Source organism: Vitis vinifera, chromosome 3 (assembly GCF_030704535.1).
Source record: "Vitis vinifera cultivar Pinot Noir 40024 chromosome 3, ASM3070453v1".
Classification (NCBI taxonomy): domain Eukaryota; kingdom Viridiplantae; phylum Streptophyta; class Magnoliopsida; order Vitales; family Vitaceae; genus Vitis; species Vitis vinifera.
In genome coordinates, this window is record NC_081807.1 from 9,759,704 (window position 1) to 9,831,792 (window position 72,089).

A 72,089-nucleotide genomic window follows, 5' to 3' on the forward strand; every position below is an offset into this window, starting at 1 on the left:
TTTAAAATGGTGAGTTAAAGGGAAAATGGGTCTTATGAAAAAATTGGTTCTCCATAGAGATCGTCGCATTGGGTGACCCTTTTGGGTAATTTTCATTCTTAGTTCATCCTATTAAATAATTTTCCCTTTTTATTTTTTAAAGAACTTGGTAGTTAAAATTACATTTCTTTTTCTTTTAAAGAAAAAGTTGTGTGTTGGTGGTTAAAATGTGCAAAATGAGTACAGTGGGTTTTTGGTGACAAATATGAAAATTCAATAAATATTAGTGAAATATCCAATTTTCCGACGTCACGTAGCATTTCTTCGTATTTTGTATCCACCACACAAAATTTTGACAATATAACTTTGAAATTTCACTTCTTTTTTTTTCCTTTTTGTCCTTGGATCTATCAAAGATCGAGCTCAATTTGAAGTTGCTTCCACCCACTACCATTAAGGAGGTAAGGCTTTTCTTGGGGCATGTAGGGCTCTATAAAAGATTCATTCAAGATTTTTCAAAGATCTCTTATGGTTTGTGAGCCTTAATATTTGAAGATTTAGATCTTATATGGATCAAGACATGTGAAGAAGCATTTGATAAGTTGTAATTGTTTCTCACTTTGACACCAATTAGGAGGCCTCCTAACCATTCACTTCCATTCAAGATCATGTGCGATGTTAGTGACTATGCCATGGGAGCATTGTTGGGACAAAGAGAAGATAGCATGCCTTATGTTGTGTATCATTTATGTGCCTTCTTAGCGACCTTGAGGTGAGAAAACATGGAATGCATGAATGCCTCGATGACTACGAAATTTCAATACTAGCATATAGACATTGAAATCAATATGTAATTATAAAATTTTTGACAAGTATCATTTTTGAGGTCTTGAATTCGATATTAAAAATTGCATTGAAAAGTTGATATCACGTATTCCTAGTATGAGAATTTTGACATTTCTTAAAAAAAACCAATAATTTAATTATGAAATTTTTAAATAAATAAAAAACAAATTGAAATAAATCTAAGATATTTTTTATTTAAAGTAATTTATTTTTAAGACATTGGTAGTATGTATTTATATAGAAAAATTCCTCTTTGTCCAAGAGATGAAGTTCAACAATAACGTGACACATATCACCTACAACCCAACAGCTATTATTTAAAACATCTCATTTCTTTATTTTTTCATATTAAAATAATAAAAAAAACTTTGTTAATTTCTATTAATAATACAAGTAGAAATGAAAATTAAGATTAATAACAACAATATAACTGTAATATAAAAAAGAAAAATAAAGCTAAAACTAAAAAAAAAATGGAATAGAAGATATTGGTTTCTCCTCAAAATTCTTCATTCTACAAATTACAAAATGTGAAAATAAAATAAAAATGAGAAAAATAGAATAAAATAAAGCAAAAACTAAAATTAATTAAAATAGTAGAAAATATCAATTTCTCCTCAAAATACATTTATGGTCTGAATAATAAAATATGAAAATAAAATAAAAATAGAAATGTAAAACCTCAAAAAATAAATTAAATCTTTCATATTTTTTCAATTACCCAAAGTAATATTGAATGGACTACAAATGGAAATTTCTTTCCAAATGGTAATTTTTCCCTATAAAATACAATTGGACTACAAATAAAATATTAAAGTTAACAAGATTGAAATAAAATTAGACTATTAATATAAAAATATAAATTTCAAAATTTTAAAATATATATATATATATAAATTAAGCTAGCTTTAAAATGTAACGACTCACGCACAATCGTATAAATACCGTTCACTTTGAATCTAAAGGGATTTACGCCTTTATAATATATCTATAAGGTTAAAAGATGTTTATAATGCATGCATCCAATCATATAGATATTGTTCACCTTAAGGGTGTTTGGTACGTCGGAATAGGGAATGAAAATAATATTTTGTTTCCTTTCCTATTTCTTAGTGGAATGGAATGAATTTGATGATTCCATTTCTAGCATTTGGATGAACTTAGGAATGCAAGATTGGAATGATTATTTGTTTCTATTCCAATGTTTGATAATAATAGGAATGAAAATGAAAAAGAAATAAATTTACAATAATATCCTTACATATAATTTAAAATATTTTTTTATTTTTACTTTTATTTTTAAAAAATAAAAATTGAGAGGTTTTTTGTTATTAAATAATAAGACTAAAAAATATATATATACTCAATAAATAAAAAATTAACCATAAAAAATCGTATAACCCTAATGCACAAATATTCAATTATTATTTTTATTAAAAATTTGAATAATTTGTCATGCTTTAAGTAGTTATAAAATTATATTTTTCAAAAAAAAAATTATTTATTATAAGCAAAATTTAAATAAATAATTAAATACAAATAGGCAAAATTTATCATTACAATACTCTTGCTCGGGAAATCTAGCAAAAATTAAATTAATCTATTTAACATAACCATATGTTCTGTTGACATTTTTGTATATGGTCAGAATCATGGTAGTCCTCACAATCATGGTAGGTATTACTTCTAAATTTATTGTTACTTGAATCATTAATCCCAAATTTTGGTCCGTTTATTCTGGCTATTGTTTCAATGTAGGCAAATATGCCTTAAACAACTAATAAATATTAAAAAGATTAAATATTCTATGTTTGACCTCACAATCATGGGTTTTTTAATCATTAAATTTATTGGTTGTTTAAATAATGTCCATAATTTGCCTTAATCAGATGCCCACAACAGAATGCCTGGGAAGATCAGTAGTGACAATGGTATAGAGCTCATCTTGACTTTTTCTTGAAGTTGCAGATTTTAATTTAACTCCACCTAAATATTTTATTACACTGTTGCTTGAATCTTTCTATGTGCCATCGGTCGGTCATTCTGGTAATCTAATTTATTGGATCTGGAAAGGTATGAAAATCATGTTTTATTGGCATTGGTGTTGTGATGTGATGTGGCTTAGGTCGGGAGATTTGCATCATGCAAACCTCCTTGGGCTGTCTACATCAAACTTAAAGTTGGGCCGATATAGATCAATAGCAGTTGGAATAAAAAAATTAATCAATGTTGGTTTCTCGGTGCTTAATGGTTTGTTTACTATTAAATAGCAATGATATGAAGAGATCTTCACTGTGGCCCATGCTAAAGTTCCAAAATGAGCCGGAAACGCAGCAGATTTTCTGCGAGACGGTAGAATCCATAGCTTTAACTAGGAAAGGAAGACACCGATAATAATAAACAAAGGGGAAAAAAAACCAAAAGTTTTGTTTTTGTTTGTTTTTTTCTTTTTATTTTTTTTCCTAACCATTAAAAATTTTCAATATTGTAAACACGTGAAATCGAAAAATCTTTTTCCAACCATTTCAATTTTTCTCTCTAGTTTCCATTAATACAAGATAAAGAAACATCAAAGATTCCAAATATAAATTAATAAAAAAAAAATTAATCGATTTATAGAGAAGAAGAAACACATATAAAGAAGTAGAAGAAGAAAGAGAAAATAAGGTAAACCTGATCGAAGATGTAGAAGGGAGTTTTTAGAATCTAGTTGCAGCAAACAATGATGAATCTTAGATCCAACAATCAAAATGAACATCCAAAACCCTATAAATTAGAAATTGATTTTTTTTTTTTAAATATCGTGGAAGGTTTAATTGATTCAATTTGGAAGAATCACTTGTTGCAGAGAATTGGATGATGAGTGGGTCTCTAGCTTTGCAAAGAAGATAAGAAGTGGATGATGAATGAATCTCTACCTTTACAAAGAAGATAAACATCGGGTTTGAAGAACAAGATAAGAGGGTAAAATAGTAATTTAGGTTATTTTATATTATCAAATAAGTTTAATGAATCAGAATACCACCTACTTTTAATGAATGCAAATCCAACTCATAAGTTGGATTTGATTTCTGTCGGAATAATTTTTTATTTCATTTCTGCCTTCTTAACATTTATCCAAACATAAGAATAAGGGAGAAAAAGAATGAGATGTCTATTCCCACTCCCTATTCCCGTGTACCAAACACCCCCTAAGTTTAAAACACATTTATAAAGTTAAGAAAAACTTATAAATTCATAAACTTTCTCTCCATTCTATGTGAAATATCATATAAAATAATTTGATAATGGTAGATCTTTTTAATTGGAAAATATCACGTATGGAAGGAAATTAAAAATTTTCACAAATGGGATGAACAAAGAAATAAATAAATAAATAAATATTTTGATAAATAAATAAATAAAAATTACAAAGAAATAATTCATCAAAGTTTGAATAACAGCAATCAACCATAAATCCATCCATATTTTGATCTCACACAAATCGATCCTTTTCTGATGATGCGCCACTTGAAGCTATCAGCCTCTGTCTTCCCGGGGATCATCTTCTTCAGCTGTCTGCTCCTCTACCTCTACTCTACGCTCCTCCCTTTCTACACACACTCTCCCACGGAAAGCCATAACTCTCTAACCCCATCCACGCCTGCATTTTCCCCTTCTCCTCCTCAATGCAATCTTTTCCATGGAAATTGGGTTGAAGACCCCTCCCACGAACCCATCTATGATGAGACCTGCCCATTCCACAGGAACGCATGGAACTGCCTCAAGAACAAGAGGGATAACATGGGTCGGATCAATTCTTGGAGATGGGTCCCTTCTGGGTGTGATTTTCCAAGGATTGACCCAGTTGGGTTTCTGGGTCTGATGAGGAATAGGCGAATTGGGTTTGTTGGGGACTCCTTGAATGAGAATTTCTTGGCTTCGTTTCTTTGCATTTTGAGGGTGGCCGATGCGGGTGCCAAGAGGTGGAAGAGGAAGGGGGCTTGGAGAGGTGCTTATTTTCCTAAATTCAATGTCACTGTGGCCTATCATCGAGCTGTGCTGCTTGCGAAATATGAGTAAGGGTTGTGTCATTTTTTTTACCAGTTGCTTTGCTTCTCAATTTAATCTCTCAGGATGCATTGCTCAATATAATCAAAATTTCTAGATATAGATTGTTCTTCTCCAAATTGTAGATAACTTGCATTGGTTTTAGTAATTACATTACTCTCTATATTTTAATCGTAGAGAATCTGTATTAATTTCATACTGGCTGTTTGTATTGGTTCATTTTTATAGAGCAGTTGAAGATGAAATTATTCCCTTTTTTTTTTAACATTTGATGTGGTTTTACCCTTTTTTCCCTTCAAATTTCTAGCATTTAAAGCGAATGCATTTATTTGTCACACGCTTATTTGTCATTTTAGTGATGATTCCGTTTCAGAAAAATGTATTTTTACATTAAAATGCTGTCAGAGGTATCTCGAATGTTTTGAGGGACTCTTGATGCCCTTGGAGTAATGGTTAATGGGAAAAGATGTTATGAGGAGATTGTTATTTAATCCTGTTAACCCAGGTAATTGATTTTGCATTAAATAAATAATTACAATGTATAACTTCCAATAATGATATGGATGATCTAGTTAAGGTGTTAACCGATCTATCTTTGTTTTGGTGGCTTTTTACCATTTTTTTCTTTGTGACTGATGGCATTTATGAACATTAGCTTAAGGGAATGTTCAAGTCACCTAATTTAGTGTTGATATCTATTATTAGTTATATTTGTGGCCCACCATTGCCTTGTGGTAGGGAAAATATTGTCAAAGAATCTATAAACATGGAGAAAGTACCTAATACCACTTGAATTACACTAAAGAATCTATTTTTTTTTATAGAAACTAAAAATATAGAATCTTTAAATGCATGCTCTGCTTTACTCTATACCTGTTGTGTGACAAGAGAAAAAAGGTTACTGTTGCACATGTGAGGCTCTCTTATTAGGTGAATGAAGTATATGTGAAGAAGGAAAGAAGAAGAAAAGGATTTGGAATCAAGGTCATCATTCCTCTAAATGACTTAGATGCATTGTTCATTAGTTGATTATTTTATGATAAGAATAGTTTCCAATTTTGAACTAAATTCTTACGAAGTCACTATCGTCAATTTTCTGCAAGCAGAAGATTTCTTTTCCATAATTTTCACATTCTGTAGTTTTCCCCATGTAAATAGGGGATTTATTTACCATATTTTGAGGGCTTCCTTTATATTTCCTATCCAACCAATGTTGCCACTTAATGGGTTGCATGTGTATGTGATCACATATGTGTGCATGTGTCAGATTAACAACATTACCATTTCCTTTCATGTGAAAATATGCTGGTGTCTCCATTTCTAGGATGATGTATTCTTTCATAAAAATGGGAATATATTTTATGCCTCCATTTTATTCATCTGGCTGAGATCATCATTGTCTTTAGCGTTCCTGGATCTTACTTGATTTGGTTTGCTTCTGAAATGGTGCATGGCTACATGTTGTGTGCTGTGTTTCTTTGATTCATTTATATTTGAGTCAAGTTCACTTCAACAATATAACAGAACATGGCATTTGCCTTTTCTTGGAAGTTGAACCTGTTGCCAACCTTAATCTGCAAGTTATATGTTTCTTTATCTTCTTAGGTTCACAAAGTGATGCTTAAGTCGGGATATTCAAGCATGTTGAACTAGATGCTACCATGCAAAGTTGATTAGAAATTAAAGCTAAATGTTCTATTGAATTCCTTGATATCCTGCTCTTGTGGTGGGTTTTTCTGATCGCTCAACTTGGTGTGTGATAGCTTTTACTTCTTCATATTGAGAAGTTCCAATGAGCTCTTCATTTGACATATGTATTCAAGAAAATATTAACTAGCAATATTTGTAACATGCTATAATCTTGGTATGAAAGATGTCCTCATCTACTTATCTGCTAATAAACTGTTAGGCACCTGGTTTGCATGCCCAAATGATAAGGCAGGGAAGAATTTCATTAATGATGCCTTTGTTAACAAGAGATCTACTGATATTTTTGCATAGGTGTGGTGAAGTTTTAATTTGAAGCAAAACAGCAAACCATATTTATATCTATATGAGTGTTGATTGTTCTGATGTAGAGCCATTCAGGGTTTAGCCTTCCTCAAACTTAATCTAAAACTTTGTTAAGAATCTTAGTTTGATTTGATGTTTTCATGAAAATAGCAACCTCACTTGCTCATAACTGATTAAACAAAGGTGGCAGCCAAAACAGTCAGCACCTTCTGATCAAGATGGACGGGAAGGAATATACCGAGTAAATGTTGATACTCCCGCAGATGATTGGGTCAATATCACCGATTTCTATGATGTTCTCATTTTCAATACTGGCCATTGGTAACTCCCTTTTTCTTTTTCTAATTTATGCATTATAATTCAATGAGCAGATTTCTTTTATTTCTTGTTGTTTCCACATCATTTATGCATTGATACTGTTTCTAAACTGTTCAGTTGAAGGTGTTAATTAACTGATTGACATGGAAAAAAGATTTTGTCTTGAGACGGGAAAATTGCAAATGGGATTCGCATTTTTTGGTCTTGTCAGAAACTATCACTACTAAGCAAGGGCATTCCTAGTTATTGTCTCTTTTTAATGCGTCATAGACCAGTGCCTGTTTTCATTTTCATAAGAAAATGAATCAAAATGTCAAGACCTGCTTTCATGTCCATCACAATATTGCATCTTGGTCTGTTGGAGATTTCTGTGCGAGATTCCTTGTATCCATGTTGGACATCAAATTCCATTGTTTAAGTTTGTACTTGTAAGATGAAGCCTATAAGCTTTGAAGTCCAACTTTGCACAGAAAATCATGGGCCTTAACCCTAGATCTTGTTCAGAAAAGAGGATGGGCCTTGGCAAATAGATGTTTTATGCGTCTTGAGAATGAGGACACCATAGACCATCTTCTGCTTCATTGTTCAAAAGCAAGGGTCCTATGGGAGTTACTCTTTACTTTGTTTGGGGTGTCTTGGGTGCTGCCCTCTTCAGTTAGAGAGACTCTCCTTAGCTGGCATGGTTCTTTTGTGGGCAAAAAGCGTAGGAAGGTGTGGAGAGTTGCTCCTCTTTACATATTTTGGACGGTTTGGAAGGCGAGAAATAGATTGGCCTTCAAGGATGATGTGTTGTCAATCCAGAGATTGAAATACTCTTTTGTTTATTCTCTTTGGTCTGAGGCTAAGTTGTTTATAGTTGAATGTCCTCTAACTATGGTTAATTTTATTGATTGGTTGGAATCCTATTAAGGTTGTTTTTTGGGCCAACTGGATGTTGTTCTCCTTCTTCTTTTTCTTTGGCCCTTTTGGTGGTGGGTGTATAGGTTTGTATACCTTGAGTCGCTTTTTTGGCGTCTCTTTATATATGAAATTCTCTTTACTTATCAAAAAAAAAAAAAAAAAAAAGAAAAGAAAATAAAATCATGGCTTCTGATTTTCAAATTGCAACAGAAGCACAGAAAGAAGCTATCTACTTTTTTTTCTGTTTTTTTTTTATTGGTAGAAAGAAGCTATCTACCATTCTGATGTATTTTTAAATTTGTCTTTGTGTATCAAATTTTCTTTTCATTCTATTGGTTAATTTGGTTCTTCTTACATTTTCATTGAACTATCTTCATTTTAAAAGATAAAATGATCAAAACAGCCCTTTAGTGACACTGTTCTAATTCTTTAAGGATAGGTTCATTTGGGGGAAAGTTTTTGGAGTTTTTTTTTATAGTGTGCTGCTAATACTTCTAAGATTGAGAAAGAAAATGGGAAAAAGAAACCTATATTCTGCAAAGCATTTAATTTGGTGTATATCAAATCTAATAATAAGATAAAGTGAGGAAAATAAGAATCGAAGTGAGAACAAGTTCACATTTTGTTTTCATAAGTCAACTTCTTGAAATGTTCCTCTGATGCCAAAGTTTTTTAAAGTTAACCCAAGAGCACCCAAGAGGCTTAATGGCCAAGAAAGCCTACTTGTAAACTTATCTTAGGCCAGTGGAATGTCATGTTTCAATTGACATTTTTTTTTCTTGCATATTTTTTGTGGCTTTGTTTTAGTTTCCATAGATTTCTATTTGTCCTAGTATTTGTAAGTAGTCTTACTAGGGGTCATGTGATTTAAGTAGTGTAAGGCACTTGGAGCATGCCCTTGAGGCCTAGCTCAATCGGTAAAGGGACAAAAATCTACCTATCAAAAAACAAAAAGGCATTAGGAGTAACCAAGGGCTAACATTGTAGCCATATTTTAAATGCTTTTTAATAGTTTCCTTTTTTCTTTTTTCATGGAATTAACAGAAAATCATATGGTGGAGTTGTTCATAGGCCTTATAAATCCTAGACGCTCTTTAGTTGGGTTGTAATGTCAAACACATCACAATCACTAGTCATTTTCTCTTGTTTATTTATTGGAAAATTATAAATATAGCATAGATTACACTTGCATGGTAGCAGACAACAGTTTGATTGCTCTTGCTGCATCCATTTGGTACAATGCTGACCCTAGATCTGGACCATGGTTGGATGTCGACGAAGAGAAAATTGGAACAGTTAACAAAGTTGGTTGAGTTGAGGCATGTGATTGAAGATCTTTCACAGGTGGTATAAATGCTTCAATGATGAAGACTAGGTGAGGCTAGTATGGGAATATTTCAAAAGGCAACTATGAGCCGTGGGATTTAGCATAAGGTAGTTGTGAGGATAAAATGTTCAAAATGATATAGTTTTATAGACTGGATTCTGCATGAATTGATGAGGATGGTAATGCAAGTGAGCTACTTTCTTCAGCTCTTAGCAGTGAAATTGTTCATTGCCCAAAAACCCATTAAGTGTTTGATTAATGGCTTGAGAATGCCTGTTTAGGACTTGATGGTCAAGGCTTGTTGAATATGAAGCCTCAACAATATTCACCTAGTTGAGTCTTTGATCCTTACTATGGTTTCTGATTCCTCCTTTGAGGGTAGGGTTCTGGGTGCTTCTCTTTATTCTCCTTTTTCTTTGGGGTTGGGGGATGCTCAGCAAGACAATTGGGAGAAGGAACTCGAGGAGGCTTTGCAGGTGTAAGGCGACTTGAGGAAAGCTGTCAGACCTTTGTATGGGGAAGGCCCTTTGAGGATGATTCTTCAAGATGGGGGGGACTATGATCTTTAAGGAAAATGAAGGGGTTTCGTCTTCAGAGACTAGAGAACATACTGCTTGGATGAAATGGAAATTCGTGTGGTTTTGTAGTAATTTGGGCATGTCAGTTAACGGTTATAAGGAGAATATTCTGAAGATTTTGGTGGATATTGAAGCTTGAAGTGCCCAGTCAAGATTCCCTTTTCCAAGGAAAAAGAAAAGGAAAATGACCTGTTCTTGCAAAGATAGGGAGTTGCCTAAGCTTTTCGGCCTGATCAATTATGATGGTAATGGGACCAAAGAGACTGTAACTGGTTCTAATGGTTGGCCTTTAGCAAAGGTTGATCCATGAAGTTGAGAATATTGGAATGTCTACAGCTTTTATGATCCAGACAAAGGAGTGGTGATTAAGTATTTTTTGAGAGTTCACAGGTTAGACTTGCTGTGCCTCCAAGAGACTAAAATGGAGGCTATGTCAGAAGGTGTACTGAAGAGCCTAGGGGTTAGTTGCTGTTTGGAGTGGAGCATTCTTGAAGCTAAGGAGGCTGCAAGAGGTATAATGGTTTTTTGGGATGTTTGAGTCCTTCAGTGCTTCAGAGATGGAGGTGGGGCATTCTTTATGTCCTGCAAGTTTAAGAATTTTATTTTTTGATAGGCAAATGGGAAAACATGTATTAAGGCACCTAAAAGGAGGTGTAGCGAAGTACACATGAAGTATACGAAAAAAAATGCATAGAAGCAACCAGGGAAAGGAACAAAAAGACTCCTTTCCTGCAAGTTTAAGAATGCTGAGAACAGGTTTGTTTGGGTGTTTATAGGGATGTATGGGCCAGTGGTGACAGTGGAAAGACCAGTTTTGGGAGGAGTTGTATGCCCATTAGAGGGTTGTGGGAGGAGCCCTGGTGTATTAGGCAAGATTTCAATGTGGTTTGGTTCCCTTACAAAAGAAAAAATGGAAATTATCTGTCTAGAGCTATGAGAAATTTCTCAAGTTTTATTGAGGAATACAATCTTGTGGACCTTCCTTCTTCTGGGTGTGTGGTGGTTGGTTCCATTGTGTGGTGCATTGAATGGTTCTCTTGCTCCTTGTTTTGATTGGTTTATGATCTTTAGGGATTGGGAGGAGCACTTTTCCTCTGTGGGTCAGTCTATCCTCCTGAGACCAAATTTGTATTTTTCTCCTATCCTCCTTCACGGTGGCAGTGTGAAAAAGGGTAAAAGTCGTTTTTAAGTTTGAGAATATGTGAGGCTTAGTTATTTAGTTAGAAGCTGGTAGAAAAGTTATGATTTTAGGGGCTCCCATTGTTACATTCTGGACAAAAAGCTAAAACCTCTAAAGGAGGATTTGGAGATGGAATAGGGTTTGTGTTTGGAAATGTGTAAATCTGTAAAACTATAAAATTAAACTAGTATTTGGGATAAGAAAGAGAAAGAGGGCCCAATTTCAGTGCAGGAGGCTAAGGCTAGAAGAGTAATTGTGGAGGAAATAAGAGGTTGGCCATCATGGCAGAAACCTCATGGAGATGAAAGTCTCCATGAAGTTAAAGAAGGGGATGGCTTAAAGAAGAGGATGGGAACACCAAACTTCCACTCAGATTCCTCCACCCAAGATCCTTCTACTCTTAGTGTACTCATGAAAGGGAGAATTTGCCATCCTGTGAAAAAGTTTGGTGTTCCCATCCCTAATGTTAAGCCAAAGGGGCTAGTGTTTAAATCCATATCTTCCACTGACAAGTAGGGTGTGGAGGCCCCTTTTATGGAGGATGTGTAGGCGCCCCTCTAAGCTTACTGGAGATGAGATAAGGATCTCTTTGGGCCAGATAGTTTTTGATAGCCTTCTGATAGAGTTCCTAGCCTATTGTGATAGGGGCAGCGTTAGTGTTTCTGCAGGAGTTTCATGGGTCAGTTTGCCTGTTAGGAGTCTTAATGCAATCTTCATTTGTTTGGTGCCTAAGAAAGTAGGGGCTAAGGATATTAACTTTAGGCCAATTAATTTAGTGAGATGGCAAGGGGATTCTTTCACGTGGAGGGTCGGTTTGAATAATCAATTACAATCAAGGTTGGATAGATTTCTAGTTTTTGAGGATTAGGAGAGCTATTTCAGTGGGGCGGTTCAATGTCTTCTTCCCAGACCTGTTTCTGACCATTGCCCAATCTTGTTGGGCGGCAGAGGAGCGAGGAAGGGCCCTTTCCCCTTCAGATTTGAGAATATGTGGTTCAAGGAAGATGGTTTTAAGGATTTGTTAAGGAGTTGGTGGATGGGTTTTTAGTTTAGAGGGTCTTTCAGTTTCACTTTGTCTAAAAAACTTAAAGCACTTAAGGCTAGCTTGAAGACTTGGAATAGAGAAGTGTTTGGAAGTGCCTTTGCTAGAAAGGAATCAGCCTTGAAGCAGATAGTGTTTTGGGATTCTATAGAAGGAGACAAGGTGTTGATTGTAGAAGAGCAAAGTCTCAGAAAGCAGGCCTTGGAGGAGTACAAGAAGTGGGTGATAATGGAAGAAACCTCTTGGAGGCAAAAGTCTAAAGAGTTATGGTTGAGGGAGGGAGACAAAAATACTGGCTTTTTCCACAAAATGGCTATTGCTCATAAGAGAGGTAACTCTATGGTGAAGATCAAGATAAATGGGACTTGGGTAACGGAAGAGCGAGACATCAAAGATAGAGTGGTTCAGGTTTTCCACTCCCTTTTGTCTGAAACAGAGGAGTGGAGGCCCAGATGCAATGAGTTGTAGGTTAGGGTCCTTGGAGGGGGGGATGCAGCAATGTTAGAGGCTTTTTTCTCTAAGGAAGAGGTTTTTGGTGCTCTCTCAGACCTCAATGGAGATAAAGCTCTTGGTCCTGATGGTTTCTCAATGGCATTTTGGCAGTGCAGCGGGAGTTTTCTGAAGGAGGAAGTTATGGGGTTCTTTAAGGATTTTCATGATCAGGGCAGGTTTGTGAAGAGCATTAATGCCTCTTTTCTGGTTTTAATTCCTAAGAAAGGGGGAGCTGAAGATCTCAAGGACTTTAGGCCTATAAGCTTGATGGGTAGCCTTTACAAGTTGTTTGCGAAGGTGCTAGCTAATAAGCTTAAAAAGGTGGTGGGAAAGATAGATTCCAAGTCCCAAAATGCTTTTGTGGAGGAAAGGCAAATCCTGGATGCTTCGTTGATTGCTAATGAGGCTATTGATTCAATGTAGAAAGGCGGAGGTGGTGGCATCCTTTGTAAGCTGGATATTGAGAAGGCATACGACATGTAAACTGGAGTTTTCTTTTTTGGTTGTTGGAAAGGATGGGTTTTGGAGCTAAGTGGATCAGCTGGATCCAATGGTATATTGGCACTGTCAGCTTCTCCGTCCTTATTAATGGAACCCCCACCGATTTCTTCCAAAGTTCTTAGGGTTTGAGACAGGGGGATCCCTTATCCCCTTACCTTTTTGTGATTGTCATGGAGGCTCTCAGTTGCTTGTTGAAGAGAGCAAGGGAGGGAGGGTTTTTGCCGGGGTGGCGGTTCAGTGGTAAAGGAGGTGCAGGAGTGGAGATCTCTCATTTATTGTTTACAAATGACACTTTAGTCTTCTGTGAGCCTTCTCTAGATCAGATGTCCTACTTGAGTTGCCTTCTTATGGGGTTCGAAGCCATGTCAGGGTTGAGGGTGAATTTGGACAAAAGTGAGCTCATTCCGATGGGGAGAGTAGAGAATGTAGAGGAGTTGGCTCTTGAGTTTGGTTGCAAGTTTAGCATGCTTTCGTCTTCTTACTTGGTGCTTCCTTTGGGTGCTCGTTTTAAGGAGGTGGCACTTTGAGATGGGGTAAAGGAAAGGCTAAGGAAAAGACTTTCGATTTGGAAAAGGCAATATATTTCCAAAGGGGGTAGGTTGACCTTGATCTGGAGCACTCTATCCAGTATGCCTATCTACTGTATGTCCCCGTTCTATATGCCAAGGAGTGTGAGTTTGCGTTTGGAGCAGATCTAAAAGGATTTCCTTTGAGGTGGTGGGGCTTTGGAAAGGAAGCCGCATCTGGTAGATTGGTCTATTGTTTGCTTAGATAAATGAAATGGTGGTTTGGGTGTGAGGAATTTGGCATTGTTGTGCAAATGGAGTTGGCATTTTGCGGTGGAAAGGGAGGCTTTGTGGAGACAAGTTATCTATGGGAAGTATGGGGAAGAAGCAGACGGTTGGCGGTCTTGTGATGTGAGGTAGTTTTGGGGTTGGTTTGTGGAAAACTATTAGGAGAGATTGGGATGTGATAGGCAACAATATGGTTTATTTTATGAGGAATGGTAGGAGGGTTAGATTTTGGAAAGACATGTGATATGGAGACGATCCTTTGTGTATTTCTTTTCCATCCTTATTTGCTATTTCCTTGGCTAAGGAGGCTTGGGTGGAGGATGTATGGAGCCACTCTGGAGGGGGAGTGTGGGTTCCTCGGTTCTCTAGGCGGCTTAACGACTGGTAGGTGTTTGATGTGGGGTGTCTTCTCTTAAGACTGCAAGGGAGGAGGGTTTATAGTGATGTGGAAGATCAAGTAGTTTGGACCAAGTCAAAGGATGGTAGATTTTCTGTCAAATCTCTCTATAAGGTTTTGGAACCGGAAAGCCAAGGGGATTTTCCTACAAGAGTAATTTGGAACTCTATGATGCCTCCGAGGGTGAGTTTTTTTGCTTGGGAGGTTACGTGGAAAAAGGTCTTAACCTTGGATTGAATTCAGAGGAGAGGGTGCCCTTTGGCTAACAGATGTTATTTGTGTCTTTTAGAGGGAGAGTCTATCGATCACTTCCTCTTGCATTGTGAGCTGATGAGAAGTTTATGGAACTTACTGTTTTCCCTTTTTGGGATGTCGTGGGTTCTCCTATATTCAATTAGAGAGGTGTTATTAAGGTGGCTTGGGTCTTGTGTGGGAAAGAAGAGGAAGAAAGTGTGGCTTGCAGTTCCATTGTGTCTTTTTTGGATAGTTTGGAAGGAGAGAAACAGTAGGGCTTTTGAAAATGAGGGTTGTAAATCTTTCTTCCTTTGTAACCTATGGGCTTAGGCCAAGGGGTTTTTAGATTTTGACCCCCTTTCTTGTGTGGATTTTGTAGATTAGTTAGGCTCTGTTTAAGGGGTTCTTTAACCTCTTTTGTATACCACCTGTATACTTTGGGGCACTTTCTTGATGTGCCTTTTTTCTTTTTATTAATATATTGCTATTTATTCATTAAAAAATAAAATAAAATAATTTAGTGAGATGGCCATACAAATTGCTGGCTAAAATTTTGGTGAATGGATTGAAGAATGTCAATTGTAGGGGGGGAGGGTGTGGGGGGAAGGAGGGCTAGCAAAATCGACATTGAAAAGACCTATGACCATGTCAACTAGGATTTTTTGTTATCAGTATTGGAAAAGATGGGTTTTGGGCAAAAGTTAAGACAATGGACCATCGACAGGTTTTTTCCATAGCTTCAGGGGGTTGATACAATGGGACTCCCTCTCTTCATTTTTTTTAATAATTTTTATTATAGTGTATTTTCTTTAGTTCTTTCCACCATAAACCAAACAAGAAAATTTAGGTTCTTTCCTTTTTCTTTTCCTTTGCCTATTACTTTCCATGATACAAACAAAGCCTAAGTGGACAGTGAAGGGTGGAAATGATTGTTTGAGATTTAATAGATCATGAAAAATGATAGGAACTTGAAATTGAGTTTTTCCAGCCTGGGGGGTTAATGCAGGAGCACCTTAAATTCTTACCACACACATGTATATATTCCTTTGCATGGTAGGACAGAATAAATATAGATAACTGTAAAAAGTTTCTAGAACTAGATAGTACTTACCATGCAATTTTAGTGAGTTTGTTGTTGCAAAATATTTGAAAAGCCTCCTCTATAAGATACTACCAAAAATTAGTGAGAGGGGAAAACAGAAAAAAATAAAAATAGAAAGAAGAAAAAGAAACGCATAAGATGCATATCGGAATCTGAAAATATTTTCAGATATTACAAATTTGATTACATCTACCAGTCTAAAAATAACAACAAAACCCTGATCAATTTTGCTTACTGAAAAAAACACTCCTATATCAATTCTTCTTGTATTTGACTTATGTAAGATTGGGTTAATAAATGTAGCAAGGAAGTGGCTGTGGCTATTTAGTTGGAATGTTATGAGATGTTTGCATGCTGTGACTCCTGTCGTACATTTCAAACTATTTGAAATACATGTTGACCTTAGGAATTCATTTTTAATTTGATTTTGACTAGGTGGGGCCCTGATAAATTCCCAAAAGAGAAACCTCTTGTTTTCTATAAGGCAGGGAAACCATTACTTCCTTTGCTTGGAATGCACGATGGATTTAAGGTTGTTCTTAAAAATATGGTTTCTTATATACAAAAGAAAGTACCAAGCAAGACGCTCAAGTTCTGGCGCTTGCAATCTCCAAGACATTTTTATGGTGGTGACTGGAATCAAAATGGCAGTTGCCTGTTCGACAAGCCGCTTGAGGAATCCCAGGTATGGATTACAATTATACTCTCAATTACTCCTTGCAGAGGTTTTGAATTTGGGTTTGTAGTATCAATTTTTGTCCTGGTCATATCAAAATAACATCAAACTTTTGAAATTTCTAGTTTTATTCAAATCACTGGAACTTTATGAAGAGAAACAAAAAACTTCCAAATGGCTCAAAATCACCTCAGAAACAAAATAAAATGTTGATTACTTGATTTCTTTTTTGACTTCTTTCAAAATCTATTTTTCCTTGTGCTGATATCTGGAAAAGTATGTTTGTGAGATAAATCAGTACTGATTCCTGGACAGCTTGACTTGTGGTTTGATCCCAGAAACAATGGAGTCAATAAAGAAGCAAGACAACTAAATCTTCTGATTGAAGAGGCATTACAAGGCACAGATATTCAACTGCTTGATCTGACTCATTTGAGTGAGTTCAGAGCAGATGCCCACCCATCAATCTGGTTAGGAAAGAAAGACGCTGTGGCAGAGTGGGGTCAGGATTGCATGCATTGGTGCCTACCTGGTGTCCCTGACACCTGGGTTGATATCCTGTCAGAAGAGATTCGATATAGATTGGACAGGAGACAGGATTTTGATTAGATTTTCATTTTGCCAATATTCATGGATCTCACAGAAAATTATCAGAGCAGCTTGTCTCAATGCACATGAATCAGACCGGGGGGAGTTGGTTATGGCAAGGTAGATGCAACTGCTACCAGGCAAGTCAAGTTATCCAGAAATTCAAACACAAGTATGGCCTTCTGGTGGGAGATATTCACTGCTTTTTTCAACCTTTTTTGCCTTTTGGGCGGTACTTGAAATATGCCAACTGCTATGAGATGATTGTAGAGCTTTAGGTCTCACATTTTTATTTTTTCTCTAAGTTCTATTTATTTTTTCTATTACCTTCCCACGCTCACCCCCTCATGTTGTATTTTTTTCATGTACACACTTACTTTTCAGTAATACAGACCCCATTTTTGCATATTTATATCAACTTGTCGCACAAACTTTTCAAGAAGCACATAGTATTGTTGTAAGCAAGCTAAATGGCCTGAAGGGCTGGGCTAGATTCATTGTTTTGTTTTTCTTAGGTGATCAGACTCTACGATTTCATGAAAAACTTTTGGGTCTTAAGTTGACTCATTGGTATGCTTTGAGACTTCAACCAACAATTCCACACCCCACAACCCAACCCCCCCCCCGCCCGCCTCTTTTTTTATACAATATTCTCATTCATTTTCATTGTTCTTCTAATTTCCATTTACTCAAACACATCTTTTAAAATGCTGCAGAGAATTTCACGCAATAACAACAGCAATAATAACTATAGGAAGGATCAAGCTTAACCCAACAGGCATCCAACAGACTCAAATGTATGCCAAATTGTAGAATATATTTGAATTATTTATCAGAAAAAAAATATGAATAATAAAAAAAATCATTCTCATTGAAACCAAAACTTAACCCATCTGAATATTCTATCATTCTCCTCCATTCCCATTTCTTTTCTATTTTAATTTCTTTACTTGTATTCCAAATACAACCTAAAAGTAACTCTGCTAATGAAAAAATCTACATCAGCCATTTTTGGTAGAAAGATAGATGAGGGAACACCATTTCATGGTCTTTTTGCTTCAACATCATCACTATTGGCAATCAGAATCAAAGAGGTTGAAGCAATTCAAACTACCATTTGCAGCTCTAAAGCAACCAGGGTTCTCAACATCATAGGCACTGCACCCTGGTAAAGGTATCTGGACACAGAGTCAAAGTTGCTTTCCTGTTTCTTGAGCAATAACAAGATCCTCATAAGTATAGATGCAAGTTGAAGTAACAGATTTCATTGTTCAATCATTTTAATCAAATTCAATATACATGCATGTCTGTGTGGTTCTGGAAAAAAAGAAAAAAAAAATGAACTGGGTATGAGGCCACAGAGCTCCTTTGTTGTCAAAAGAACCCGTCTCAGTAGCCTTTTCACAAAACTTAGCTAGCTTATCTGCATATTGTTTGCGCTAGCAACAAATTGATAATTTTACAAGAATATGTCATCAGTCCACATATCTAAGGAAATTCAGTAGAAGTAATGCAAGGTATTGATGGGTCTACTATGCTTTTCTTCTCACCCTCAGCATCTTCTGTTCCAACAGAGCTGTTCTCTGTATTCAATTCACAATATAAAACACCATTGCCGTCTAAATCCTTGGATTGTTGGAGCTCACCATCATGCTCTGATCGATCTACAGAGCCCTGATATTGCATGTTGTGTGTAGTATCTGTTTGGTTAGCTATTGACAGCATTTCTTCAGGTGGTTGGGCCTGAATTATGTCTGCAACGGTTGCCTGGTTTTTTGATTAATATTGATCAAGAATCTGTTAGAGATATATACAAGAGAGAAAGAATAATAAAATCAGAAGCAAAAGCAAATAACGCAATCCATCAACATCATGTAAACCTCCTATCACTTGGAAATTAAGAAAATAAATCATGTGATATGTAATATTAAGTCGAAGCAATTCCAAAGACACAATATACTGATATTTGCAACTAAAAGGGTAAAACAAGCCATTTCTTGGAATAGTGACAAAGTGGTTTTTCCAAAGAAAACTTGGCTCAGGTTTAGTCCAACCAAGGTGGTGGTGTTTGATTGGGAGGATCCTTCTTAGTATGTCACAAAAAAATCAGAAAGAACAGAGATCAAAGAAGGGATTTAGAAAGGAATAGAAGAATGCTTGGCTACAATGCACAAATTAGGGGACATTTTCTGGTGCATGGAAAACATGCAGCATAGGATTGTGTATCCAACCCATCCACCCCCCACCAAAGATCCTGTTGGGCAGGACCAACAATAAGTAACGGCCTTCTTTGCTATAATGTTCAAGTGGTTTGCATAGGTTAGTACCTGCAATGGCTTCAAAACATCAAGTTCCGGATCATCAGTTTTGTCAAGTGTTTCTTGAGCTTGTATCTCCATGGAATCACGAACAATCTGACTGAGAAAGGTCACATCATCAGACATGACGCCAAACCCTTTCAAAAGCTTAGAGCCAAGCTGTAAACTTGTCTGCAGGAAAATTGGATCTTTAGTTAGTAGTGTGCTACAGTATGAAGAACTTTCTCATTATAAGACCTAATATTGGATGGAGTACCAATTTATCCATACCTCTGCATTTTCAAGAATAACTTCTGTTGCACCCGCTTTCTTGAGATCTAACAGATGTGTGAGGTCTTGAGCTCTGACATATATTGGGACCTGCTATGTATAAATTTCATCATGGGATTAACCATTTATAAGAACTCCAATGGCACTTATGAGGTTATAAGATGAAAAATACAAATCCTATAACAATTTATTTGAAATTTAATTTAATGATATGGATCAGAGAGGTATACTACATCTTAGGACACAGATGGGAGGATACCAATCAGAGTCATGGCAAATGATGAAATGACGATGATAAAACTTTTTAATTTGCTTCAATTAAACCCAAATGGAACACTTCCTGCATTTTGAGATTTTTCAACTAGAGAAATTACTTATTTGTTTTGGTCCCACAGACAAACATGCAGATGTGGGAGGAGACGAAACTACATACCGCAGGGAAGGCATTCCGAATTCTTTGAACAGCCTCCATTGTCCTTTTCCGTCCAGTGTACATGACCATGACAGCTTTTGGGGAAGAGATACCAGCAGATTGCAGAACTGCCGGACGTGATCCATCACCATATAGAACAGGAAAACCAAGTTTCCTAGATGCCTGTTCAGGAGATCATGAAAGAACTTCAGGCCATGACTTGCCAACAGGAGGACAATCAGATGAAAAGGGAAACAGAGTCGGCGAGTATTGTCCTCCCTACTTGTGCAGTTGTGCCGTTCACAAAATAAGGTTGGGATCAAAAGATAGAGAAGCCAAAAAAACTCCAGGATTGTAAGCATCGACCAATGTAATACAAAATCTACTCTTATGTATAGCTACTGATTTCCTTGCCTTCAACACTTACTTTTAGCAACTGATTTCCATGCCCCTTCTTACATAGAACACTGAAAAAATCAAACTACAGAGATCTCCTGGGTCTCAAATCAAAACAACCCTTTCACTGAACAGTACAAAATATGGTTTGCATAAAGAGTAAAGGGTAATTCCAACATCTTTCATGCTTTTGTTAAAAGTGGTATTCCCATCATCGAAGTAGAAGAGTGGCATCTCATTTTCTTTTAGGGAACTTTATAACTTCTAGAGCATACTAGCAATAAAATTCATCCACAGTATACCCTTTTTAAGGGCTCAAAGGTCTTGGTCTGGGTATTTTGACCATACCCAACTTTAGGCAATCCACAATGCCCATCAAAATGTAACTTTGAAAGTATTACTCATCCAAACATCTGCATTTTTTTTTTATTAAAGAAAAAAAAAAAAGAAAAGAAAAGGAAAGTGTTCTTTATGGTTGGGAAAGTGGCATAATTGGAAAAAACACAAAACTTTATAAACTGGTGGAGAGTTTATGGTTAGTAAAAAAAAAAGAAAATACTTTTTGTCCTTTTTTCCTTTTCTTTATTATTATTTTTCTTTCAACTTAGGTAGGGGGGTGCTTGATAAAACTTAATACTTATTACTTAATGATTTAAGTTGACTCTAAGTTAAATTATACTTCAGTTGTTAACTTAAAACTTATTACTTAATTCTTACTTTAAGTATTAAGGTTGTTTGATAAAATAACTTAAATCATATTTTAAATCATCAAATTGACATTATCCTCATAAATTATAATTAGAGCAAAGGAGGTGGAGTAATAGTGAAGGTGGTGGAGTAGCAAAGGAAATTATGGAGGTAACTAGGGCAAATGGGGGTAAAAAGGTAAAATAAATATGTGAATTTAAGAATAAGTTCATTGTTTTTACTTATTATTTAAAGTTGTTTTTGACTTTAAGTCATACCATTAAATTATTTTACCAAACATGCTTAATTTATTTAATGACTTAAATTAAGTTATTAAGTCACTTTAAGTTATTAAGTTGGTTTACCAAACGCCCACTTACTCTTTTATGAATATTTATATTAAGATTAGTATTTTTAATGTTGTTGATATTATTATTATTGTTTTTCTTAGAACATTTTAGTATTCTTTAGCACACTCATGAGATCTATATTATATATTATCATTTTTAATATGTATAGTTAATTAAAAAATAATTTTATTTAACTTTTTTCATTTTCCTCCTTTTTATCACATAAAATTAGAAAAAGAATTACTTCTCATAAAAATAAATTATAAAAATTAAAAACATTTATTTACTAATAAAGTACATTTATTTTTTAACATAATCAGAAAATTTTACCAAAAAGTTTGAAAAAAAAAAATTAAATAGGTGTGGTAGTGTGGTAAGACAAATATGGGAAATTCTCAAACCCACCCTATCCTACCAATCTATTATAATAATAATAATAAAATAAAATTTAATCAAATTTTGTTTTCTTCTACCTTGAGGAAAGGTAGGAGAAACATAAAAAATTGAAACAAGTAAAATAAATGATGAAGTACCTCAAGATTTCACTCTACACAAACAAACAAAACACAAAAAGATAATGAAATAAATGAGGTAGAAAAGAAATCAACATCATTAGAAAAAATAATTCAAAAAGTTGAAAAGGAAGAAACAAACAAAACAAAAAACAACAAATCAATAGAAATAACAAATAAAATTCAAAACAAAGACAAAACAATAAACATAATCTAAATAAGCAAATATTTTTTAATGTTGTAAATAAAATAAATGATGCAGACACATAGAGACAATATTTACAACACTTAAAAAATTTAATTCTAACTGAAAATACAAATAAAATTTAAGAAATTAGACCCACTCAATACACTATGGATGAAATATTTAATAGATTAAAAAACCTATAATTATTGAAGATTTGAAAATTGAAATACAAGAAATAAGAAAAGAAATAGCTCAATTAAAACAAAAAAAAATGAACAAATTAGAAATTTAATAGAATTTAAAAAAAAAACTCTGTTGAAACTTCCAACAGTCAAAATTCAGGAATAATAATTTAAGACAAACAAACTCCTATAGAAACATTCATAAATACAATATCTAAAGTAAATTTTCAAAGATGGTACACTCAAATAAGACTAATTGTTGAAGACTTTGAAATAAAAATGATAGCTTTAGTAGATTCAGGAGCAGATATGAACTGTATACAAGAAGGAATTATACCTACTCTATATTATGAAAAAATAGATGAACAACTTTAATATGCAAATAATAGTAAACTAGAAATCAAATACAAACTTCAAAATGTTCATATATATCAAAATAAATACTGTTTTAGAACTCAATTTATCTTAGTACAAAATCTAATTCAATCCATAATTTTTGGAATTCCTTTACTTTACCTTTCCCAAGTAAGTAAAGAAGCTGTCAAAACTAAAATATTAGGAAATACAATATTTTTTCCTTTTATATATCCATTATTTAAAAAAAAAAATGCATGAAGTCTAAAGTGATTCAATAAATAAAAAGGTAAATTTAATTGAACAAAAACAAGCTTACATAAATTTTTTATCAAAAGAAATTCAAAATAAGAAAACAGAATAACAACTTCTAGAAGAAAAAATTCAAAAGAAAATAAAAGAAATTTAAGATCTTTTTCAAAAAGAAATTTGTTTTAAGCTTCCAAATGCATTCTGGAATAAAAAAAACATGAAGTATACCATATATCCAAAATTTTAATAAGTAAAAAATACTTATTAAAGTCAGACCTATACAAATGAATGAAAAACTTTTAGAATATTGCAAACAAGAAATTGATTCATTATTAAAAAAGAAATTAATTCGACCTTTAAAATCTCCTTCGAGTTGTGTTGCTTTTTATGTTCAAAATACTGTTGAACTAGAGAGAGGTGCACCTAAATCAGTCATTAATTACAAACCTTTAAATAAAATATTACAATGAATTAGATATCCTATACCTAATAAACGAGATTTACTTAAAAGACTTCATAGTGTAGTAATTTATTCAAAATTTGATATGAAAACAGGATCTTGGCAAGTACAAATTAAAGAACAAAGACAGATACAAAACTGCTTTTTAAAGTTCCTTTTGGTCATTATGGATGAAATAGTATGTCTTTTGGTCTAAAAAATGTCCTATCTTAGTTTCAAAATATAATGAATGATATTTTCAATTCTCATTTGAAATTTATTATTGTATATATTGAGGATGCCTTAGTATTTTCAAAGTCATTAGAAAAATATTTTGTACATTTAAAAAAGTTTTTTAACTTTATTAAGGAAAATGGCATGACATGTTTTGCTTTAAAAATGAAATTGTTTCAAACAAAAATTAGATTTTTAGGTCATGAGATTTATCAAGGAATGACAAAACCGATTCAAAGATCAATAAAATTTGCTGATAAATTTCCCGATGAAATAAAAAATAAGAAACAATTGCAAAGATTTTTAGGTTGTTTAAATTATATTTATTATTATTTCAAAGACTTAAGAATCATTTGTGAACTCTTATACAAAAGACTTAGGAAAAATGCACTTGCATGGAATGATTCTTAAATCATTTGTGTCCATGCAGGTGCATTCTTCCTAAGTCTTGTATAAAGGTTAACAACTAATTCTTAAATCTTTGAAATAATTAGAAACATAATTTAGGCATCCTAAAAATATTTTAATTGTTTTTTATCTTTAATTTCATTAGGAAATTTGTCAGCAAATTTGATTGATCTTTGAATGAGTTTTGTCATTCCTTGATAAATCTCATGACCTAAAAATCTAATTTTTGTTTGAAATATTCATTTATGGTGCAGATCATATCATTCCATTTGCTTTGATTAATTTGAAAAAAAAATTAAAATGCACAAAATGTTGCTCTAATGAATCAGAAAATACTAAAACATCATTAGTATATACAATAATGAATTAGAAATGAGAATTTAAAATATCATTCATAATATTTTAAAATTCAGAAGGGCCATTTTTTAGACCAAAAGGCATAACATTTCATTCATAATGACCAAAAGGAACTGTAAAAATAGTTTTGTATCTATATTGTTATTTAATTTGTACTTACCAAAATCTTGATTTCATATCAAATTTTGAATAAATTACTGCACTATAAAGTCTTTTTAAGTAATCTCGTTTATTAGGTATAGGGTATCTAATTCATTGTAATACTTTATTTAAAGGTTTATAATTAATGACTAATCTAGGTGCACCTCTCTCTAGTTTAGCAATATTTTGAACATAAAAAGCGATACAACTCTAAGGAGATTTTCAAATTAATTTCTTTTTCAATAATGAATCAATTTCTTGTTTGTAATATTCTAAAAGTTTTTTATTCATTTATATAAGTCTGGCTTTAGTAGGTATTTTTTACTCATTGAAATTTTGAATATATGGTAGACTTACTTCATGTTTCTTTCTTTTCCAAAATACATTTCGAAGGTCAAAACAAATTTCTTTTTGAAAAAGATATTGAATTTCTTTTATTTTCTTTTGAACTTTGTCTTCTAAAAGTTGTTCTTTTCTTTTCTTATGAAAAAAATTTATGTGACCTTGTTTTCTTTGAACTAAATTTATCTTTTTATTTATCGAATCACTTTGGATTTGATGAATTTTTTTTTTCTAGATAATGGATGTATAAAAGGAAAAAATATTGTATTTCCTAATATTGTAGTTTTGGCACCTTCTTCACTTACTTGAAAATGTTAAAGTAATGAAATAAAAGGAATTTCTAAAATTATGGATTGAGTTAGATTTTGTACTAGGATAAATTTAGTTCTAAAACAGTATTTATTTTGACATATATGAACATTTTCAAGTTTGTATTTCATTTCTGGTTCACTATTATTTGCAAAGTAAAGTTGTTCACCCGTTTTTTCATAATATTGAGTAGGTATAATTCCTTCTTGTATACGGTTCATATCCACACCTGAATCTACTAGAGTTATCATTTTTATTTCAAAGTCTTCAACTATTAGTCTTATTTGAGTGTACCATCTTTGAAAATTTACTTTAGATATTGTATTTATGAATGTTTCTATAGGAGTTTGTTCATCCGGGATTATTATTCCTGGATTTTGATTGTTTGAAGTTTCAATAGAAGTTTCTCATTTAAATTCTATTAAATTTCTAATTTATTCATTTTCTTGTTTTAATTGAGCTATTTCTTCTTTTATTTCAATTTTCAAATCTTCAATAGTAATAGGTTTTTGAATCTTTTTGGATTTGTTAAATATTTCATCCATAGTATATTGAGTAGGTTTGATTTCTTGAACTTTATTTGTATTCTCAATGATAATTAAATTTTTTAAGTTTTGTAAATATTATCTCTATGTCGCTTTGTCTCTATATCATCTATTTTATCTATAACATAAAAAAAAAAAGTTGGTTATCTACCTTTGAAGAGATTATGTTTATTGTCTTGTCTTTGTTTTGGATTTTATTTATTATTTCTATTGATTTGTTGTTTTCTATTTTGTTTGTTTCTTCCTTTTCAATTCTTGTTTGTAATAATGTTGATTCAACTGTTTCAACTTTTTGAATTATTTTGTCTAATGATGTTGATGTCTCTCCTACCTCATTTATATCATTATCTTTTGTTTTTTTTTTCTTTTTCTTTTTCTTTTGTGTGTGTAGAGTGGAATCTTTAGGTACTTCCTCATTTATTTTACTTGTTTCATTTTTTTTTGTTTTCCCTACCTCTCTCACGGCAAAAGAAAACAAAATTTGATTAAATTTTGTTTTATTTTTTATATTTATAGAATTTGACTCTTTTTTTTATTAAGATTTGATTTTTGTTGATTAAAGAGTTCATTATTTGGATTATGTGGAGAATTTTGTATTCCTTGTTTGATGGTTAATGTTATAATTCCTTTTTCCTAAACTTGAAAAACCAGTGCAAAAAGGGAATTTCATTTTGATTTGTTGCATGTATTTTTCATATTGTTTACATAAAGCATTTCTAGCTTCAGGTTTAAGAGTTTTGAAATAATTTCTCTTGCCATCATTGTAAGGCGAAAAGTAATCTAGTTTTTTAATAATTTCTCTTAGTTTCTCTTAGTATTTTAATAATTTCTCCTAGTTTTTTCCTTTTTTTTAATTATTATTATTATGGGATGGGAATGGGAATAGGTTTGAATAATCTAGCCAAGGTCGGGATAAGGGTGATTAGTTCCAAATTTGTTTGATTGTCATCCCAACCAAGAAATGGCATCATAATAATTACAACATGGAAATAGCATAAGAAGTGGAAAAAAAAATACAAATATTAAAAGTTAAGGATAAAAAAAACCAAAAAGGGTAATCTTGGCATTTTTGTATCAATCTTCAATTCTATATGAGTGTGCATGAATGAACCCGTAAGAAATCATATTTTGTTAGGATATCTATACGGGAAAAGGCTAATGAGCAAAATTTCTAGCCATTCACAATAATTAGACCTTTTTAAGTTGATTTTTTATTCAAAAGTTCAAAGCACTCCCAACAACTTCTCTATTCCTAATATACATCAAATCATTCCTAAACTAACTAAAAATAACTACTCTATTTGTAATATACAAATTGATGATCCATCTATTGTAATCAACTAAGAAACTATACTCACGATTGCACCAGGGAAATCTCATAATGTTTGAATATTTTCACTTGACTAGATGCAGCAAATGTTGTAGGAATGTGTGTTCTAGATACTAGATACAATATAAAACCTTTAGCATGGTTTTAATTCATAAAAATTTCTTATTAACATACGGAATGCAAGGGTACATGGTGTTTCTTTCAATAATTCACTTAAGTATAAAATCATATTTCAATGAAATTTCACAAAACATCACCCAGAAAGATTAAAAATAAAAATAAAAATCTGTTAAATCAATGTTTCTTGCAGTTGCAGATATTGTAGATCACAAGTTTTGACCTCCCAGACAATCACAATTTTGTACCTATACAGCCCTTGCTGTAATGCCCTAGCCACAATTTTTTTTGCATGTGTCTACACAAAGAGAGCTTTCAACTGTCTGTAACATGCTTGCTTTGTGTAAACACACGTTTTTTAAAACCTAAGAGCTTCAACCATTCTATATCATCTCCCTACATTTGTACCAAGTTGGAACACAATATGCAATCACATTCAGCTATACACTACTACACATATGGGTCAAAGTAAATGAGAGGACAAACATGGTAGAAAGTATATTTTGACTAAAACTTGTGTTCAAAATACATTGAAATTATGTGGATGGAATCAGAATAGCGGAAAAAAATTGTTATAAAGAAGGCAACATCCTGTACTTTTCATAATCCCTCCCTTGCAATTGTTACAAATGTTTCTTTCAGATAGTGTAAATCACAAGTTTTGATCTCCTACAAGTTCAAAATTTAGTACCTAATACACCCATTGGTAAAATGCCCCATGCACAAAATGTCTATGGACAGAAATCTGATTAACCTAATCATAGAACTTGGAGAGTGGTTCAGATACAAACACATTCTCTCAACCATTCAAGAGAATGTGCTTTTATTGCCTTTTCTATTGTGATAACCCAATAAGTAAAATTCTTTTGTACATTATCATGTCTCATATATCTAGGAGGACAACTTCCCATTCCCATTACCAATTAATCAGACCACGAGAATTGTAAAGAGGACAACTACATGGACAAAAATCTTACTGACCTTCACCACTGATGGATCAAGATCAAAAGCTACATAAGGCCATCCCAGAATGTCACCATCCACTCCAGATGCCAATGGGGCTGACAAGAAATTGGCAAGGACCTATATGCAGGAATAGTTAATACCGAGAACATAGGGCATATTTCAGCTGAATTTGTAGTTCTAACTTAATTCATAAAAATGATGTACCTGACCCATTTGTCCAAATCCAAGAATGACAACTGGTTCACTAACATCAAAATTGATCGTGTCATCAGGTTTCTGCAAAGAATTCAAGTTTCAGTTCATGCACAGAAAAATACAGTTGAAGTAATACATCCAATATATGATATAAGAAAATGTTAATTGTCTATCCAGAAGAATCTAGAGATTGCACAAAAGGCTTCAAATAGTGAAGCAGGGGTCGACAACCAGACTACTAATCTTGTATGCTATTGATTCTGATGATTTTAGCATTTATCCTTCAATTTTCATGTTTTTAGGCAAATTTTTTATTCATGCTGTTCAGTTGTTTTACTGAAACTTCAACAATGCAAACAGCATGGCATTTGAATTGTTTAGTTTAAGTTTCAGCATCTGATATATCTTCTATTAAAATCTTTCAACCACCCAGTTGCTCACAACAGTTGCCGCCACTTTTCTCACTTGCCATTTAAAACTCCAAAATTGACAGACCTAAAAGTAAGGACATACATCCTCTGCAACAAACTTCTCATCAATAAAATCAGCAGCTCTTCTTCCAACTTCATTGAGCAAGGGGGTTAGTGCCATTGACAACACAACAACAATTATCAGAAGTTTGTTCAGCTCAAGTGGTAGCACTCCTAGCCTGTATACAAGAAGGAAACAAACTAATTAAGAAAAAAGAAACATGGAATTATTATTATTATTATTTTTTGATAGGAAAAAAGAAACATGGAATTATTAACCAGAAAAAATGTGCATAAGATAAAGTTGTGACCAACCTATTTGCTAGAGAAAAAACTACAAATGCAAACTCGCCTCCTTGGGATAGAAGAAATCCTATTCTTACACTTTCTTGAATAGTTAGTCCAACACGAGGACCTATGGCTGATATAATAAGTGTCTTGATAACAATTAAACCTGCCAAAAGCGAAAGCACGTTTGGCCACTCTCGGACAAGAAGCTGCACAAGAAAATAGATGAATTGTATAAAAGAAAATGCAGCTAAAAATAGTATCTACAATTCTGCTTCTTACTTCCTGCTATACCAGAACATAAATAGGAAAAACTTGTATGCGCTTAATATTAATTTAACTACAGGGTAAAACTGGTCGATTCAAACAAAAGAATAATGCAAGTGATCCAATCATTCTTTAACTGCCATCTTTGACAGAGATGGATATTGCGTCTTTTATTCTGACACAAACACACACACATATAGACTTCTTTTTTCCCCAAAATTCCATGAGATTGTGACATGTGATTTTTGTGGAGCATGACACAATTTGTTGATGTAATTCTCCACCATAAACAAGGATTCAAGTTTACTTCTATTTCCTCAATTTGGAAAACAATGGTGGGAAGGAGGCAAGCAAGTACACATTTATTTGCTTTTGAACTGGAAGGACAATGGATTTGGTAGGAGCCAAGCAAATTCATCTTCAACATACAATAGCCCCTCAATCCCTATCCAGCAGAGACTACCACTACATTGCTCAGCTCATAATGTGATTTATTTAAAAATAAATATGCAAATATTTGGGTATACTAAAATATTAGTTTCCAAGTCATGATATTAAGTAACTTTTGTATTTTAATAGAATGTCACATCACATGTTACTCCATGAAGCTAACAGGCACCACTCACAAATATATTCTCGCTTAATACCATATTGATCTTGTGGTCAAGCACACAAAAAACTATACTCATACATAACTACATATGATATTACTAATGGACAATACATGTCTTTAAATAATCAAATTCACCTGCGTGTCAATTGAAGTCCCTGTAGTTACAAAAAATAACCCAAGAAGTAAGCCTCTAAATGGCCTTATATCTGCTTCAATCTGTGTTCGGAAATTTGTTTCTGCTAATAGTGCCCCAGCCAAAAATGCTCCAAGCTGCACAATAAGATCAAAGTCAGTAATGGCCTAAACCCGAAAATTGTCAAACTTGGATACTTTATCTTTTAAACAAGATAACAAACCGTGTCACTGAAGCCCAACTTCTGGGTAACAAGTGAAGTCCCAGCAACCGTCAGTAAGCAAAGAGCAACAAAAGCTTCAGAACTCCTTGCTTCTGCAACAACCTGGATATGATCAACAAAACCTTAATTTATTTCTGCAGGATGTAAAACATGCAGTTGGAGCTCGTTTGGTTCAAAAAAGTGATGCATACCTCAAAAAATCTTCTAAGAAAGAATTTTCCTCCAAGAGAAAGCAGACCCAATCCACCTAAAGCCTTCAAACTTTCTTTAGCGAGCATCGGCCAAATACTTTCCTCTACCAGATTCTGAAAGAATTAGGAGGATAAGAAGTCATGGTATCAATAAATTACTTATCTGAAAAACAGAAATAAACTGAAATTAAATTATTTTTGAGAGGGTGTGATTGATTATAACAAGAAATAGCAAAACTCCCGTAACAGAAGAAGAATTTGTATAACCTCCCAGATGATATAAACATGTGAAGGAAAAAGAAATGACGTAAGCATAAGATCTAAATAACAAAACAATGAAATGTGATTAGCTGACATGCAAGAGGGCCACACCAGATTCCCCGACATTTTTGTAGGAGACTCTGATGCCCCTTGATTATGGGGATTGGTTCTCTGTGTTTATGTTGATTTAGGACATCTATTCTCTCTCTAATTTCAGCTTTTCCAGTCAGTTCACTGTGCTGGGCTGTTTGAACTTGGAGTCATGCTCTCTTTGAGGATAACTTATCCTTCCTTGCACTTAAATCATGTAGTCTTTGAGAGCCTAGGGACATGAAAAGAATTAGCTTCTAAGACTCCATTTGGGTCTCAAGAACATTGAAGAAGAGAAAATGACAATGAATAGCAATTTCCATACTTCAGTTGTGATGGAATTATTCTAGGATAGAAAATATGATGGAAAACATGAGAAATGTATACAATTTGAAACTCCTTATTTTTTGTATAAAAACTGAAGCAGAAGATCAATAGGCTTGAGTCTATATTTTATTTTGCTTCCCTTTTCTTTTCCTTTTCCTCCCTCACAGTTTCTAAGAACTAGACAGAGCCTGAAAGGAAAAGTGGTGCAGTAGAAGGTTTGTTTCAAAACGAAACAGAAAAACTCTCAAGAACCAACACAAAGATCACAATAGGATTTGAAAATTAGAGAATAATTCTGCAAAAATATATTGAACTCCTCTCTAACAATAACAATGAGCCTTTAAATAATGTTTGTAATGCAAAAATAAAGGAAATAATTGAAATAGGAAACTAGAAATAGGAAACCAAGGTTTGGAAACTAGGAAAACTATGAAAGAAATAGGAAACTAATGATGAACCTATAATAGAAACTAATAATGTAGAAAATAGAAACTAACCTAAAATAAAAACTAATGATGTAGGAAATAGAAACTGATCTAAAATAGAAACTAATGATGTAGGAAACTAAAAATAAAAACTAATGGAAATAGAAACTAATCTAAAATAGAAACTATTGATGTAGGAAGCTAAAAATAGAAACTAATGATGATTGTGTGCTGCATCAATCCCCTCCACTTGAAGAAAACTCATCCTCGAGTTTTGTGGCTATAAAGAAAACTCATCCGGGGAAAAGTATTCAAAAATATCAGTAACGTTGAAAGCATTGAAAATGTTCATATCAGCTAGAAAATTAATCTTGTAAGCATTATCTTCAATCTTCTGAAGGATGCAAAAATGACCAATTTTCTCGTCTTTAAGTTTATTGCACGTGCCAGTAGGAAAATGATTTTTGTGGAAACGGACCATTACTAGATCACCTTCATTGAACAACTTAAGGCACCGATGTCGGTCTGCAGCAGTTTTGTAACGAAGATTAGCCTCTTCTAAATTCTTCTTCACTTCTTGATGAATCTATTGAATACGCTCTGCAAACTCCTCAGCATTTGGGTTGACATCATGAGAAAGGGGAAGACGAATCAAATCCACTGTATGCCTTGGAACACTAGTGTAGACAACTTCAAAAGGAGTCTTCTTAGTAGAACGATTAGGCATACTATTAAAAGCAAACTCAATTTGTGGAAGGGCAGCATCCCATTGTTTCGGCTTACATCCACCAACAAATCATATCATATTGCCAAGAGCGCAATTAGACACTTCAGTTTGCCCATCGGTCTAGGGATGGTTCGTGCTACTATACTTCAAAGTAGTGTCAAACAATTTCCACAGAGTTCTCCAAAAATGACTAAGGAATTTCACATCCCTATCTGAAGTTATTGAACGAGGAATGCCATGCAGGCGAACAATTTCACAGAAAAATAAATTGGCCACATAAGAAGCGTCCAAAGTCTTTTTACAAGGAAGGAAGTGAACCATCTTAGAAAATCGGTCAACTATAACCAAAACAAAATCAACTCCACATTGAGTTCTTGGGAGGCCAAGAACAAAATCCATAGTTAAATCTTGCCAAATTGTCTCTAGAATAGGTAGAGTATAAAGACTAGTATTTTGAACTTGTCCCTTGGCTTTCTGACACACTAGGCAATGCTAAACGAAACGCCTAACATCCCGTTTGAGTTGGGGCCAATAAAACCTCTCCTCTACCAAGCTGATTCTTTTATCCCGGCAAACATGTCCTCCTAGTCCGCCAACATGCAATTCTCCAATCGAATGTTCACGCAAAGAAGAACGAGGGATACATTATTGTGTACCTCCAAATAAAAATCCATCCTGAACAAAGAAGTTAGTAACAAACTCCTTATTGTTGCATTGTGCCCATATGCCACCAAAATCCTCATCAACAACATAAGTATCCTTCAAATAATTAAACCCCACCACCTCAATACTAATTGCACCTTGTAAAGAGGCTCGCTGACTCAATGCATCAACTACTTTATTTTGTTGGTCGGACTTATGAACTTCTGTAAATCCATCGAGCATGCATTTGATTCATCGTCTTCTGAGAATTGATGAGCTTTAAAGCTTGATGATCCATAAATAGCACAAACTCTTGATGAAACAAATAATGCTCCCAATGCTTTAAGGCTCGAACAACTACATAAAATTCAAGCTCATAAGTGGACCACTTTTGTCGAGGTTCACTAACCTTTTCACTAAAAAACTCCACTAGGCGACCCTCTTGAGATAAGACAGCCCCAATTCCCAAAACTGATGCATCACATTCAACCTCAACACTTTCTCAAAATTGGGGAGTGCTAACACCGATGCAGTGCACAACTTTGCTTTTATCACTTCAAAGATGTCTTCTTGCGCTTTGCCCCATTGGAACTAGCCTTTCTTCAAACAATCGGTAATGGGCGCCATGATTGTACTAAATTCTCGAATAAAACGCTTGTAAAAAGTAGCTAAACCATGGAAACTTTGCACTTCACGCACAGTTTTAGGAGCTGGACATTCCCGAATTGGCTTCACCTTCGTCTCATCAACTCGAATACCATCCTTTCCCATTATAAATCCAAGGAATAAAAGATGGCTAGTCATAAAGCTACACTTCTTAAGATTGATATACAATTTATTAGCTTGTAAGGCTAAAAGAACTTCCCTAAGATGTGATAAGTGTTCTTCCTCGTCCTTACTGTAGATGAGAATATCATCAAAACAAACCACCACAAATTTTCCAATAAATGAATGAAGAATGTAGTTCATCAACCGCATGAAAGTGCTTGGCGCATTTGATAGTACAAATGGCATCACTAGCCATTCATAAAGGCCATCTTTAGTCTTGAAATCTGTCTTCCACTCATCTCCTTGTCGAATACGAATTTGGCGATAGCCACTTCGTAAATCAAGTTTGGTAAACACCACAGCACCTTCTAACCTATCAAGCATGTCATTAAGACGTGAAATAGGAAAGTGATACTTGACCGTTATTTTGTTGATAGCACGGCTGTCCACACACATGCACTAACTACCGTACTTCTTTGGGGTGAGTAAAGCTGGGACTGCACAAGGACTCATGCTCTCACGAATCAAGCCTTCATCAAGCAACTCGTTAAGTTGTCACTACAACTCTTCATGCTTAGTTGGGCTCATATGATAATGTGGCAAGTTAGGCAAACTAGCTCCAGGCACTAAGTCGATATGGTGTTGAATATTTTGCATAGGACGTAACTCATTAGGTAATTCATTAGGAGATAAATCAGGAAAATCAACAAGTACCTCTTGAACCTTGGTGGGGATATCAATAGTTGCTTCAAATTGGCCCTTAACCACCAATGCTACAACAAAATTTGGCTCCTTGACTTACTTAAAGAAATCTAGGCTTGTTATGTTGGTGAATAGCAGCTTATCTTTCTTAGTAACTGAATTGTTTTTTGACAATTGAGACTATGGCATCAAAACAATCTTCTTATCAAACCACCAAATATAAAAAATATTATCTTGACCCTTATAAGTGGCATCAACATCATAGTGCCACGGTTTCCCTAATAAAATATGACAAACGACCATATCCACCACGTCACATATGATCTCATCTTTGTAATACTTTCCGATCGACAAAGGAACCTTGCAAACTTCTAGCACTTGAACTTTTGGGTCCTTCTTAATCCATGCAATCTTATACAAAGAAGGGTGTTTCTCAGTCTTCAAATTTAGTGCTTTCACCAAAGCCTTGGAAACAACATTTTCGCTACTTCCATTGTCAATGATCACGTTGCACACTTTATTACGAATGGTGCATCGAGTCCGGAATATTTTATGTCATTGAGAGTCGTCCAACTTTTTTAGGGTAAGCAAAAGTCATTGGACAATGCACGCCACTTCTTCTCTCACATCTCCTTTTGCAAACTCAGCACCTTCATAGATATCTTCTTCAAGAACCTGTTCCTCTTCGCTGCCACCTTCTTCTATAAAGTTAACGGATAGTCTATTCGAGCAATTATTTGAAAGATGGCCTAGCTGGTTGCATCAGAAACACTTCCTTAGATTTGGACACGCATAAGGGTCATTATTGATTCATTGTTGCTACTAGTTTTGGCCTCAAGTATTAAATCGAATAAGGGCTGAAGTTCCACTTCAATTCTGAATTGAATTTTGAGTTGAAGGGGAATATTTATTGTTGTTATCATTGCTGCCTGAAGTTGTTGACACCTTTGAAGAAGAAGCTTCTTGGGTTGGTCGGCGAAAGTTACCCTAAGCGCACATCGTGGACCTATTGATTTGACTTTCCACTTTCATTGCCATAATTAATTGCATCTATCATGGTCCAAACCCCTTGAAGAGCTAGTTGATCTTGAATGACCAGCTTTAGGCCCCCAATATAACGAGCAATTAATTGATCCTCCGTCTCAGACAAATTAAGTCAGGCATTTAATCGATAAAATTCCTCCATGTATTCATTAACAGTCTGGTTGGTTTGCCAACAATTTTGATATTGTTGGTATGAAAATTGTTCATAATCCGGTGGGAGAAATCATCCTTGTAATAATTGTTTCATCTTAGGCCAAGTATGAACACGTTTTCCTTGTCGTTGACAATTATATTGAAGTTGTTCCCACCATATGGAAGCTCCGCCTTTCAACTTATATGCCACGAGCTTTACTTGATTTTTTTCTAAAATATTCAAATAGTCGAAAAAGTTTTCAACGGTATGGACCCAATCGAGAAAATCTTCAATGTGTAGTCGATCGTCGAAACTTGGTAAATCCATCTTCATCTAACATTCTTGGTTATTTTGACCCTGATTGTTAGCCCAATAATTGAAACGAAAATCATCTTCTTCTACAGACGAATAATCCAACCTCCATTGCTGCCTTTGTTAAATATTCCTTCATTGTGGAAGTCAAAAATCATCACCATCTCGAAAAGGTAGACGAAACTTATCTTGTTCATCAAAAACCCCTCATTGGAGGTTGTCGTCATCACGGCGCCTAGGAGCTCCCCGATTCTGACGCTCATACATTCGTAATGGATAGGGGTCGCGAAAATAGCGATTTGCAATTGGCTTCGTGCGAATTGCACCTCCACCATTGATTTCCAAACCGATTTGCCGCCAGCGTTGGTCGTCGTAGTCGTCCTCTTGCCAATCGCCACATTGGTTTGGTTGTCGCTTCATGGGTTCACATTTCCCTTCGATAGTCAATGCAGCTACCATTTGCGTGAGGTTGCAAAGAGGCTCGTCAATCCTGTCGAGTCATTGCTCGATTTTTTCAAACCGTCGTTGTCATCGATGGTTCGTTTTCCACTAGAACCATCGTTAACTATCAGATCGAGGTAAAAATCCTTACTCTGATACCAATTTTGGTGCAGCGGAAGGTTTGTTTCAAAACGAAACAGAAAAACACTCAAAAACCAACACAAAGATCACAATAGGATCTGAAAATTAGAAAATAATTCTAAAAAAATATATTGAATTCCTCTCTAAACAATGAGCCTATAAATAATGTTTGTAACGCAAAAATAAAGGAAATAATTGAAATAGGAAACTAGAAATAGGAAACCAAGACAATTGGAAAGTAGGAAAACTATGAAAAAAATAGGAAACTAATGATGAACCTACAATGGAAACTAATAATGTAGAAAATAGAAACTAACCTAACATAGAAACTAATGATGTAGGAAATAGAAACTAATCTAAAATAGAAACTAATGATGTAGGAAGCTAAAAATAGAAACTAATGATGATTGTGTGCTACATCAAAAAGAAAAGGGAAAAGGAGTAGCACAACCACAGTTACTGGTCCCATAACAGAATAACAACTAAGTTGAGTCCATTTAGAAAGTACTGTTCTACCATCAATAAATCTAACCACACAAAAGAAAATAGTAACTAGTGTTCCCATACCTGACTTTCTAGCACTGGAAGTATGACTAAGAGAGGGACAACTGCTATGTCCTGCAAATATCAAGCAGTGGGAATCCAAAAATGTTATTGACTTGATACTTTGTGATGCCTACTTTGCATGACCCACCCTAGCCAAATTCAGAATGAAAAGTAAAAGGAAATATAAAAGCATCATTAATTATATAAAAAGAGGACGATAAAGAGTTACGCAAATATTAAATCGTACCTGTAGTAGAAGTATTCCCAAAGTTGCTGAACCAAATCGTGTTGGGAGCTCACCTTTCTCTGCAAGAAGCTATATATTGTGCTTGGTAAGATCTAGACTGCTATATCAAGTCTTTGTAGCAATATTCTAATCTACAGACAAGAAAGAAATTTCTGCATATAATTCACTCAGATAGAGCAGAACCATTCTTCTGATTTGATTGCTAAAGGAAATTAAAGAAGAAGGAATACAACAAAGAAAAATCCTAAAAAGAAAAGAGGTTAAGAAGCAAGAGAATATATGTAACTCAAAGCACGTACAGAGTTAGATGAAAAAGGAGATCCCACTACAAGCACTGTAAATTGCTCCTCATTTACTTGGGGAACATGTATTCTATTGAGTTAGTAATTGATAATGAGAATGAGAAGCTCCCCAAGTGGTGGCAGGATAAACTCCCCCACCTGCCCTCTTAAACTCCTGTGTCCCTTATAAGGCAGCAGTTGAATAAACTTTGATGTTTACCATAGATATCTTCCAATCTTTTAACTTCACTAAGTCCAAGCAGGACAAGAAGAAGCTTATAAGGATTATTACTTTTGTAACATGTAGATTGTAGGATATGTTAACACTTTCCATCTACCACCGCCAACTGAGTTCCTTCTTTAAAACTTTTTTCCATATGATTAGTCAGAAGTTTAACCATTCAAACTTGGAATTTTTTCTTGCACAAAAAAATTAACAAAACATAATGTAAAATGTAACTATGCCATTAGATTGGCTTGAAGGTCAAAATTTATCAGTATTTTATTTATTATGCAAACATGTTGAGGTGCCATTGTCAGCTAATGGGAAACAAATATTTCATTTATAAAATCGTTCTTAGATGTCTAGAATTAGAATACCTGCAACACAAAAGCTGAAGAAGACAATGAAAGAGCAGCACCAATCACTACAGCCTCATCGACGCTTCTGATGTTGACCTGCAATTAATTCAAACCAGATATCAACAAAGCAGAATTACTGAAGGTATTTATACAGCAGCAAGAATTTCTACACCCAAACTACAGTTTAAAGCACTCCATTTCAGATCATGGATTTAAATTTTAACTTTGGATGAACTTTATAAATTTATACAACTTAATAAAACAAATGGTTGTTGTCTTGACAAGAAATGAAGACCAAAATCTAAACTGATTTGGAAAGCATTATACATGTTTATGGAGTAAGTAGAATAAAATTTTAAAGCAGAAGTATGACAAAACCATATCAAAAGCAAGCTGCAAACTACTGCAGCGAAAACTTCCCATAAAGAATAATCAATCAAGATTCCAATCCAAAATCATGACAGAAGAATGATAGTGCTATATAATGCAAGGTAATCATTACTATTAAAATTAATGAAATAGAGAAGAGATTTCTCACCAAATCAGGTCTTGAGTGGAAAAGGAACTCCAAAATCCTAGTTCCAATAGCCCCATTAGGTGGAAGTTCAAATGCTGTGAACGCAAGTGTAGATAACACAACCTTCGAGAGTGAAAAGAGTTAAGATAAAGCAATAAAATCAGACTCATATAGCATTCATAGAATGAATACAATTTGGAAAAACCACTTGAGAAAATAGCATGCTGAACATATAGCATAAGACAACAAGTCAAGAAAACTAAAGATGAGTAGTAAAGGAAGATAAAATCAGAGGATTGGTAATACGAATATGACCTTTCTGAATTGACTTTAAATAAGATACAATATCTGTAGTTTTGTAATATCGTCAATAAAACTCATTCAAAAAAATTTCATGAAATCCTTTTAGGTGACGATAGATGGCTGATTAGTGTGTCTGCAATAAAAAATGATAATCAAAATAAATTAGTTCATGTCATGTGATGAGGACAGAATATAGTGAAAGGATCCAACACCATTTAGTCATATGCCTTACAGGTTAAATGTTTAGATCATTATCAATAACAAAAATATACAAATTAAGGCTTCGTATAAATAACTTCAAAGCGTATTCATTTGTTAGGACAACCAAGATCTCATTTCTAGAGGTAGTTTTTTTAAGACCTCTCCACATTTGGGTTCCAGGTTGGGTCTCAACTTGGTATGGTAAGTAATCATACTGCAGCATGGTGTCTGAAACAAACCAAAAAATTTACTTCTCCGAAGTAGACTGAACAGGAAAAAAACACACATTCAAGTCAATTTTCGTTGTCATGATTTGAATCTGGATTTTACGTGAACAAGACAAATAAACAGATGGCCCTCTTCCTGGAACCATCTCAAACCTAGTTTTTGCAACTATTGCCATAACATCAATACAAGTATTTCTTAAGCAATAGTTATTGCAACTAATTGGAAAGTACTCCAACAAAATAAAACATTTATATTATTAAATTTGAGGAAAACTTGAATTGACAAGTCAGGATCTTCTTTCATTTTTGGTATCATGCATATTGAAACAACCTAACTAAACTATTTGTAGTCAGTTATTCATTAAAATGTTGAAAGATGAATATATCATATAATTATTGGCCACATATCTGCACACCTACTGACTCAATGAACAATTTTAACTTTATTTTTATCAACATCTTACCTGAGTCAATCCCATGCCAAAAGCAAATTTTGCAAGAGCCTGTAGACGTGCAAGTGAAAGCTCTAAACCCATCTCAAACAGCTGCCAAGGAAAATGTATTAGTCCAAAATGAATATAAACCAGTTAAGCTGCATGTCAAAGGACTCAACATCATAAGTGAATAACAAGCTTCGTAGTCAAATTATATGTTCTCATTTTAGGAGGCAACTAAATAAAAATAACAAAGTAATCATAAAAAAAATGATAAAGAGCACACGTATAACTGGAAAAACCAGCTAGCAACTCTAAAAGTACAACACATGAACCTCAAGTACTTGCTCAAACTTTTAGCAGTATTGTTAGAGTTAATCAGCAGATAAACACCTATCTGGAGATGAAGGACTTCATAATTCACCATCCACACATGCACACTTTCATTCTTTTTCAATGGCTTAAGATTGTAGGAAAATCATATCCAATACTTTGCAGCCTTAGGGGCTCAAGCACAAATAAACTCAGTCAGCAAACTCTTTGCTTCCACACCAGATAATCTAAAGAAGAATATAATATTAGATCATCTTGTTAGATATTTGCTAAAAAATGTCTTAAAAACTCCATATAAAAGGGATCATTCATTATATGCCTTGTCATTAGGTGTGATGATGAGTTGAAGTAGATCTAAACACAATTACTGCCTTAACAGCCAAAAAAAGAGATGTCTGAAATGATATTTTTAATAGAATACCTGTGTGAAGGCTAAAAGTTATACTAATTTAAGTTTCAGAATACAAACACTACCTCTATGCTAAATAAGTAATCGAAGCCAGCAACCAACACTTTACATTTTTTCTAATGGTTATGAACATTATATATCACTTGGATAGTATATATCCAGCACTAATGCATAACTCATCCAGGAGATTTGAGTGAATTGCTTTTCACAATCAACCATGTATGCAGCTACACTCAATGATAAAAGTCTCAAGATAATTGTTTCCTCTAATTCTCTAACATTGTGTTGACACATGTTCCAAAAATCACACTTTATCAGTAACAAGTTCAGTTAAAAATAAATAATGATGATGATTGGTTGATAAAAACAAGTTCGACAACAATAATGATATTAATAAATAGTATATTGTTCTAGATGTCACTGCTATTATTATGGGTGAAGGACTCAGCCAATCAGATTGCAATGAGAAAATTTGGCAGTAGATATAGCAGAAGAAGAGCAACTTAGCAATTAAGTGCCTTACCAAGAAAAGAATCCCCCACTCAGATAGAACTTTAACATCTGTAAGATTCCGAATCAGTCCAAGCTGATTGAGCACAACCCCCGCAAAGAAGAAACCAAGTATCTGAAAGCAGTTATCATCTCTTAATCATCATTTGAAAAATATTGCAACTGATAAAACCTGTCAAGAATTATACTAGGATATTCTAGTACCAAAAAAAAAAAAAAGTTCTAGTCTTTTCCAGATTGGTTAATCTTTTTCATGCACAATGGCTGGAGCATGTATATATGTTCATACAAGCAAATACATATACATATATTTACATAGACAAGTGAATGTAATTTTTGTAGATAATACTAAAAAATGCTTCTTTATACTAATGGATGAGTAGTATAATTTTAATTTTCCCTAAATTTAACAAATTTAGAATTTATTTTGAGACAGGCATAAATATATACTGATCTATGTGCATGTAAACTATCAAGCTCATAAGACATCAACCAACCTTACTAGTATTAGACCTCGATGGTTATTTTCTCCAAAGAAGGTTCAATGATTTAAATGTGAAAGTTCAGTTAAAGAATATAAATCTTGCCATAAATTTTAATAAGCTTAGTATGAACCATGATTAATTCTTAAGCATGTTATGTATGCATATTTATTTTTCTAATCAGTGTGCTTATAGTCTTGTGGTATTAATAATAATATCCTATAAATATTACCAAAGTACTAATATCAGGCTTACAGGGCTAGCTCTGATGATCTTGAATGCAGGAATAACCATAACAGTCACAGCTAAGAATGTCAGGGTATCCAATCCTAAATCATTAATGACTTCAACACCATTGGCAACATCAAGTGATGAATATATCCGGGATCTTTCCCAATGGGCCTTTCTGTGGTAGGAGAAATAGAATCCTCTCCAACCAGAAACAGAAGAAGTTAACAAAGGTGTGCCCTTGGAGATATTCCCTGAAGTCAAAGAGAAATGACTTATCCTGCAATTTATGGCACATGATGATGAATGTACTCTCTGATTATGGGAAAGTGGCCCACAAAAAAAATGTCGAGAAAGACATGAAGAATCATGGGTGTAGGCTCGTATCAAGCTTGTCTGACTAATAATCTCATGCCTCTGCAAGGAAGCAACAATATGTGATCAATTAGCATTTATAGCAATGATTTTACTCCATGAATACAAAATATTATACTAGATACTTGACATTTATGGTTAAGAAATAAAAAATAAAATAAAATAAAATATTTATATAAAAGAAAAAAAAGAAATCAAGTGTAGCAAATTCTCAGTATGACTAGGTGGGTTGTAATAAATGAAAAAACAAACATTTAGACCATTTATGAGTAACCTAAACTCATGAAAAGAAAATATATGATGTCCCAATTGTCCCAAAAACATATCCAAGGACTTGGGTGCATGTGAATACACCATAACGAGGGAGCATAGAAATAATCTAAGTTGATATCAGAAGAGTTTTTGCTTGTCTAGATTCTAGATCTTGCTAGAATATAAAATTGAACATTCAGTTGTTGAAAAGAACTATTAAAATTAAAAAATTAAAAATTGAGGATTAGAGAATTCATATAAATTGAACCAATTCAATTCAGAAAAAATGGTTTTATACCTGCTACATGAGGTCAGCAGCATGAACCCTTTTTCACCATTCAGCCCTATTCATGGCCATATTTGAACAAATGCTCTATTATGTTTTCATAGTCTCATAAATATTAATGCCATGATAGTTAGCAAAACTTAAAAGATAATCTAATCTAGAACTGGACAATTTTGCCTTCTTGTTCTTAATCTTCACAATCTTGTAGAACAAGTTGATCAACTAAAACACTTCATATCACCAAAATTCCACACCTCAGTTGGAATACAATTTTGTCCAGATCTCTTTCCCCACTTTTAAGTAATTTAAAACACAGAACAACCCAAAATAGTAGTAGTTTCCAATTTCAATAAAAGTCTAAAGCCCCTATAAATAACTTTTCATCAAACAATTAATTAAATCATTCAATATTGAATTCCACCATATACCATATGATTAAAAAGAAAAGAAAAGGAAAAACATGGGCAGAATAATAAAATTCACCTAATTAAATTGGTAACGCTATAATTCATCCACAATGCTCATTATATTCAACTTCAATAGAACTCTTTTAAGAGCCCCGAAAAATAGCTTCTATCAAACAGATGATAAACTCTTTTAAGAGCACAAAAACCCATATCTCAAAATGACAAAACCAAAATGAGAAACATGGGAAGAAAGATTGAAATTCACAAGCTGAAACCCATAACACTAGACAGATAACGAAGTCGAAAAACAAGAAAATTGATAATAAACCAATTGATGGGTCACTGGGTCCGCGAAAAAGGTACCTTATGAGAGTGGGAAAATGCCACTGATTCAAATATGGTGACAACACTCATGATGTGGAGGAGCCAATAGGCATTTCAAGAAGCTGGACAGAGAGAGAGAGAGAGAGGGAGAGAATCTAGAGATGGGTGAAAAGAGGGAGAGGAAGGGGCTGTGACCACATGTTTTTGAGGCATGCCTGTGATTCTAGAGGTAAGCATTTGGAGAGAGACGACAGGAATAGATTATGAATTGTGAGCCCATTCAAACCAAGTCTACACTCTGAGGACGTGGCATTTGATGATAATTTGCAATAAAAGACCTCATTGGGCCCGTTCGCCAGGCTTTTTGGAATAAATCCCTGATTTTTTTTTTCCTTTTTTGTCTGTTTTTTCTCCCCACCTTCCCCCATCTCTGCATTTTTTAGTTTCTACTTTTTCTTTTTTTTTTTTCTGTAACAACCTAATATTATATTATATTACATTTTAACTTATTTTCAAATTTTAGAACTTCTTGATTATTTATTTCCCAAAAAAAATGTTAAAATTTGTAAGTCCAAATCATCCTCATCATAGACATCTCATGAAACTATTATGTAAATGGGTTATTTTTATTTTTATTTTTAAAAAGATGACATCTTCCCGATTTATAAATCTTATCTTTCATTTTTTTTTTCACCTTGAAAATATTAATTTCATATAAAAATATCCTTACTTTTTTCTTATAAAAATAATTAAAAAAAAACAAATACTTAAATAATCAATATGTTAAAAACCATTTATGTCACAAAAAGGTTCAAAAATTATTAGATTTTGTAAATTTGAAATCTTTTTATTCTTTTAATCAATTAATTTACTTACTTTCTTTTTTCTTTAAATATGACTTTTATAAAAATTACAAATCCCAAATTCCAAATTTGTACTAAAATGCAGTTTTAAAATTCTGACTTCAAATATTTAAAAAAAATAAATAAATAAAAGGTACTTGTATTTTAATTGTTACAAGTGTCACTTTGAACCCAAACTTGGAATTTCAGCATCCCATTTCAATATCATGACTTCCCCCTTGTCTTCAAATTCCTTTCATGTCATGCTGAAATTTTGGTGGATGGCTGCTTAGGATTTTTGGCCATCTTCATGTGCCATATGCTGACAAATAATTTCCCCATGTTCCCATTTGGATAAGCTACAATAATGCTATATCTTCTTCTTCTTCTTCTTCTTCTTCTTCTTCTTATTATTATTATTATTATAAAATGATTTTGACTGGGAAAGCAACCCTCTGCAACAATGGCATTTCTTCTTTGTTATCAGGACTTAAGAGTTGGTACACCACACAAGAATAAGACAATTTTCACATGTTAACAAGCGGCTTGACAGGGGAGAAAAAGGGCAAAACAGAAGCAGAAAACTGCATTAGAATACGGTTCTAAAACAGAGGTCATAGTTGCATTCTTCTTTTATTAGAAATAGATGATCCTAAACATCCTTCCCATTAAGTATTCACAGGGAGGATGAAGAATTTGCAGGAGTGAACTTGAGTGAAATACTATTGACACAATGGCGTTCATTTGTGGGAGTCGGAAACCCTTCGCCTTTGAATACATGACCCAGATGGCCTCCGCAGGCCGCACATGTGATTTCAATCCTCATCCCATCTGGGTCTGGCTGAAAACATATGACAAATCTTGTTACAAATACAAATCAAATTGCTAGTTCAATATTGAGAGGTCACACAGGCAATAGAAAAGAAGAGGAGTACTCACTGTGCGGTTTATGGCTCCTGGGAGGCCCTCGTAGAAAGCTGGCCAACCACATCCAGAGTTGAATTTTGTTGTGGACTTGTAGAGAGGAGTCCCACATCCAGCACAGTTATATACTCCCTCCTCAAAGAACTTGTCGTACTCTCCTGTGCCTGGATACCTGTATTGCACTGAAACCATGTCAAGAGTAATAATATAAACAAGAAAACACCATTTCTTACGGAGATACTCTGGAAATTTATCATGGCTTGCTGCATCTCCTCTTCATAAAAAGAAGATTCTGACACTAACTTAGACCAGATTCTCAACATATACAATTCATTAAATTTTCTCTCATCCTCCATTTGATTATTTTGGGATCATGGGAGAAGAAAACTAAACTTGGAATCTTACAGCAGCGAACTCAATCCAAAGTTAATATCAAGCTCCATGTTTTCGTTTATTTACAATTTCACACAAATTGAACAGACTCGAGTTTATTGTTTGAGGATATGACACAATAACCAAGTTATTTAACACAGTTTATGTTTGCCTATCCTTTCCAAGAGAGACATCTAAGTAAACCGTTCTCTTTCTGTCTCTTTATAAGAACATATGGGCTTCCACATCTTGAGCGGTACAGATGCCTCCATTCTTCACCATTTTAAGAAATTTTTTAGGATATGGTCTTTAGCCTTTAGATTGGTATTCTTAAGGTCAGCGAGAAATGTCAGGAGTGTGTTATGATGAAGAAACCAGAAATTCTTACTTTTTTCTTTTTATTTTTTGGAGAAAAGATATGGTAATGTGTCTATGCATTTCTTTTTTTGGGTTCTCATTCGGCACTTCAGACTGTGAACTTATGGATGGTTTTCTCTTGCAAGTTGCACCATATATTATATTTGAATTCTAGCAAAAAAAAACAAATCCCCATGGATGGATATTGACTTCTATAGGGAAAATTACACACTGCTCCTCTTAGGCCAGACTTCTGGATAGAAGGTCAAGGTGCCCTGTAGATTGACTAGGTTCTCATTTGGCTTTCTTTTACAGAATCTTGAGTTGGGAAAGGACAGGGTAGATTCTATGTTGTTAAATGGTTTTTTTTTAATGTGGAAGTCATATTAAATAAGATCTTAATACTGATTATCTCATTTCTAAGAGTTGAATGATTCAAAAATAAGTTCTCGTGTGCAAAGCAAGCAGAAAGTACGGTGATGGTTCTAATTCATAACCCTTTGCCTCCTCTCTTTGGCGTTGAAGTTCAGAATTGAGTGGATCTTCCCACAATCACTAACAAACATTTTGCTTCTGGGCAAAGGGAGGGCTTGAGGATTGTCTTTTCCCCAATAAAGGGGTTAATGTAGCCATTGCATGGAGATGATTGGCTTTTGCTAGTTTCAAGCAGAGAGACAGCAGGCGCTGATTTCAAAAGGATTCCAATAGCGAGATTTCCTTTTATATAACTAATCTTAATGTTTTCCTTGTGATTTACATTCTGTTAGGCAGAAAAAATAAAAATAGAAAACCCATCAGCTTGCTAATCATCAGTTTGCTCTTGTTTAGTTCCCTTTTACTTGGTCAATGATACAAGGTAACTAGTACCTTTATCACCTTTTCTTCCCTTTTAGTAATTGTGTACAACTTTTATTTATTTTTTTCTGATTCAATCTGTTGGTCATAAGAAAAAAACAGTATTATCATTTGGTGTCTGAGAGGTGGGAGAGTCATTTCAGTGGGGTGGTTCAGAGTTCTTTGCTGAAGCCTGTTTTTGATCATGCTCCTATTTTGCTCAATGGGGGAGATCTGAGGAGAGGACCTATCCCTTTAATGTTTGAAGATATGTGCTTAAAGGAGGAGGGTTTCAAAGACTTGTTCAGGGGTTGGTGGATGGGGTATAACCTCAGTGGTACTCCTAGTTTCATTTTCGATGCAAAGTTGAAAGCTTCAAAATTGAGCTCGAAGGTGTAGAGCAATGAAGTGTTTGGAAATGTCTCGGACTCCATTAGGAGGAAGAAGGCTTTAAATCAGGTGGGTTTTTGGGACGCCAATGAGAGGTTGGGTCCCTTAGCTCAAGAAGAGGATGAAACTAGGACATTAGCTAAGGGAGATTTTTGAAAGTGGGCCCTTTTCAAAGAAGCATCATAAAGACAAAAATCAAGGGAGATTTGGTTGAAGGAGGGGGACATAAATACTAAAATTGTCCATAAAATGTCCAATGCTCATAAAAGGAGTTTGATGGCCAACATTAGGATTAACAAGGTGTGGCTTATTGTGGATAGGAAGATTAAGTAAGGTGTGGTAATGGCTTTTCGCAACCTTTTATCTGAGATAGATGATTGGAGACCTAACATCAATGGGTTGGCTTTTGAGTCTTTGTATGGGTCAAAAGTAGATACCAGAGGAACCGTTTTCAGAAGAGGTGTTGTTTAGTGCTTTGTTAGAGTTGAATGGGGACAAAGCCTAAGGACTGGATGAGTTCTCTATAGCTTTTTGGCAATTTGGTTAGGAGTTTGTAAATGATGAGGTTATGAGGTTTTTCAAGGAGTTTTATTATCATGGAAGGTTTGAGAAAAGCCTTGATGCAAAATATTTTGTGCTAATTTCTAACAAAGAGGGTGTAGAGGATCTAAAAGACTTGAGGCCTATTAGTTTGGTGGGAGGTCTACTAATGATCCTTGCTAAAGTTTTAGCAAAGAGATTGAAAAAAGTTTTGGGAAAGCTAGTTCCGAAGCATCAGAATGCATTTGTAGAGGGAAGATAAATTCTAGACGTAGTGTTGATAGAAAATGAGGCTATAAATTCAATGCTCAAGGGTAACTCATGTGGTGTCTTATGCAAATTAGGTATTGAAAAGGTATATGATCATGTCAACTAGAACTTCTTGCCAACAATTCTTGGAAGGATGAATTTTGTACAGAGATGAATAGGTTGGATTAAATGATGTATTTCTTCCACAAGATTTTCAGTTCTAGTCGATGACATCCCTTTTGGTTTTTTTCGAAGTTCCTAGGGATTGAGATAGGGGACCCTCTTTCTCCCTACTTATTTTTACAGCAATGGATGCTTTTAGTAGTCTACTTATGAGGGCTAAGGAAGGTGGTTTCCTATCAAGTTTAAGGGTGAGGGGGGGAGAAGGGTTGAGGAGGAGATTTCGCATTTATTGTTTGCAGATGATACCCTTGTTTTTTTTATGATGATGACCAGATGGTTAACTTAAGTTGGGTGATCATATGGTTCGAAGTCATCTTAAGTTTGAAAATTAACCTTGATAAAAACAAGTTTATTAGAGTTGGGAGGGTGGACAATATAGAGGAGTAAGCATTCGAATTGAGTGTAATGATGAGCTTCCAACCACTTATCTAAGGCTTCCTTTGGGTGCTCCGTGTAAGTCAGTGGGGTCTAGGATGGAGTGGAAGAGTAGTTTTGTAGAAGGCTTTCATTGCGGAAAAAGAAATATATTTCAAAATGGGGAAGGATTGTTTTTCAAAGCCCCTTAGCCAGTTTGCCCATCTACTTCATCTCTTAGTTTTCCATCCCGAAGAAAGTTAGATTAAGGCTTGAGAAGATTCAAAGGAATTTCTTGTGGGGAAGTAGGGCTTTCAAGAGAGAACTTCATCTAGCAAAGTGGTCTTCTGTCTCCATGGAGAGAAGAAAAGGTGGTTTAGGAGTAAGGAGACTCTTATTGCTTACTAAAGCGATGTTGTGCAAATGGTGTTGGCGGTATGCAGTCAAAAGAGAAGAGTTTTGGAGACAGGTAATATGTGAAAAATATGGGGGGGAAGAAGGGTATGAGATTGCGTTATCAGTTATGGAAGATTATCAGAAAGGATTAGGATACTTTTAATAGCAGAGTTTCTTTAATCGAGGGAAATGGGAGGAGGGTGAAGTTTTGGAAGGATAGGTAGTGCATGAAGGAGCCTTTGTATGTCTAATTCCAATCACTATTTGCTTTAGCCTCATCAAAGGAGGCTTGGGTGGTGGATTTGAGGGAGTAGACGAAGGAGGGGGGTTGTTAGAACCATTGCATTACTAGAAATCTTAATGACTGGGAGCTTGAAAACATACAACATTTTTTTTTGCTAAACTATAATGTATGTCAGTGAATGAAAAGGAGAATAAGGTAGAGTGAACAGTTTCAAGTGAATAAACATTCTCAGTGAAGTCTCTTTATACTATCTTAGAGACGAGGAGCTCATCTTCTTTCCTAGTAGGAGTCATCTAGATCCTTGGGCTCCATCTACGGCAAGTTTCTTTGCGTGAGAAGCTTGTTAGGGAATATAAAAAAAAAAAAAATGAGAGAATATAAAAAAAGAGGTTGGATAATATATCCTACTACTTATCCTATCATGTATTTGATTGAACATGGACTGTAATAAGTGAGAAGACAACTTATCCTATCCCATCATCAATCAAACACGGAATAGAATATGTTATCTCATGTCTTATCTTATCCTATATCCAACCAACCAAATATGACATGAGTGAATTAGAATAAAAAAAACCACCTTAAACAATATATATATATACACATACATATTTCTGAAACATTGTAATTTTCTTTCGCTTCTTTGGGTTTTCCCCATTAACTATTCATAAATAATAGCTACATCTGATATACAATGGGGGGAAAACCAAAGAAGCAAAAGAAAATTATAATGTTTCGGAAAAAATATAAAATTAAAAATTCATGCAAAGATAAACAACCAAAAGGGAAACTGGGTAGCAGATCCTGTCCAAACACCTTACCATCTCAAACTGGTAAACTAGCAACACACTCAAGTAAACAGCACAGACTTAAACAAAGTATTGCAATTTTGAACCATAAAATAAAACAACCAAAAGAAGCATGAATATTCAGGTAAACTTCAATCTGCATCAAACTCGAGCAATCAACACAGACTTATGAAATGAGAACTGCAAGTTGCAACCATTAACCAACTTTAAAGAAAACCCAATCAATTCCATTAACTTCAGCCCAAACTCCAAGTTGCAATAAACAAATGGAACAATTGAACCGCTAAGCCGCCCAACAACAAACTTGAATCCAAATAAATTTCTCATAAGGGTACCTCCTGAATCCCACACGTTCACATTCATCAAATGGGTTTATCCACATGTGAAACAATTGAACCGCAAAGCCACCCAACAACAAACTTGAATCCAAATAAATTTCTCATTAGGGTACCCCTGAATCCCACACATACACATTCATCAAATGGGTTTATCCAAATGTGATACAAGGTCGATTACAATAACAAAATTCTTGCATTACTCCTAAACTCATGAAAATGCATCCCAATTTTCCATCAACTAAATGACGCTCAAATTTCCCAAAAATTTCAACGATTCAAAGAACAATTCCTGTATTATCTCCAAAATTCTCAAATTACTCAAGAGACGATCACAGCACAAGCAGGCAAATTCATTCGTAACTTTCTCTCCAAATTATCAGCGTATCAAAGAACATCCACAACCCAAGAAAAAATAAATCAATTTTTTCCGCTTCCAGAAGAAGAAATGAACTAAATAACATCCCAAAATTGAAGATAACCAAATGGAATACGTGAATCTTACTCTGTGCCTTTCCGCCTCAGAATTCGAAACTGCTCCGGCGAGAGGACGGCCCGCCACTCCTCATCCGACTTCTGAACCGAACCGGGTCCGGCCATGGCTACAAAGTTACGCTTACTGCGAGGGAGTGATAGGCGAAGCCCACCAGCATAATTGGTTTTTGGTGAGAATGAAGTGAATTGGGGGCTTGGGAGGAGTTTTGAGAACATGGTTTTGGGGAAGACTAGGGTCTTAGAGAAAGAGAAGGGAGAGAGCTTTAGAACGTTGGAGCCCATTTCGGAAAATTTCTTCAGATAGGGAAATGTTGCAGGCCATGGGATAATGTTTCAGGCTTCATGGATTTGGATTTTGACACATAAGCAATAATGCTTTTTTTAGATTTTAAAAAATGTATCTAAAAGTATTTTTAAGCACTAGAAAGTTTTTCAAATCCTTTTAAAATTGGTTATTAGTGAAAGTTTGTTTATTGGTGTTTTGGAATTAGGAGTGTGTTTGAGAATAATTCTAAAAAAAGTTTTTAGTATTCTTAATACTTGAATGATAAAAAATTTAAAGTATTAAAAATATTAAAAGCGTTTGATAACTATTTTCGAAAATAATTTTTTTATTTTTTCAAAACAAAAAATCAGGAAAACATATTTGATAATAAAAAACTGTTTAAGAATAGAAAATAAGGTGTTTTCATAAAATATATTTGGGATAACAGATTAAAAGGGATTAGAAAACTAACCCTTCACCTTTATCAACCTAAAAAAATACCAATTTTTGACAAAAATGCTCATATTTTTTCTTGTAAAAGTAACAATTTCTTTTAAAACACACATATAAATAATGAAAATATTGAAGGGTATTTTTGTCAAAAAAATTTGCTCTTCAAGTTAAAAAATGAGGGAGGTTAGTTTTACAAAATTGGGATATTTTCATCCTTTTTAATCAATTAATCCAATATTTTTTAGATATTTTCTATTGTTTTCATTTGTTTTTGAAGGAATGTTTTACAAAATAATTATATAAACATGTAAAATGATTAAAAATAAAAACAAAAGATAGAAAAATTATTTTTAAAACATTTTTAAGTGTCCAATTTTTATTTTACAAAACATTAAAGAACAATTTTCAAAAACTATTCTCAAAAATTGTTTTTCAGAACTGTTTTAAAAAATAATTACCAAACAAGCCCTAAGTGTTCTAAAAAAAAAAAAAATATATATATATATATATATATATATATATATATATATATATATATATATATATATATATATATTTAGCAAAATTTAGAAAACACTTTTAAAAAGTTAAAAAAAAAAAAATCACTTATAGTGATTCTTGGAAAAGTACTTGATAGATTATTCTTCCAAAAATATTTTTGAAGAAAACTAAAAATGTTTCAAATAAAAATGTTTTTTTTTTTGTGCATATAATTATATTTTCATAAATTTTTTCACTATAAAAATGAACTTCATATCAAAACACTTTTTATTGAATTATTAATGAGTTTAACAAGAACTTAGATAGAACCAACTTTGAATTAGCAACTTTCAACTTGAATGTCTCAATTAACTTCAAAATATAGTACCTACCAATTTTTATTTTTGCTTTTAAATAGATATTCACATTACTATTTGTGATTTTTTTATGCTACTGCGAAGTTTGATAACTTCAAATTTAGATAATAAATGTTTTTCATTGCATTTCATCTTTGTTTCTTCATTTAATAACATATTTATTAAATTTTTTAATAAATTTGGGTGTCAAAGTATTGCTCTTTAACAAATTTGGGGGGGCCAAAGTCTTAACTAAGGAGGAAAATGTCGCGATATTTCGGCGATATATCGCCGAAATATCATGTGTCGAAGGGTATCGACATGATTTTTCTTACAGAAATATCGGCCAGACGATTTTTCTGGATAAATCTCGAGAAATCGGCGATTTTTCCTCGATATATCGCCTGGTCAACGCAGGTCAACGGAGTCAACGCGCTACAGTGAAAGTCAAATGTGCTACAGTGTCGCCGCTACAGTGCACCTCCCCAAACAAATTGCTTCCGAGGGGTTTTGGTTTGGGGTTCAGCCTTCTTGCCATCTGGGCTAACTCGCCCTTATGGTATAAAGTGCATTAAACATATATATACTTAAAGTCCTTATATAAAGAAAATGTTAAAAAAATATTTTAAAGAGCAAATTAATTATAATTATTTTATAATTAAAAGCAAAATTTTCTTTTAATTAATTACCAAAAATATAAAAATTATATAATTTTCTTCATAATGTTTTTAATATCATTAATAATTAATTAAATATTAAATATATATATATATATATATATATATATTATAATTTATTTTATATTGTTTAATACAATTGAATTAAATGGATCATATTTTAATATTAATATATATTTTAAAATTAGACATATTGTAATCAAATATCATAATATTATATGTAATTTAATAATAAATGTACATTTATAAAATTCATATTTTTATCGATGCAAACAATATTATTATCGAATATGATAAATCATGTTATACATATATCAAAATTTTCAATAAAATAACTTTAAAATGTCTATTATACTTCTAATTATATTATTATGAGGTTTTCTTTACATTTTCATGAGTTTTTAACAATTTTAAGCACCAATATTTTTTTTCAAAATATCCACCGATATATCTCCGATATTATCCAATATATCTCCGATATATCCGTAAAATCGAAGTACCGATATATCCGTGATTACCGATATTTTCATCCTTGGTCTTAACTTTCAAATATGAGGGGGTAACATGTAAAACACATCAAAATTTGAAAGGGTAAAGATATATCATCTCAATCTTAAGAGATATCATGATGTCTCTATTGAGAATACTTATTGTTACCTACTTTCATTAACAGTGACCCAATCTATAAGGAATATATGATCAACTTACGATCTCACTTGTAGGTCAAAGTCACTGCTAAGTTCAGGACAAACTCAATATCTATTAAAGTTAAAAGACAACATAATGAAGCAACTTTGTGAAATCATGACTACTTGATAACTTTAAGTCACGACGCATCGTAGGTTTTGTCCAATGTGTAACTATATACACTAATGCACTCACTATGGGAAATTCATCCCAATATCCAAGACTAGTTATCTCTCTAATTAAGAGGTGGTGCACTATAGCTTTTAATAGGTTGTCTAAACCAATGAACTGACTTTGATTAAGTCATTTATTTGCAAGGAATCCATGACTTGGATTTATTGTGCAACTCCTAATACACCTAAGTCATGTACAATACAAAATATGCAAGCCAGAGTGCTCATAAGATATAATGCATGGAAATATGATAGATAAATTTGAATTGAAACTTTATTAAATAAATAAAATCCAATAGTTTATTACATCATGTCATGATTTTAAGGGCTCTATCCTAATAGTTCAGTACTACAATCTGCCACATCAAGGGAATATTAGATTACATGCATACAAATTTTTAGGGATTGATAAAAGTAACTTCTCTAGGAGGTAAGCATTGGTTTGCGACTTTTGTTGATGATTACTTAAGGCCTATGTGGGTGTATTTAATGAGACATAAAGGTGATGTTCTTAATGTATTCCTCAAATGGAAAACCATGATTGAAATGGTAGGAATATAAGTCAGATCTTTTTATGCAAATTTATGGGGAAAAAAAATTATATATCATTTCATAATCCGAAATACTCCTTAGCAAAATGAGGTGGCAAAGAGAATGAACCACATATTGTTAAAGATGGTGAGATGCATGTTATCTAATATTGTAGATTTAGCAAAAACATTCTAGGTTGAGGAAGCGATATAAGCATGTTATCATATTAACAAATGACATTCTACAACACTTGAGGGCAATACTCCCATGGAGATATGGTTTGGAACTCCCACTTCTGATTATAATATACTCAATTGTCTTTCTTATTGCCATGTTTTAGAGAATAAGTTAAAACCTAAGCCACAAAAGGCAAATTTCTTAGGTTTTAACAATGGTGTTACAAGTAATCGTTTATGGTGCCCTTTGCAAAGAAAAATCATTGTGAGCAAGTATGTTATGTTCAATGAAATTTTATGTTAAAACAAGTTAGACTACAAAGTTTTAACAAGGAATGTTCTTTAGTAAGAATTTCAAAGAAAATGGAATTTGAAGTTTTAGTTGAAACCAGGAAGTTGTTGTTGCAAACAAGATCATAAGAGTGTAAGCTCTCTAGGCCCTAGGGCTACTAGATATATTAACAACAATAACATAAAGCTTAGATTTTTAGGTGTTATAAAAAACATACCTTTTGACCTTCCTACTCTTAAACCCTACTTCAATTGATGCACAAATCTTAAAAACCCCATGACCTTCCACTCAATGGCTTTATTTTCGATCCTTGGGACATGTGTAAAGCGGCTACACACCTTGAGAAGAGAGAGAGATGAAGAGGCTAGGGTTTTTGGAAGACTACTAATTTGAAAATTAAAGTCTAACTCTAAACCCAATGGGTTTCTATTAAGATTGAACCCCTAAGAGTAAGATATTATGTAATAAAGTCAAACTTGATTGTCTCCTTGTTATCTTTTTGGTGTATCAACATTGATTTGAGTATTTTGCTCATATCTCTTACATTGTACATGATTTGGATGCATTAGGAGTTGTACAAAGGATATACTATTTGAGACATCTTCCCAACATATAATAATTAGGTTGAAAACATATGATGCTTCTACCAGATATAACTTACAATTACATGGATGAATTATATGGACTATAAATAACTTCCCAAATTCCTTTAACCCTTTTAATTCATCTACCAATGATTGCATGAACACATTAATTTTCTTTCCTAGTTTTTTAGGTCTAAGAATAAGTAATGACATTATGAAAAAAAAAAAGGCTCCTTTATACATTTCCATTGGAGAAAATTATACGAAATAAGAATGATTGGTCATAGACTATAACAATTGTTCACATTACCAAGTGGGTTAAACCCACCAATTGCCAAGCCAAGTCTAACACTACGTGGCTCACATGCAGACCTTTCATACTCCTTGTCAAACTCTTTTCAAGCTTTTGCATTAGTGGATGCCTCAACATATTTTCATCAACAATGCTTTTATTTTTGTGCCATCTCATATCCATAACCATATCGTTGACAATAAAAAATAAAAAATTGTTTGAGTCTTAGAGTCCATTTGATAGTAATTTTAGAAAACATTTTTAAGCTTTCTAATACTTGAAAATTTTAATCTTTCAATTATTAGAAATGTTAAAAACACTTCATAGAATCAATGAAAAACACAGTACTCTTAGTTTTAATAGCAAGTAACATAACATCTTATGAAGAATTCGTTTTCCTTTATCAACATCAGTTTTGTATCTAATAGTGTCACATTCCAAGTATTTTTTTCGGTTCTCAAACTCTTTCCAAAATAGGGCACAATCATAATTACATGCATGAATAAGCTTGTAGCCTAGCCTTAGGTCTTTTTGTTGGGCTAAGTTTGTTCAGCCCATTTATTAGGCTATTTTATATTTGGGTATTCCCTATATATATATAGCATTAGGTCTTTGGTATTATGAGAGAAAGGGTGATTAAGAAAAAGAAAGAAACTTAGGGTTGTTTTTTGGGCACTATTCTAGGGCTCAAAGGTGAAGTTATAGATTCTTTCATGAACCTTTTAGGGAAGTTCACGTGGTATGTTTTCTCCTTGATTTCTTTATGTTCATGTTCTTATGGGGTGATGGATTCCTACCATAAGCATTGAGATATTTATATAAATTTTCAAGGTGAAAAAACCTGTGATGACCTAATTATTGTATCCCCACTTTATTGAAGTGGAAGAAATTTTCTCCGTGGTTTTTTTACCTCAATTTGGAGGGTTTTTCCACATTATATTTGATATTTTTTTTGTTAATTCTTTTGGATTATTTTTTATTCTTGTTAGGTTGTTATTATTGTTGAGTTGGTGGTTATTATTGTTGAGTGGCGATTATTATTGTGGATGAATCTTTTAACCTTGACAAGTGAATTTTCTAAATCTTTTCCTTTAACTTCCCAACAAATGGTATCAGAGTTTGGATGTGGGAACTTTTATTCTTGAAAGGAATGGAAATAGAAGGGAACTCAACCTCCATGATAAAACTTAACAATTCAAATTGGACTATGTGGAAGTCCATGATGGAAGATTTTCTCACCATCAAAGATTTGTTAGATACTCTTGAGGGTGAAGAAGTTAGGCCTAAAGGTATTTTTGATTTGGAAAATAATAAGATGGATAAAAAAAGCAACTACCTATATTAGGCAATGGATTAAAACATCCTCATGTCATTATGTGATGAATGAAACAATGCTTATAATCTCTGAAAAAAATTGGAATCAATGTTTGAACAAAAAATTACTGGGAATAAAATTTTCTTATTAAAGAAGTTAGTGAATATGAAGTTAAAGGAAGGAAAACTAATGATAAATCACTTGAATGCTTTTCAGAGTATCGTTAATTAGTTGGCTACTATGAAAATGGTTATGGGTGATGAGATGCAAGCATCCTTGTTGCTTTGTTCATTGTCAAATAGTTGGAGAACTTTTGTTGTGACTATTAATAACTTTGTTCCGAATGATGCATTATTTGTAGAGCTTGTGAAGGAAAATTTGTTTAGTGAAGAGACAAGAAATAAGGCTTATGACACAGAAAATGCACATGCCCTCATCATAGAAAGTAGAGAAAGAAACATGAATAGAGAACAGAAAGGTCATGACAAGTTTGAGGGAAGGTCTCAATTCAGAGATAAAATCAAATGTTTCCATTGTGGAAAAAATGGCATATGAAAAAGAATTATTGAATTTGGAAAATGGAACAGAATAAACAAAATCAGGAAAAATATGATGACAATGTCATAGCCTTTATATCCAACAATGATGAAGTTTTAGTGCTCTCGGATGAGTGTTTGCATGTAGATGAGTAGATTGTAGACATTGCAACCTTCTACCATGCTACTCCTCACTTGGAGTTATTTTCTGATTACAAAGTTGGAGACTTTGACACAGTCAAGATGGGAGACTCTAGTCATTCTAAGATTGTAGGGATGGGTGATGTTTGCTTTGAAACCAATATGGGATCTAAGTAATTAACATTGAAAGATGTAAGACATGTTCCAAATTTACGCCTTAATTTGATGCGAGGTTTTGCCTTGGACAAGGAAGGCTATGAAAACCACTTTGACAAAGGTAAATGGAAGCTCACTAAGGGCTCATTGGTTGTTGCAAAAGGAGAAACATGTTACACTTTGTACAAGACCCAAGAGAAAGTTTGTAATGATGAGTTACATGCTATAGAGGATACTTCCTTAGAGTTATGACATAAAAGGTTGGGACATATGAGTGAGAAAGGATTGCAAGTTTTGGCAAGGAAGTTCTTAATTCCCTTGGCAAAAAATGAATCCTTATTTTCTTGTGATCATTGTTTGGTTGGAAAACAACATAGGGTTTTCTTTAATAGCAGATCTAAGAAGAAGTTAGAGAAGTTGGAGTTAGTATACTCTAATGTTTGTGGCCCCATAGTGTGGAAACTCTTGGAGGAAACTAGTACTTTGTCACTTTTATTAATAATGCTACCAGGAAAGTATGAATTTATTTGCTCAGATTAAAGAATAAAGTCTTTCAGTATTTTCTATGTTTTTCGTGTCATGGTTAAGAAAAAAATTGGAAAGAAATTGAAATGTCTCAGGTTTGAAAATCGAGGTGAGTACATCTCAAGGGAGTTTGAAACTTACTGCATTAAGAATGGTATAAGTCATGAGAAAACAGTCTCTAGCACTCTACAACATAATGGTGTAGCTGAGAAGATGAATCGCACCATTATTGAGAAGGTTAGGTGTATGTTGAAGATTGTAAAGTTGCCTAAGGTGTTTTGGGGTGAAACTACTCAAATTGCCTACTATTTGATAAACAGATCTCCACCAAGTCCATTGAATTTCAATGTTCTAGAGAAGGCATGGACAAGAAAAATGTTTCTTATTCCTTTTTGAGGATCTTTGGGGGTAAAACTTTTGTTCATGTTCCAAAATAATAGATATCCAAACTTGATGATAAGGTAGTTCCACATGTCTTTGTTGCATATGGTGATGCAGAGTTTGGATTCAAATTATGGGATCCAACCAAGAAGAAATTAGTGAGAAGTAGAGATGTGGTCTTCCAAGAATATCAAACTTTGGGAGATTTTGACAAAAACAATCAGTCTAAAGGTATAAGTGATGGCTTCATTGAGTTGGTATCTATTCCTCTATCATTAGAGCAACCCAAAAATGAAAAGAAGGAAATTGATGAACTACCAAGAGATAATAGTGATAATGACATACCTGCACAAGAGCCAATTGAGCATGATGAGCAGGGGGAGTAGTCATTTCATCAGGAGGATTTGGTATCCCAAGGTAGGAGGTCTACTAGAGAGCATTATCCCTTTACTAGATATCCATCTTCTGAGTACATGTTAGTAATTGATCAAGGGGAGTCATAGAGTTTTCAGGAAGCTAATTCTCATGAAGATAATAACAAGTGGTTGAAAGCTATGCAAGATGAGATGGATTCCTTATAGAAAAATGAAACCTATGAGTTGGTACAACTTCCTAAAGGAAGAAAATCATTGAAAAAAAAAAACTAGGTGTTCAAGTGGTTGAGGAATACAGTTGAAGAAAATGCAACCAAGTTGAAGAAAATTCACATAAATAAGAATGTCTCATACATGTTGACAAAGGTTTTTCCCAAAAAGAAGCTTCAATTATGCATTGGCATAGTAGGTTTCAATTCCATGTGATCGGGTTGTAGATTGGCATTCCTCCCTCATGTGCTAGAGGGGGATGTTGTTAGGCTAAGTTTGTTGGGCCCATGAGCCCATGTATTAGGCTATTTTATATTTGGGTATTCCCTACGCCCAAATATAAATAACATTAGCTCTTTGGTATTATGAGAGAAAGGGTGATTGGGAAAATGAAAGAAAATTAGAGTTGTTTTCTAGGCACTGTTCTAGGACTCAGAGATGAGGTTACAGGGTTTTTCATCAACCTTTTGGGAAAGTCCCTATGGTATGTTTTCTCCCTGAGTTCTTTATGTTCATGTTCTTCTGGAGTGATGGATTCCTACCTCAAGCATTGAGATATTTATATAACTTTTCAAGGTGAAGAAACCTATGAGGAATTAATTATTGTATCCCCATTTTATTGAAGTAGAAGAAATTTTCTTTGTGTTTTTTTTACCTCCATTTGGAAGGTCTTTCCGTGTTGCATTTTGTGTCCATTTTTTTGGTTGAATGCTTGGATTATTATTTTTCATTCTTTTTAGGTTGTTATTATTGTTGAATTGGTTATTATTGTTGAGTGGTGGTTATTATTGTGGAAGAATCTTTTAATCTTGACAAGTGAATACTTTAAATCTCTCATTTTAACTTCCTAACACTTTTGGCATATTTTTTGCCTTATAACGGGACTTTAAATGATTTACTCCGGTTGTTATATACCTTTAAGTGAAGTAATTTTACAAGCAAAAACAATATGGAGAACATTGCCTTCAACAAATTTCATAAAATTAATTCCATTATATTTTATGTAAATTTTGGTTCATTCATCCAAGTTTTCTCTATATTTGAGTTCCTACCAAACAATGGATAGATGCATAAAGTTTTAAAATGTAGAACAAAAATTTAGGGTCCATTTGGCCATGTTTTTTTTAATTAAAATTAATTGTTTTTAATTATTTAACTTAAAAATAGTTTTAGAAAACTTGGGCAAACGAGCCATGTTTTCCTTTTATTTTTAAAAATTGATGAAAACAACTCCTACTTATTCTTTAAAACTTGTTATCAATTTCTCTTTGTTTTTAAAAATTGTTTCCAAAGAAGAATGACCAAACAGTGTTAGAAAATTTTAAAAATAGTTTTCTATTTTTAAAAATAGAAAACTAATTTTGAATCACATAGCCAAATAGACTCTTAATTATTACGTTGTGTACTTCTTTTAGGCAAATATAGAAATTCATACCTACAATGAAGGGCGAGCTTCAAATTGTAATTTATGCCTTAAATATTCACACTTTTAGTATAGAGTAAACAAATAAAATAACACTATCTTATTCCTCTTGTACCATAACACAATTAAGTCTAATTGCTCACATGTTATCTTAATTTTAGCTTATTTATTTTTGTAAGTTTTAAAATTTATTTTTCTATATGTAAATATTTTATAATTAAAATTTTAACAACACTTTTATGAATTTTTTTTTTAAAAAAAAAGTGACAAACTAGTAGGTGATGAGATTAATGCAAGTGTTCTCTATACAATAAATGAAAAGATAAGTTTCCAACCTCGGACACTCAAAAAGACACCAACTAGTATTTCCCAGTCAATCTTTGGTTTGATCAATTAACTAACCATTGGACATTTAATGCATTATAGGTGATCATTGTCCGGACCTCAACTGGGAAAGGGGCACCTTAGACCAAGAAGAGGTTTCCCTTGTCTGGGAAGATCCCCCTTATTGGATTAAAGAGAAGATTTTTGTACACCATTGATCAATCATTGATCGAGAAAGGATAATCAATTAGATCGATTGAACCTATCCTTGACTGATTGGATTATTTTGGCTTAAAAGCACTTCTTTTTTAAATTCAATTCTTTTTAATACTTAGACAACATCTTTAAAAACTTTTATAAATCAAGTTTGAAAGGTTTTTGCCTAATGTTTTAGATTAAAACTCGAATTAGAAAAATGTGATCTTTTAAGGCTCAAAAAGAGTATAAATAAAAGATGCATGAATGAATTAAGAAACCTAAGTGCACTCAAGTATTCACCTTACAAGGATTTTTAAGCTTAAAAGGCCTTCATGCACACTTGATCTTGCACTCTTTTAATCCTTCTTACAAAGATTCCTAAACTTAAAAGACCTTCATGTACACTTGATCTTGCACTCTTTTGATCCTTTAATGAATAACTTGATTTTTCAATTGAATTTTGTAATTAATACTTGAAACTCATCTTAACTTCAACTAATTAATAAATTAACCATGATTTATTATCATCAAAATTTATTTAGGGAACCCTTTAACTAACAATTTTATCAATAGTTGTATTAATACTAACATTTTTAATAATATTGTTATCATCATAATAATTTATTATTAAAAATACAAATAATATGTATATTAACATATTAATATAAATATTATAAATAATAATAATAATAATAATAATAATAATAATAATAATAATATAAAAAAATAGAAGAAAAGAAAGGATTATATAACTTATAGTCCCCAGAGTATAATTTTCCCCATCAAACAATCACCACCGTCCACTTTTTCCTCATCTCTTCAAAAAGAGATGATTAGTGGGACCCATACGCCACCCCAACTACATTTTTTTTTAAAATTTATTTATTTCTTCTCTCTATTTAAATATTTCACTTATATTTAAAATATATTTGAATTTGTATTTTAATTTATATTTTAAAATATTTTACTTAAAATATTTCACATATATTATAATTAAAAATCTCACCAAATTCTTTTTTATTGGTTTCTTTTAAGATTTTATAATTTATAATTGACTCCACTTTAATTTACCACTACATTGTATCTCCTATTGATGGAATAACTCTAGACAAATATTTTTAAGAGATATCTCAAAACTCTTCAATTAATATTATTGGATAGCTATAAATTTTTCTTATTTATTTATTTTTGGTTTTTGACTTATAATTTATGCTTCTTTTGTTACTTAGTCATTTTTTGTTATAAAATATGGTGAACAAATTACAAATTTTTGTTATTGAATAGCCTTGTACAAATTTTTATTTTAGTTCAAATATTATATTTTATGTATCATAGTTTCATTGACAAATGATATATAAAGGTACATTAACAAAAATAAATTAATCAAATTTTCAACCATCATGCCAAAAAGAGAATTGAATTATTTGTACTACAGTTACATCTACGTAATATGATGAAAATAAGACTTCAAATTACTTTTTGAAATGCCCAAAATTTTGATTGATTGTTTCACTGATGAATTCTTCACCCCAAGTTACGAATGAAATTACAAAAAATGAGAACCACTCTATTTTCACAACACAAATGTCTTAATCTTTGTTTTCATCGAAAAAAATAAAACAAATTCAAGAGAAATGATTTTTTTGCAAAAACATGTTTTCATATAGAAAACGAAAAGAAATTCAAGAGAAAAGACTTTCTTGCAAAAACATGTTTTCATGGAGAAAATGAAAAGAAATTCAAGAGAAAAAGCTTTCTTACCCAAGCTTGTTCTTTCAGGCTTTTTTTTCAAAAAGAGAAGAGTCAAAGAGAGAACTTTTTTTTTTTTTAAATGATTATATAGTGATAGTTTTTATTCCCCTCATTTCTTATTTTGTTGGGTCTCGTCGGGTTAATCCACTTGAGCACCCAAACTCAACTCTAACATAATATAAAATGTATACATACACATTAAACATATACAATAAATAAAACCAAAAATAAAAACAAATCTCATATTGTTAATATATTCATTTGACTCAAAGACCCATTTTGCTCCTAAATAAATATTAAGACTTGTTTCAACTATTACTAATAGACCTTAATTGCATATTGTTATACTAAAAAAAAAAAAAAGGAAAAAAAAAAAAGAAGTATACTCTATAAGATGAAAGTTGTTTTTAAGGAAACTACAAATACAAATAATATGCAACATTATTGACTCCTAATTTTTAGGATATTCGAGTTCTAATTTTTCCAAAACCCAAAAACCTATCCGAATATGACTCCAAATTCTTCTATTAGCTTTAAAAATTTAGAAAAAAAAAAGAGAAAAGAAAATAAAATAAAATAGACGTAAAAGAAAACAAATTGGGAGGATTTGTGACTTTGGAGAAGCGAAGTGTGCAATGACCAAGTAATTGACTTTGGTCTTTGACGGCCACCACTTGTGTTTGAAGAAATTATAAGAATAGATATTTTGAAATAAATTAATTATGATTCAACGTTTATTTTTATTTATAGTCTAATTACAATAAAATAAAATATTTATGATTTTTCAACTTTTGAAATTGGCCTTTTAAATTCTACTAAAACACTTGATTTATTTTTAAAAATGTTTTTCATACTAATTTGTTGTTTAATAAATCAACTTAATAATTTAAAGTGACTTAATAATTTAATTTAAATCATTTAGTAAATTAAATATGTTTGATAAAATAACTTAATGATGTGACTTAAAGTTAAAAATAATTTTGAGTAATAAGTAAAAACAATTAATTTATACTTAAGTCTACATTTTTATTTTATTTTTTTACCTTTATTAACTTTAGTTGCCTTTACGATCTCTTTTGCTATTCCACAACCTCCATTGTTATTCAACATTCCTTACCATAATTATAATTTATGAAGTTAAATATGTCAATTTGATGATTTAAAATAAATTTTAAGTTAATTTTATCAATCAACCTCAATCAACCTTAATTTTTTAAATATAATAATTAAGTAATAAGTTTTAAGTTTATAAGTTAAATATAATTTAACCTAAAATTAATTTAAATAATTAAGTAATAAGTATTAAGTTATCTCAAATCCATCCTCAAAATGGTTCTAAAAATACTATCAAACATAATATAAATATATAAAGTTAAATCTGTAGTAAAATACATTTATTTCTTCTTCCTTCCCTTCCCTTTCCCTCCTCTCCAACCCTTTTCCAAGATTTTCAAACTAAAAACAAAACAAAAGACATTATTAGATAAAGTTTAGATGAAATTTAAACTAAATATACAAATACATATACAACTTTTTACAAAATAAAATATATAAAAATGATAAATATTTAATTTCTTCTACCCATGAGGAGTAATCTATATCCATAAAAACCAATTGACTTTGTCCATCAAACCTCATCCAATACGTAATTATAGATTTTGGTCAAAAATGTATTTTCACATGATGACCATAAGCAAGATTTTTAGAGGCAAAGAAGAAAAAAAAAACTAAGGGCAAAACTGGATTTGAAATAGGGAGTTGTTTGCCAACTATTCTTAAAAACATTTTTTTTTATTATTTAAAATGAAAAATACTTTTGATTGAAAATGGGTTTTTGAGATTTATTCTTGAAATAGGTTATTTTCTAAAATAATTTTGAGATATTTTAAAGTATTATAAAAAATAATTTAAAATATAAAAATTATTTTAGAAACTTTGTAACATAATATTTTCATAAAGTGAGTGGAAAATTTTGTTTTTAAAATTTAAATTTTAAGCATAGTTTTGTTTCTAAAATAATGAAAAATTATCTTATAAATGATTTTCAAATATTATTTTTTGGGAACTTTTTTAAACAATGTTGCCAAATAAGTCATAGTTTTCTATTTTAAAATACAGGTTAATTTTTTAAGAATAAATTTGAGATGTTTTTTTTACTATGTTTAGTTAAAAAAAAAATACTAAAAGAAAGAAAAATATTAAAAAAATAATACGAAAAAAACTCACATAACTAAACTTAGTTCAAAGCTTATATATTTTTAAATTATTTAATTTTTATATAGGAGAGTTAAGATAAGTGAAATGAGTTTAAAGTACTATTTAAAATAATTTATTAACTTTGAATTTTTTTTTTCTTCTATTTTTCTTTCTCTCACATTTTCTCTTAAATTTTTTGAAATCAAACATGGGGGTATTTGGTAAAACTTAATACTTATTATTTAATGACTTAAGTTGACTTTAAGTTAAATTATATTTAAAATTTTGACTTGAAATTTATTATGTAATTCTTATTTTAAGTATTAAGGTTGTTAGACAAAATTAACTTAAAATTTATTTTAAATCATTAAAGCAACATATTTATCCTCATAAATTATAAGTACAACAAATGATGTCGAGTAATAATAGAGGTTGTGGAGTAGTAAAAGAAATTATCGAGGTAACTAAGATAAATGAGGGTAAAAAGATAAAATGAAGATGTGAACTTAAAAATAAGTTAATTGTTTTACTTATTATTTAAAGTTGTATTTGTCTTTAAGTCATACCATTAAGTAATTTTACAAAACATACTTAATTTATTTAATGACTTAAATTAAGTTATTAATTCACTTTAATTTAATTATTTTACTTATTACTTAAAATTGTTTTTAACTTTAAGTCATACCATTAAGTTATTTTATCAAACATACTTAATTTACTTAATACCTTAAATTAATTTTTTGTTTACTTTAAGTCATACCATTAAGTTATTTTATCAAATATACTTAATTTATTTAATGACTTAAATTAAGTTATTAAGTCATTAAGTCACTTAAAATTAATTTAGGTTGAATCACGTAAATCGTTGTATACTTTATGTGTCTTTGTTTTCTTTTTCTTATTCTTTTGTTCCTATTACTATTCTTTGTCTTGGTTTACCACAACAATTTCAAGTACCAGAGAAATGACAAAATAATAATTATATTATTGTCTTGCCTAGCCTTAATTCATTTTTCGATTCCGAGTCTGAATCACTTTGTGAATATCTTAATTAAGATCTTCAACTCATTACTCTTATATAATGGATGACTCATTTGTATGATGTATGCTTTTATAATTAAAACAATCATAAACATAAAAATGAGAATGTGACTCTAGACTTTAAAATTTATCAAAGAGATTCATAACTCCTCTTAGATTGTGTTTAGTTGCTAGGTACGAGGGACATACATGCAAATCCTAATATATATATATATATATATTATGGGATATAATATCCTTGAATGTTGTATCAAATAGACAAAATATCTTGAAATACCATATCCAATGAGTTATATTGAAATCCTAAGATATTATTTTTTTAATGGAATATAATATCTTGAATGTTGTATCAAATAGACAAAATATCTAAAAATACTATATCCAATGAGTTATATTGTGTTGTTGTGGACCCCGTATTTCGGCTCATGATGGCGAGCTATATTTTTATTTTGAAAAATTGATTTATTTATTTGGTTGAAAAGAATTGACTTGGAGTCGCCACTTATTTTTGTTTTATTTTTAAAGGGTAAACAAAATAAGAAAGAAAACCCTAAGTGTGACTCCTTATTTTGGAAAAGGTGGTTTGCGAAAACTCGGATCGGGTTCGGGGGTCAGGTTACTTATCAGGAAGGTACGGTAAAAACCATAGCACCCTTCTAAGTCCCTAAAAACGAGTCTCTACTAATAAAATGGAGCAATCATGACAATTAATTAATCGAGCATAGATACTGAATGAATATCACTCAAAACAAAATAATTGAATGAATAGGAAAGGCAAATAATGTACCTGAGTGATGAACTGACTTACTTCAACGAAAACAAATGTTATCAATTAAACACAAAATAATCGTGTGTATATCATAGAATAGTGTAAATCAATCACATATAGCAATCAAATCAATCAATCCTCCAATCGATCATAAAATCACTCGTGTGGGGCCCCCACCAAAGCCCAATCTATCTTGCATGAATTAATCCTACAAATTCCATTAATCTGGAATTATGAAAATTATATTCATGCTTATGTAAAATCAAGAGAAACAAGAGATTATTTGAAACCCAAAGGGAATTAAAACTGTTAGAGAGAAAATTAGATTTTTGAAATTTATTTGAAAATTGGAGTCTTGGGAATTAAATTTAAGAATTGGAATCTTGGAAATTAAATTTGAAAGAAATTAGCAAATTATTTGGGAATTAAAATTTCGAGAATTTGAATTTAAGAATTGGTTAAAATTATTTGGGAAGTAGAAACTATGAAAATTAAATTATAAAAAATTGAAATATTGGAAATTATTTGAAGGTGGAATTTTAAAATAAATATATAATTAAAATAATAATAACGAAAATAATAATGATTAAATAAATAAATGTAAAAATTAAAATTTTAGGGATTAGAAAACAAATTCAAAAATCAGAAAATTGATGAATTATTTTTTAGGATGGCATTTCCAAAAAAAACTAAATTTCAGAAATTGAAATGTTAAAAAAAATAAAAATAAAATTCTAATATAAGAATATGAAGAAATAATAAAAAAAGGAAAAAGCTTGTGGTCATCCTCAATTGCAAGACTTATCCACGTTGGTCAAAGTGGCAATCAACCTATTCCAAAGAATGCCACAAGACTACTTCCCATATTACAATAATGCCATTCAGACCTACTTTCCATTTTCCAATGCACAAATCTCTCAAATTCACACCACAAATCCATTTCTTTTATGCAAGTGCCGGCCATACTCACCACAAGCCCATTTTCCAATGCACATCTCTCAAATTCACACCACAAAGCCTTTTGCATGTGCCGCCGGCCATGTTCCCACCACAAGCCCATTTTTTTAATGCACATATCTCTCAAAGAATTTTTGATACATTGGAAATGAATATGGTATAAAAATAAGGTTGTATATAAAATAAATAATAAAAAAAAAAATTGTGAATAATATATCATATCACTTATCTTTTTTCATATTTGGTTGAATATAAAATAGCTAATAAAATAATTTGTCTTATCCAATCGCTAATTATGAGTATCCCATTCAATGTTATATTTAACCAAACATGTCCATAGTCTTTCCATTAAAGGCTACATGCAAATTATGGGTGTCTTTGGTAAGTGTTTTGGAAAACAATTCTAAAAAATAGTTTGATAGTTTATGAGAACAATGAAAATTCTTCTTTGAGTTGTGTAGAACAAAAGTCTGTTTGAAAATATAAAATGTTTTTAACATGTTTTTAATATTTTAAAAATAATTTTTACATATAGTGTTTTATTTTTAATTATTTTACATGTTTTGTATAATTATTTACCTTAAAAAAATAAGTGAAATAATAGAAAACAAGTAAAAGATATTCTTAAAAATACTTTTTTTTTTTTAAGAACAAAAAACAGAAAACAGTTTTTAGTTACCAAATGTGTTTTTTTTGTATTTTTTGTTTTGGAGAACAAAAAAGTATTTTCATAGGCAATTCTCAGGCCCTATATTTTTTATTTATTAATATTATGTACAAATTTATGGATAACAGTGAGTTATCAAGTTGAATGCATCCATGTAATTTTCCCGTTTATATTTTTCTAGCTTCCTCTTTTTCCCATAAAACCTTATGTACAAAATAGATTTTATAAAAGTTGTAATGCAAGATTCATATAAATAAAAAATTCTTAACTCTTCATTTTCGATTTTTAGTCTTCAAAACTCTTTGATGACTTATTAATTGGTTCAATTATATATCAATTGATATACTATTTAAAAGTATAAATTTATTTTTATTTGTGATTATAAGGAAAAAAGAAATGCTAAAACCTATTTTTATTTTTGGAGACTACTAATTTGTATATAAAATAAAAGAAATCTTATAAAGAGATTTATTTAATATTTTTAAAATTTATTTTAAAATTTTTAAAATTCGAGATGATAAAAATTTTTCAATATCTTAATTTTTTTTTTAAATAATCACTAAAATTTGTTGGTATTTTAGAGTAAAACATTTAAGAAAATTACTATTACATCATATTTGATATGAGAACGTGGAACTAGAGATTGCAATAGAATGGGTTTGGGATGGGTCGCTTCTATCCCAACCCTGTCATGTTTATTTAAAATAATTTTTATTCATATCTTATTAAAAAAATTAAATAGAACATGATGAGATTGTTATCCCTATGGAAAATGAGAATGAAGATGATTTTTTTTTTGTTTTTATTATTTCTTAAAAGCAGAGTCAATTTAGTGATTCAAATTATTATGTTTGGATATATCTAGAAATGGAAAGTTGAAGTAATTCTTTACTTTTATTTCAATATTTGGTAATATTGAAAAATAAAAAAATGAAATAAATTGAATAATAATCTTATACATATTTTAAAATATTTTTTATTTTTATTTAAAAAAATATATTTTTTAAGAGTATAAGTCTAAAGAAAAAATATTTAATTAATAAATCGGACGGTACGTTTGAATTGGTGGGGGTGACGGCCGATTTGTCTTTCGGAAATTGGAATTTGGAATTAGCCTTCGATCGAAACGACGCGTTTTACTTTTTCCACGGTCATAGTAGAGGGGCGTGTGGAGCCAACGCGAACCACTTCTTCCTATAAATAGATCTTCCAAATTTAACTACCTCCACTTTCAAACTGCAGTTCACCCAACCCATACCTTTGACACCTTCTCTCTCCTCGCTCGCCGTTGACATCTAAGTTTAGGGTTCGGATTCCGCCTTGGCTCCGATGGCGGTGGCCTCCGGTTCCGCCGCCTCTTTTGCAGCCTTCAAGTCTGGTCTCCGTTGCAATGCCTCCGTTTCTTATCCTCCCGGTCGGATCTCCGTCAGGCCAGGGAAAACAGCCGGATTGGGGGCGGTTAGGTGTAGCGTTGGTTCTGATGATTTGGCCAAGGCGGAATTGAGGGCGTCGAGTGTTTCAGCTCTTGAATTGCTCAAAACTTCGGCTGCTGACAGTGAGTTTCTATTTCTTTGCATTGATTTTTTGTTTTTTATTCTTAAAATTTTTGTATTCCAATTTGTTAGATTGAGGCTCTATTCGTCTGTGATAGCATTTGAACGGCAAGGAAAAGGCCATGTGGAGAATTTCTTGAATTTTTTCATTTATGTATTTTTCCATTCACATGATCAAAATTTTAGCTCAAATAATTGGAACTTTAACAAAGTGCCCCTTGAACTTCATTGATGGATTGGGTTTTCCATTTTTCTTCCCATGGTGATGGAGGAATGGTTGTATGCCATAGTTTTCGACATAAAAAATTGAACCTTATGAGATCGGAATATTGTTTTATGACTGTTAATTTGCTAAACAATTTTGGCTGGGTTAAAGGAAGAGTTGACTCATAGTTTAAAAGGCGTAAGGCCCACCTAAGGCATAAAAGTCATCTATAGCCCAGGAGCAAGGCACGGAGAAAAGTGAAATGTGAACTTGGATGCATATCGATAAAAAAAATTTAATAAACCTAACATTTAAAAGAAGCATTCAATAAAAAAGTAGTGAAATTATATAAATTTCAATATATAATTAGAAAAAAGTTGACAAGGTGTGCCTCTTCAATAAGGTGTGTTGGCAAGCAAGGCCCTATAACTATGGTTGCCCCTTGAGCTTAGGCACACTTAAAGCGTGCCTTTTAATGCTATGGTTTGACTATGTGCAATATTGAAGATCTTTCTGCTTTCTCCATACATTAGGTGGATTCTTCTTTTGTTCTATTTTCTTTGTGCTATTTCTTTAAAGACTCTCTTCTTCAAGTGGCGTATCAAATGTGTTTTCCATGATAGTGACAAAGATTTTGAAAATTCAGAAATAAAAAAGGAGTGATTGGATGTTGTATAAAGGTGGATGAATTGTAAGCAACATGAGTATGCCAAATTATGCTATAGATGTTATTTTTCATTTTCTGTGAGGAAAAGCAAGGAAAACTGTCACTGAGTGCATACTTCTTGTTTGGTTTGCTCATGAGAGCTTTAATTTGGTATTGTGATTGGAGTGTTTTTTACTTGTAGTTAGAAGGAATTGCAAGATCAGTTCAGTTGATTTAAAAAAAAAAGAAACCCCTATGATCTTATATAATTTCAACTATATGCGGACTATTTACACATGGATGCATGTGTCATGTTCAAAGTTTTAACATTCCAAGTTCGTTGTTACACCCAAAAAGGTAATTAAAAACTATGGACAAAAGAAAAACAGATCAAAAAAGAAACACTAATATATTGAGTAAAAGTTTTTTCATTCTTCATTTCTCATTGTCCTCAAGGTGTACATTCAAATTATTCAAATAAGATCTCTTCAATGTTTGGTTGAACATTAATTACATTTAAGTGTCGATATACTTGGTACTCATTTGGAATAATGATTACACTTAATCCTTTATCTTTAATACATGCCTCCAACAACACACAATGTTTTCATTTAAGAATATCAGGATCACTTTCTGTTCCTTTCTTTTTTGACTTAAATTTCTCAGCTTATACAAAAAAATTAAAATCTGATTTTTCTTTAAAAATTTAAAATAATTAATGTGGTTCAGTATGGTATGTATTGTACTGCATTTCATAAAAATACATTTTAGATGGTACAAAAACTGTAGTATGGATTACTTTACAGTAAAAGTTTTTCTTTCATAAGGTATGTATCTTATTATAGTAAATTATCCAACTATCGGTTTTAGTGTTGGCATTTAAAAATTGAACTCAATAATGTGGTCCCAAATGCAAAATAACTGTTATTTTTTAAAATAGTCTGTGATTCTCTGCAATTCAATAGCTC

General features: G+C 32.4%; 4 protein-coding genes across 5 annotated transcripts in view; 2 read left to right on the plus strand and 2 right to left on the minus strand.

The window, feature by feature from the left end:
- Positions 1-4,228: 4,228 nt before the first annotated feature.
- Positions 4,229-17,429, plus strand: LOC100254288 (protein trichome birefringence-like 12). Of its 2 annotated transcripts, none has more exons than XM_002264483.5 (4): positions 4,229-4,883; positions 7,072-7,209; positions 16,189-16,438; positions 16,745-17,429. In XM_002264483.5, the coding sequence occupies exons 1-4, from the start codon at positions 4,324-4,326 to the stop codon at positions 17,036-17,038; spliced, it is 1,242 nt and encodes a 413-aa protein (XP_002264519.3). In that variant the 5' UTR covers positions 4,229-4,323; the 3' UTR covers positions 17,039-17,429. The 2 variants fall into 2 exon arrangements, with proteins under 2 accessions (XP_002264519.3, XP_059591959.1); XM_059735976.1 differs by having other exon boundaries at positions 4,262-4,883; positions 16,768-17,429.
- An 837-nt stretch (positions 17,430-18,266) lies between these two features.
- Positions 18,267-43,750, minus strand: LOC100259410 (K(+) efflux antiporter 3, chloroplastic). Its single transcript, XM_059735977.1, has 19 exons — positions 43,502-43,750; positions 41,846-42,235; positions 41,122-41,223; positions 39,887-39,967; positions 38,713-38,814; positions 38,193-38,270; positions 37,312-37,380; positions 37,086-37,136; positions 30,506-30,619; positions 30,315-30,416; positions 30,094-30,228; positions 29,106-29,287; positions 28,834-28,969; positions 28,330-28,401; positions 28,141-28,242; positions 20,039-20,200; positions 19,606-19,695; positions 19,345-19,506; positions 18,267-18,784 (listed from the first exon to the last, which is right to left on the minus strand). The coding sequence occupies exons 1-19, from the start codon at positions 43,550-43,552 to the stop codon at positions 18,506-18,508; spliced, it is 2,460 nt and encodes an 819-aa protein (XP_059591960.1). The 5' UTR covers positions 43,553-43,750; the 3' UTR covers positions 18,267-18,505.
- A 1,010-nt stretch (positions 43,751-44,760) lies between these two features.
- On the minus strand, positions 44,761-51,153 carry LOC100264443 (peptide methionine sulfoxide reductase B5). The gene is made up of 3 exons (XM_002265093.5): positions 50,797-51,153; positions 45,244-45,400; positions 44,761-45,145 (listed from the first exon to the last, which is right to left on the minus strand). The coding sequence occupies exons 1-3, from the start codon at positions 51,066-51,068 to the stop codon at positions 44,981-44,983; spliced, it is 594 nt and encodes a 197-aa protein (XP_002265129.2). The 5' UTR covers positions 51,069-51,153; the 3' UTR covers positions 44,761-44,980.
- An 18,776-nt stretch (positions 51,154-69,929) lies between these two features.
- Positions 69,930-72,089, plus strand: part of LOC100264583 (glutamyl-tRNA reductase 1, chloroplastic) — a 4,860-nt gene continuing 2,700 nt past the window's right edge. The window contains exon 1 of the mRNA XM_002264392.4: positions 69,930-70,272. Coding sequence (XP_002264428.1) covers positions 70,047-70,272 — 226 coding nt within the window. The 5' untranslated portion in view covers positions 69,930-70,046. The remainder of the gene's footprint in view (positions 70,273-72,089) is intronic.

Excerpts from the sequence above, each read along its gene's own strand:
- LOC100254288 (XM_002264483.5), top strand. The coding sequence starts at position 4,324 with ATGATGCGCCACTTGAAGCTATCAGCCTCTGTCTTCCCGGGGATCATC. Across the intron at positions 7,210-16,188 it reads ATTTTCAATACTGGCCATTG|GTGGGGCCCTGATAAATTCC; the intron begins GTAACTCCCTTT and ends GATTTTGACTAG. Across the intron at positions 16,439-16,744 it reads AGCCGCTTGAGGAATCCCAG|CTTGACTTGTGGTTTGATCC; the intron begins GTATGGATTACA and ends ATTCCTGGACAG.
- LOC100259410 (XM_059735977.1), bottom strand. The coding sequence starts at position 43,552 with ATGAGTGTTGTCACCATATTTGAATCAGTGGCATTTTCCCACTCTCAT. Across the intron at positions 30,229-30,314 it reads AGTTGGGCTTCAGTGACACG|CTTGGAGCATTTTTGGCTGG; the intron begins GTTTGTTATCTT and ends CTTATTGTGCAG. Across the intron at positions 18,785-19,344 it reads ATGTTTTGAAGCCATTGCAG|GCAACCGTTGCAGACATAAT; the intron begins GTACTAACCTAT and ends TCAAAAAACCAG.
- LOC100264443 (XM_002265093.5), bottom strand. The coding sequence starts at position 51,068 with ATGGGCTCCAACGTTCTAAAGCTCTCTCCCTTCTCTTTCTCTAAGACC. Across the intron at positions 45,401-50,796 it reads CTGAGGCGGAAAGGCACAGA|GTATCCAGGCACAGGAGAGT; the intron begins GTAAGATTCACG and ends AGTGCAATACAG. Across the intron at positions 45,146-45,243 it reads CAGGAGCCATAAACCGCACA|CCAGACCCAGATGGGATGAG; the intron begins GTGAGTACTCCT and ends ATATGTTTTCAG.